Consider the following 72089-nt stretch of genomic DNA (forward strand, 5'->3'; position numbering starts at 1 on the left):
TTATAATGTATGTATCCACTGCTATTTCAGCATGAGCAGAGTACCATGGCCTCTGAACATGGGTATGTAATGTCCGTGGCTTTGCGAATCTTTTGGACAAGCCTGTAAGACATAATGCTGATTCCAGGATGATTCGTAGTACCAGTATTTTCATATCGTTCCAGCTTAGAGAAAGTGTTGGTTTACCAAGGCCATCTTGGCGTATCAATCTTTCGGGCTGACGGAATTTCCCTTCTTCAGTAGGTGAGAGATCTTTGTTTCAGGGTGAGAGATGCGACCTGTTCTTCTTTTACATCATCATCATTCAGGCAGGCGGCCCACATTGCGACCTAATGAATCTAAGCAATAAACAATCATGGTGAATGCAAATTGCAAAATCCGTCAAATGCAGAGAAAGGTAATAGGAAGTGAAGATGTGGCTAGCCCCCTACATTCTGTCTGGAAAGCAGATGATTAAATATGGCAACATCATCTATTAGATATCCAAACACGCCAAGGTAATATCTATCATGTGAGTACACCCACAGAGATTGTGAGAGCACCATGAAAACAAGCGTGTACATCACCAAGACTGACTGCACCCTGTGCATAAACATAGGTCTGATGTCATCTCTAGCTGGCACTCACAAATACAATAGCCATGACGAAATATATCATACTCCCAAGCGACTCATTCCGCCATTCATTATTGCATCCGACGGAGAGTTCTGAACTTTGCCTTTGACTCCTGTCACGACTCAGCCTTAGCCGACCAGACCAACACTTGTGCTGAAACAATCTTCTTCTAGCTCTGAAACTTTCTCCTGCAACGCTCCTTCTTTCCTCATCAACACTTGGCTATTACCATCTTCATTCTTGCTGCCAGCAGAAAGTTAACTTTCATCTCCATGCTCTGCTATTACCATCTTCATTCTTCAACCGCATCCCCTCTCTCCAAAAATGAAGAAAAATTCCTGGCAACGCGGGTACAGTTGAAACTGAAGTTCAGGTAATCAGTTGCTATGAAACTTTCAATCCTAGACTATATAGTGCATTTCTATAGAACTTCTTGCAGACTTACATGTGTAAATTAGCAAAAAATGACTGGATTTTCAGAAATATGTGGGCCTGCTCGTGCCTACTTGTTGTTGTCACTGGATCAGGCCTACGCTCCGATCAATCAACATAAAAAAATAGAAATACCAGAATAAACCACCCATAACAAGCGTGAGTTCCAAAACCGTGGAGCGAATTACTGAATTGGTAGGGCCGGAGGTAGAGGAGCAAATTACTTACATATAAACTGGAGCTCCTGGCGGTGGATCTGGACGCCCACTGGTGTTGCCCCATTACCGTCATTCACTATATGACTGCCTTGTGCCAGTTTCTATGAAAGCCTCTGACTCTGGATGCTATCATTCTATCGCGTGGCATTTGCAGGAAAATACCAGCTTTGTACTGACAAAGGCAACAAGAGGGGAAAGCTTAGCACTCCAGCTAAAGGAAAAGGAACGCTTGGTACTCACACCAGAATCACCTGGAATAACCCGACCATCAGAATCAACCCACACCAGGAAAACTACTGATGAACCACAACCAATCACGACGACAAAAGAAATACAAATTTCTCCTACTAACCTCTGGTTGTTTGTTTCCTTTAGCTCTCCACGTTGCAGCCGTCAGTACCAGAGTTTGTGGAAAACAGAACCCAATTGCTCTGCTAGAGTTCCTCTAGCTCTCCTGTGTGCCAGAAAAGTCGACAGCGGCTCTGCATAAGATCAATTGTTTTCTTGTTACCCATCTGAATCCCTAATTGCCAGAGTTCTGTATCAAACTCGGCCACACAAAGATACAATATTTCAATTCGCTCAAAAATAGAATCAATAGATCACAGTCCTTGCGGACACAATAGAAAGGATCAAACTGGAAATAACTAACTATAAACACATACAACAAGAATTAATGATTTATCTGAATTACAATTTAATTCTACCATTCAGCAAAGCAGAATTCATAAAAGGCAATATATAGAGCATGCAAATGAGATATACACCAAACACAAGTGAAATATCTATGCACCTATAAATTCAATGGTAATCACAAATATTGCAGAACCATGTGCAAATGAATCACAAGTAACTAAGAAAAGTGGAAAGAGATCCGTACCACCATTTACTTTGACAACCGGGATGTGAGAAATCTTCTGGGCGTTCTCTCCTCGGAGCTTCTCAGCCAGATTTGGGCATCCCCAAATGTAGAGTTCCTTCAAGGCGGTAAGGTTCTGTATGCTTTCAGGCAAACATGTGAGGTTGGGGCAGTTGACGATGTTGAATTCTTGTAGGGAAGTGAGTTGTCCCAGCCCTTCAGGTAACACATCTAGGCCGTTGCACTCCTTTATCCAAAGTTCTCTGAGAGAGGTAAGGTTTTCCATGCTTTCAGGCAAACTTGTAAGGTTGGGGCAATCTTTGATAGTTAATTTTTCAAGGGAGATGAGTTGTCCTAGACATCCTGGCAAAATATCTAGGTCTTTGCAATCTCCCAACCATAGTTCTCTGAGAGCAGTAAGATTCTTCATGCTTTCAGGTAAAGATGTCACTAAGGGACAATCTTTGATGTAAAAATGCTCTAGAGAAGTGAGATTCCCCAACCATTCTGGCAGTGTCATCAGGTCCTTCAACGAAGATAAAAGTAGCTTTCGGAGAGACGTTAAGCATTGCATGGCTTCTGGCAACTCCCTCAAGCCGTTGCAGGAAATAACTTCAATTGTCTTAAGGGTGGGGAGATGCCGAAGCCTATCCCACTTGACTGGAGAAAAATTGCAGTTCAATGTTACCAACTCAAAAGGAAGAGCAGAAGACAAAAGCTTCCCAAAACCCCCTTCTGGCAAAACCATGGTGCTGTTATTCAAGCGCCAAAACATACTCCTTGGGGGATATGGTAGGAACTTCAACTTGGGGCAGTGTGTTATTTCCAAACTATGCAAATTAGGGATTAAGAACTCTTCATTGTTTTTACCTGAATGTGTTGTCCACCATTCCGCCAAATTATCCATCGACCTCAACTTTATATATCTTAATTTTGTACAACCTCCACCTCCATAGAATTCCTTGCCAATTTTTCTGATGTTAGGAATATTCTCCATGAATAGATTTCGTAAATTTGGCAGTTGCCCAAATGGAGGAAGATTATCACATGTTCCTAAATTATAAAGGGAGAGGTCGATGAGCAAAGGAAGGTAGGTGGACACGTGAGACATCCAGTTAGGGAAATCCGTGCTCATATACCCCGATAGAAATAAGTGTTCCAGAGTTCGAGGAGGTATGAGCCTCTCCAGCACAGATTTTCCCTCCTCTCCTTGGGCTTCCCAGCTAAGATCTAGCAACTGAAGATCTGATTTATCACGCAGCTTAGCTCTCTCTGCATCTTCTGAATTACTAACATTTTGAAGTTCTGCAACTTCGAGCTCATGGCAAGTCAACTGTGCTAACTCCACAATACTGCTGCATCCTCTATTTTTTATCTGATGTACCTTATGAACTATTCTCTCTGGCAAATTTAGATGTTTTTTAATGTCCTGAGCCTTGTCAAACACATTTGGGTATGTTAACATGGCTACAAATTGAGTGAGTGTAGTCATGTCACGGATGCTATCTGGTAAATCAAGTATATTTGTACCAGAGATGTCCAAGAATTGGAGCATGAGGCCACCTAACCAGGATGGGAGAATTTCAAGCCTCACGCAGTATGACAAATTGAGATGCCTCAACTTAAGCAACTTGCAGAATGAGTCTGGCAGTACTTGCAGCTTGCAACAGCTTGTTAGGTTCAGAGAGTCAAGCTCAAAAAGGTTACCAAAATATTCAGGAAGTTCCATGAGGTCATGGCAATCTGAAAGATCTAAGAATTTCAAATGTATAAGTTTGCAAAAGGATTCGGGCAGCAACGAAACTTTGTAGCAGTCGGAGAGGCTCAAGAACACAAGCTTTTGAAGATTGCCAAAACTGTTTGGTAGGCTTTCTAGCTCATGGCAATTTGATAGGTTCATATGCTCTAAAGACTGAAGTGTAAGATTGTCAGGTAGTTTGGTTATCTTGGAACAACCTGACAAGTTTAGGAATATGAGTTTCAAAAGGGTGCCAAATTTATCAGGGAGTTTTTTAATGGCGTGACACTCAGACATGTCTAGGTGCTGTAAACATATCAGCTCATAGACGGACTCCGGCAACTCTTGGAGCATGGAACACCCCAATAGATTGAGGAAAGAGAGTTTAGAGAGCTTCCCCAGTGATCCAGGGAGCTTATTAAGGCTGAGATTGCCAGATAGGTCCAAATGGCAAAGCTTGTTGAGGCTAGAGATATTATCAGGCAATGTTTCAAGTGAGCATTTGGATAGAATTAAAGTTTGCATGTATTTTAGTGTGTGGAAAGACTTTGGAAGTGACGTAATTGGCAAGGATGTGGCATCAAGGTACCTAAGTAGCTTTGATTTATGAATGGATGATGGCATCAATACGCTGCTTGAAGTGGATTGCCCCTCAACTGAACTTCCACTAAAGTCTAAGTTGCTTGAAGTAGACTGCCTCCCAACTGAATGTCCGCTGAAGTCCAACACACGTATGTACTTGGATTGAGCAAATGCCATTTGGGGAAGTTCCAGTTTTGCTGAATAGCTAAAATGGAGGGATCTAGCCATGGTTGGCAGATCTCTGAAAACTTTGGGTTGATCCTGGTAGTTAACCAGCCGTGCATGTCGGCAGTAACGAGCTCTATTCCAACCCCTTGGTTCAGTGGAATTAGCATCCAAAACAAGGAATTCATTGGAAGCAATTATTGATGCAAGATCATGCACCAAATCATGCATGGTGAGCTTGTGAGAAGTTCTGCCATGCACCGGACCTGGACTAACCTACAAAAGTAAATATTATCAAAATAGTGTAGCAAGCTAAAATATAGAATCCTTTGAAAAGATTAGGTACAATTATAAAGTAATTGATCATTATATATCCAACTACCATGGTTTAAATTATCAAAATACTAACTCCCTTCCGGTTTGTTAGGCTCGTGTAAAAAATAAGAAGCCTCCTATTGTAAGGCTCATTGTCTTTCGGAATAAGCAAATTTAGCTATACCTACATTAAATTCTGTAAAATTTTAGTTTCCAATGTGGAACCAACCAATGCCTGAACGAATGGATGTTGCATAATAAGTAAATGTCATTGTAAGGCTCATTGTGGAGGGTCATGCATGTTGCATTAATATGTTGTCTATCACTTTACTAGGTCCTCCTTGGTTGACGTGATTTATAACATGAGCCTAAAAAATCGGAAGGAGGGAGTAGGCTGTTTGCACTTTTCACATAGTACGGGAAATGGTAGAGCTAAGTAAAAAAAGACACAACAGATATCTCTGCTCCGATCAATATGGTATACCTCGGTCAGATAAAACAATATGGTATAAATAAATAATTTCTTGGTATCTTTTGCCTACCTATTAATTATATTTAGTAGCAAAAAATACTAGCTAAATGGTCCCGCAATCCTGTAGATTCAAATACAATTTCAATGAAGTAGAAGTATTTCAGAACTGTTTGTTGGAAATTAATAATACTAAAACAAAATTCAATCCATTTATATGTATTAAACTAAAGATACTAAATATAAAATGATAACTAATAACCTTGAACCCCATAAGAGGGTACAATTTATCCAAAGCGGGTTCCTACCCATTGGCTGTATATAACTAGTTCGTATGATTGAGAGAGAGTTCAACACTCACCAAGGATGACCTTGAAATATGAAGAAATGACATTCCGAGAAGATAGTTGATACACCTTTCACCATCATCCTCTGTCTGAATGTATCCAAGAGCACTCCATTGCTGGATTAGACGGTATTTCTCCACCACAAAACCCTTGGGGAAGGCCGCCAAATATGTGAAACACATTTTGAATTCAATCTTCATGTAGTTATAGCTAAGCATGAGACACTCTAAAGTCTTGTTTTCTCTCAAACCTAAATCAACCTTGGTGTCTCTTATATCTTCCCAGGCCTTGAGAGTCCTTAACTTAAACATTACTTGCCCAAGAGCATTTGCCACGAGCGGTATTCCCCCACACTTCATTGCAATTTGCCTTCCAATTTCTTGCAAACCACTTTGGTCATCACTAGGTCCAAGTGCCCTTTGCTTCATTAGTTCCCAACAGTCATCGGGTAATAGAACGCCCAAACTGATTTGGTCAGACTCAGGTACTGTGCAAAATTTACCTTCTTTTGCAAGAAAACCAGTGCTTAGTGCTTTCACTACACTTTGGTTTCGGGTAGTTACTACAATCCTGCTACCCTTGCAGCCATATTGTAACATCCGCTTCAATTCTTCCAGTTTATCTCCATCTTCTTCCCAGAGGTCATCCAGAACAATCAAGTATCTTGTAGTAGCAAGTTCTTTTTTCAGATTATCATGTAGAAACTGTAAAGTACAGTTATCAAGGTTGATACTACCATTTATGCTTTTCATGATGGCACTCCCAATTTTGTGTAAATCAAACTGATCAGACACATGAACCCAGACTTGGACGTCAAAGACATTGATGCTCTTATCTGCCAAAACCGATTCAGCCAATGTTGACTTTCCTAGACCAGCAAGCCCAATAATTGGAATGATGGAGATATCCTCATTAGCTTCACTTGTCAATAGTAGGCTGATTATTTTGTCCTTCTCGATGTCCCTCCCCACCATTCCAGTTTTCATGCCTTCATTACTGCTGGCTGCAAATGTTTCCTTGTTTCTGCTCCCTTCTGCCCTTGTCACATGAGGCACAAGATTAAGTTTCTGGCCCTCCATTTCTATTTTGTGTATTTTCTTCCTCACGGTCTTCATACTGTGGGCTATGGTCGACCGTTGGAGGAGCTGATCGCTCCCACAACAGAATAACTTGACCTGTAAAACGAATTAGAGCCAATGTCATTTGCCATTTTCCTTTCATACCGTCAACAAAAAAAATGGATTTGTGCATTATCTCTACGAAGTTGAGAACGAAATGCTCTCAACACTATAGAACTTTATATCGTATATGCTGGCCGTGACTCTGTGCGTGCCCATGCCAGTCCGTCACCCTCATGTTGCAACTGTCTCCCCTCGTCCTACACCAGCACACCCACCGCCGTTCCACATAGTACGGTTCCTAAATAAAGCCGCGATATCGCCGGCCTCGCATCAGCTCTCGAGGAACACGCTCTCCGCCGTGGCACCTCCATTTCGAGACCTCGTGCGACAAGCCATCGCGGTGGATGGCACTACCGATCTCAGTCTCCTTCCCCGGCCAAAGCCGCAGCAGGCAGCAACCGTGCCGGCATGATGATTGGATCTTTTTTAGAAGAGGTCATGGACAATTGGATTTTTTTAGAGCAATCCGCCAATCATGGATGATTTGATTTTTTTTTAGACAATCTCACGAAGCCTTTATTAATTCGTCACAATGTTTACAGGGACGGAAGGAAGATCTCCAGGATGACCCCAGGATTCTGTGTTTTTTTTATTAGGAGAGCATGGGCTGCCTAGACTGGGTTCAGCCCATGATGAAATACTAGCATCACGTAGCTATCTAAAAAAACATAGTTATCTCAACATAAAAAAAAGTCCCATCACGTAGGAGCAGAGCAGGGGTAAACGAAAGTAATCTTCTGCTCGCAAGCTCACTTGAGCTCGCGATGAAAAGTAAAATCCCAAAGAAATGAAAAAGAAAATAACAAAATTCTTTTTTATGAACTTTGACAAATGTTTGAAGTGGTTCCAAAATTTCATCATGAAATGACATTCATTGAAGTCGTGGCAAAAAAAATCAGCACTTCAAAATGCTTAAGTAAATAACACTTTTGAAGCATCAATTTTATTTCCTTTTTGCCACAACTTCCATGAATGTCATTCTTTAAAGAAACTGTGTGACCACTAAAAACATTTGTCAATGTTTGCTCCAGGACAAGGTCGGAATCTTTTGATTTTTTCCAATTTTACTGTTCACTCAAGAGTTTAGAAACTCTGATCTAGGGGTGGGGGGGAGGCAATTTACGCGCACACTCCCTTCCAACATCTTTTGAATTCATTAACTTTTTAGAAAAATTTACTTACATTTTTAAAATTATGAATACTGTCAAAATTCATATTTTTCCCAAATTCATGACCATTTTTAAATTTTCCAAATTCATGATTTTTATTGCAAATTCATAAATATTTTAAAAATTTATAAAATCGTTTTAGATTTGTGAAGAACTGTAAAAATTCTTGAACGTTTTAGTAAATTTTGGAATAAACTTTTACTTTTTTTAAATTAAAAACAGTCGGAAGCTAGCAATAGTATAAACATAAGCAGTATCAGAGGTGAGAAAGAAAAATAAGTGAGGTCTCGTCCGACCGAGTTCCAACATTGGGACTTGGACAACGTTGTTCCAAAATTAAAGTCGTTGAATATGTCTCAAAAAAAATTAAAGTCGTTGAATGGTAGCACCCGACGTCTATTGGTTCGGCCGCCCCTATGTCACGCCTTCAGCGAGAGTGGTAGGAACCCTCGCTAAAGGGGAGACCAAGTTGGGCCGGCCCAGGAGCGCGGGAGGCAGCAGCCTCTTGTTTTATGTTTTTTACGTTTTCTGTTTTGTTTGTTGCTTCATTATTTAAATTTTGTTTATACTTTAAAATACTCTAAATATATCTTAGAAAAAAACACTATAATTTCAAAAAATACAAAGCATTTAAAAAATGTTAAATTTATATAAAAAAGGTTTATCACACCTACAAAAATGAATAAAAAATGTTTATAAAATATTTATCTTGTATTAAAAATTGTTAATCAAGCATTTGATTTTTTACCAAGTACTTGAATTTTTTTATAAAGAATTCGAAATATGTTAAATGTAGAAAAAAGGTTGACCATGTATTAAAAAAGTACTGAATTTTTTTTATCATGTATATAAACAATTAATGAATCCTTTAAAAACATGTTGGATAAGTAATTGAAAAACGGTGATCAAGCATTTGAAAAATGTTAAATGTGTATAGAAAAAATGTTGCCATGTATTAAAAAATGATGAAAGTTTTTATCATGTATATAAACATGTTAATCAACCATTTGAAAAAATGTGGAATAAGTATTTGAAAAATGGTGACCAAGCATTTGAAAAATGCTAAATGTGTATAGATAAAATGTTGACCATGTATTAAAAAAAGATGAGTTTTTCTATCATGTATATAAACATCTTAATCAAGAATTTGAAAAAAAATGAATAAGTGTTTGAAAAATTGTGTTTAGGAAATTAAAAAAATGTTAAATATGTATAAAAAAATGTTTTGACCATGTAGTAAGAAAATGAATATTTTTTTATCATGTATATAAAAATGTTAAACAAGCATTTAAAAAAGTTGAACAATTATTTGTAAAATGTTGATCAAGCATTTGAAAAATGTTAAATGTGTATAGTAAAAATGTTGACCATGTGTTAAAAAAATATTAATATTGCATTTAGAAAAATGTTAATCAAGCATATGAAAAATGTTTAAAATATGTATAAAAATGTTGACATGTATTTAGAAAATGTTAAATTTGTATTGGAAAAATGTTAAAAGTATGGTAGAAATTTGTGGTTGACATATACAAAAAATGTAGAAACGAAAAACAAAAGAAACAAAGATAGCCAAAAAATGAAAACCGAACAAGAAAAAAGTAAACCAAAAGAAAAAAGGAAGCGAAAAATAAACCAAAGAAACACATGAAAAAAGATATATAAAATGGCGAAGAAAATGAAAAACCAAGAAATAAAGCAAAGAAAAAGAACGCAATGAAGGAAATCATTGAAAACTTTTCAATTGGAACGCAATGAAGTAACATGAAACTAGCGATAGCTTACTGGCTAGAAGCGGAATGAAATAACAAGGAGACCGAGGGATCAAATCCCACACCCTCCCTTTCTTCCTTTGATCTATTTCGCATAACACGAGATATAGCGCTCGCGGCTTGGTTCAGCTAATGCAACTTTTTTGTTTTTGAATTGAGGAGCTCTAAACGAGTACATCTAGGCGGGAAAATAAGAACGTATTTTATAAAAATTAAAAGAAGTTCAAGCTTTCAGTTTTGAAAATATAAAATATGTTTATGACATGTGCAAAAATCGCAAAGCTAATGAATTCCTCTTTTACAACAATTTACATGAAAAGCTCCTACACAATCTCTAAATGTAAAAAACATCGCAAAGCTAATGAATGAGTTGTGTTACAAAATCATTAGTTAGAATGAGTTACATTCCATCTGAGCCATCCCAAACCTTCAATTGAATTTCATATTTCCTCATCAAGTAGAAGTGGATAGAGATTAAACTTTCTTAATCACTGATATACTTGTTGCCTCTTGTCTATATACATATTCAACAAGTTATTAGCTATGCACACTGTCAGAAATTTCGAAACAATGGTCCATATAGATTTGTAAATATATTCCGCTTGTAACTCCAGGTTTTTTACCTTATTATTCTTCTAGTATTTCAACAATATTATCAAATAAGAAAGTATATATATTTCTGAATGCCAAGATACACAAATAAAAGGCACAGAATCATCTCGAAATTGTAGAATGAGATATACTCCAAAGGCAACCTCGAGAAACAAAAAATACTAGTAGGTGGAGTACCTTTGACTGGGTTTTCTCGACGAGTGCGGTAGCGTCCAAGTCGTCCAGCACGTCCTCGACGTCGTAGGCGACGTCCTTGAACTTGGCCAACCATCGCCCAACGGCTTTTCCTTCTGTGTCTCCTCGGCGCATCTTCTGATCGGCATCAAGCAGCACGGCCTGGAGGTCCTCCATCTTCTCCCTCAGGCCGTCAACATCATCCTTGAACCCCCACAGCAGAGCGATCTCGTCTTTCACGAGCTCGCCCAGCTTGCTAGCAACTTGATTCCCCACCGCACTCGCAATCATCCCCGCGACCTCCACCATGGCGTCGCAGCGGCAGTGGCGAGCTCTTGCTCTGTTTGCGACAGCTAGTGAAGCTGAGAGGTAGAGAGCGCCTTATGACTCCCTGCGTATATGAAGAATCAAGTTATGCTAATGATAGTATTATCTTTCCTTTGTTTTAGACTAGCTCGAGTCTCCTTCATTTGTGGCAACATAATGTCAACTCTTTGGGACCCAACCAGCAGCTAGCCGGCACCACCGCTTCACCCTTCCATAGGTGACAGATCTAGATGTGACACCAGTACGCCACAACAAGTACAGTAGTAAGCAACTACTCCAACTTGCCGATGATGATCGTTTTTATCACACTGGCAGCACCTATCTGACAAGCTCTCGAATCCAACTCAATTTCTTCATGTGCTTTTATTATCTTTGTAATAAAAAGGTTAATTTAAGGAAGAAAAAAAACACTTACTCGTTGCTAGCTATTACCTTTAGATGGCATGGCTAGGAAGACGAAAGAGCCGAACGGCTAATTCTGCCTATGGCATGCCAGGCATACACTCTGTGGACGGTCGGTCAGTCATGTGCAACCAAATTTCTTGTCAGTTTTCACACATGCAAGCCATGAGTTGCCAATCTGTCATCACGCATAGCCATGTGAGGCCCATGTTCCTCTCGTTAGTTGAATCTGATCTATTCACTGGAGTGAAAGCTACATAACGTCAACTCTTCGAACAAGCCCTGTCAGAAGAACTATTAATTTGAACAAGCAGCTGCTCACCTCACCTTCCTTCCATCGGTTCCCAATTTGTCCACCCCGCCAATCGATGGATGCATCATCGTTTTCTATTACGTTGTCAGGATTAAATGGATATTAGTAATCACGCGACTCGTTCTGCTAGCTAATGAAATTACTCCCAGCTGCAGAGTACATTAATGGCCAATTGTGGAGCAAATTATCGTAACCAAAATTGCAACCAAGTTGCAGAATAAACGATGGATCATAGTCTCTACCATTATTTACAACATTTTGCCAGAATACCGACTAAGGTGCAGAACATACAGCCTGGCACACAAACCATGCCTTCTGCCATAAAACCAGATGACCGGTTCAACATGACATCATCGAAAAGTCAACCAAATGCGTCAAGGTAATAGCTACCTAATTAACATGTATGTTCGCAGATAATTCAGTGTGACACATATCCAGGCATAAGACTTTGCCTCCATATGTACAATAATGCAGTTTTTAGAATCTCATTTCCAAATTACAGAAGACTACATTTAAAGTACTAACCTTCCAAGTCTCCAATTGAATGTAAGAAAATAAGACCTGCTTCCATGGGTTATAGTATTTGAAATTCCTGCCAGTCCTTCTGGCTTACCACTGGGTGACTAGATGAGTGCTAATTAATCAGGGGCCAGTTCGGTATATGTCTACCAATTTTGCGTATTCAGGAAATAACACTGTGGATCTATAAAAACCTACAAACTATAATGTCACTACCTGTAATTGGATACTTTGATAAATGCATATATATGGTATGGCATTGGCATTTATCGAATTACACAGTGACATTTTCTTAGTTTGTTTTCTACAGTAAGATTTTCAATGACGCGAATAAGTTGGAGTGGCATATATAGTCTAGTTGAGAAGTTGCATATATATGCTGGTTGTGTGTATCATAAGCATGCAAATTAAGGAGTAGCGGAGAAGAGAACTGACAAAGTTTTATCGGTTTCAACTTATTATTAAACCTGAACTAACCCACACACCAAGTTAACGGAGCTATGTTGCAATTTTGTCTTTTCTAAACTGTTTCGGAGTGCAAAATGAAGCCCCAACCCAGCCCAAATTCTGTTTCAGGGTGCAAAATGAAGCCCGAGCCCGGCCTGAGAGGCAAGCTCTACCCGGCCAGATCTGGTTTTTTTGGGGGCCGAGCTGCCCATGATCAGGTTTACGGCCAAGTCTCCAAGTTCAGTATATACAAGTTTAAGATTTCTCTCCATGTGGCCAATAATGGAGTTTAAAATCGATTCCACACTGTAGAACACTTCAATTAAAGTAACGCCCCGTCCAAATCTCCCAACTGAAATGTTTGCTAACGCTATGACTTGCTAGCTTCCATATTGCCAGTCTGAAATTTCTGTCTGTCCCAGTCTTACTTACCACTAGGTGACTAGGACGCATGCTAATTGATAAGATTGAATGCTAACCAGTCAAGAAATCTGTGATAAAACATGGTTTACAGCAACAACAGAAAACTAAGGCATGGCATCAATAATCACCATGCCATTATTTTTAAGAAGACAAATACATAAAACTGACAAAGTAAAGACGCAGAAAAATGACTGCAAACAGGTTGGTATCTCTTAAATCTAGTGTGATTTGGGAGAAGTGGCCTAATTTAGCAGCTAATTAATCTAGTGGGAGAACTGGAGAGGCATGAGCAAGAAGCAGGCCTAGGGTTTACCTTGCACGGCGGATCTGGTGGAGGAGTTGGCCGGCGGCAGCGGCACACGGACTACACCTAGAGAACGGAGGGGGTGGAGCTAACAGAGCCGGCAGTTAACAAGATGGAGTGGGGCGTTTAAGCCGGCCGAGGAGCAAAGGAGGGGAGGCTGGCCGGCAGGGTCGAACGAGCGCGGCGGCCGGCGGTGATTGGCCATGTAGATACACGGGATGCATCGACCACCCAACACACAGTAAACCAAATTACCCTTTCTCCTTAAGGAAGACCCAAACGACATTTCATTATATCTGAAAAACAGTATGTTTTTCTTTGCCTGCTAATAATTGTCTTATTGTGTCATAAGATCAGTACAAACCACGTACATGTCAACTTGACAAAACTGAACAAATAGCATAGCGTCAGCCTTTGCAAAAAAAACAACAATCAAGAAATAAAATTACAAATAAGAGCGAAGAAACCTCTGAACATGACACCAACGCCTGTCACCTGCCTTTGGCGTCATCACAATAGTCACCAAAAGAAAAAATGACGGATCATCTTCACACCCCGAGCTCGGCGCGGCTCCATCGCTAATATGCAGCTTTGCAGACCTCCAAGGTGGTTTGCCGAACCCGAGTTTGACGTGGCTCCATCGTTGATATGCAGCTTTGCGGACCTCGAGGCAAAACCAATACCATTTGACGAATCAGACCGAGGCAACACCCCGGACACGCCATCGAACTCCAGATCTGGCACCCCATCGTATTAAGACGTCGGAGAAGGAAACGATACCTACCATCTACATACCACGAACCCAGCACACGAACCATCGGTGCAGACCACAATCTGCATCCGCTCCTGGACTACCTCCAATACTCCGCGCCGGCGCTGGAGCATATGTCGTCGCAACGACGGAGCCGGAGGACACAGGTCCGCCATAAGGATGTCGCCGCCGCCACACCACCCTTACTTGAATAGATTGCATTGCAAATCCATCCCCAACCATAAGACCAGTCGCCTCACCGGAGTAGGATATGAAGAAAATTTATTGAGCGCCCCCATGGCTACCGCTAAAGCCAAGACGATGAACATCCTAAAAACTAAGCTACTTTAGCTAAAACTATCTACACACGTGGATCCGGCGACCTCCTCCCTCACCATCAACGACCGAGGTCGTCGCCGGATGGAAGCCGCCGAAGGACAGCGATGGAGGAACTCCCTAGCGGCACAGGAAAGATTGCCTCTTTCTTCGATATGGAAAAAAAGAACGATACACGCTGAGGATATCTGAAAAATAGTACGTTATTACAAACTCCTGGCATGAGCTGTATATACAAAGGAATAGACAGAGAAAATATATGAAGTAATACACAAAATAAATACTCTCTTTGTATCAAAATATAAGAGTATCAAATAAACCACTTATATTTTGATACGGAAGGAGTATATCATAATCCCCAAATATAAAAATGGCCTAAGACCACAAAAATATTAAGGTGAACATGGCTCCATGCGCACTCACATGAATAGTAGTTTTGAAATAAATAGTCGGATAATTCAGAAAAATAAAATAAAAATGGTGTATCAACTTGATCGACCATTCTACTCTCACGTGTGTAGTTTAGAGAAGTACTAGTAAGTTTGCACGTGCAACGCACGTCTCCACCAATACACATAATTTTTTTGTGAGTGAAAACATTAAGTTTGTATTACGAAAATTCTGAAAAAAATAGAATAAGGCATGACCATAAAAAAATCGACATATATAAATGTTGTACATGATTCAAAAACATAACATCAGATGAACATGGGTATAATGAATAATCATGCACACAAGGCATGTCTCAGCTGATGTATACATTAAATAAAAAACACAATAGACCTTACAAATTTTATGTTCAAATTTTCTGGTAAAAGAACCAAGCAAAAACTGAAGTGATGCAATACGACCGAAGGAAATCAGATATATCTTTTGTCTAATATAGTATGGACGTGTCTAGGGCACATCTAGATGTGCTCTAGTTATTGCATATCTAAGTGTGTAAATCAAGCATAAAGTGGAAAAAAGAAAAAAGAAAAAGAAAATATTCACACGAATCTCAACGTAAAATCAATGACATAGAACTTCATCTAGATGTGCTTTAGCAAAACTGATATAGTATATGCTTAAGAAATTCTCGCACAAAATAGGATTTTTTTTTAAAAGATTGGTCTCTATAAACTTTGGTAAGTATATCAAATACAAGCATAAATGGAATACAAATGACCCCTTCGTCTCTAAAGAAAAGGAGGAAAGCATAGTCATGGACAATATATAGACAAGACTTGTGCCCGTCCGGTGAGCACAAAATTCATCGTAGTCAACTCCATACTCTTAAAACAAATCTAGAAGGATGGAAACAATATACCAACTCACACACAATATAAGCTTAGCGCTTACTTCATCTGCCTGTTCTTGGCTTCTTGTGCGTCTCTTTGTCTTGGTTGTCGAGAGGTCCACATTCAATGTTGGCCAGCCCAGAGTGTTGTATGAATGGACATTGTAGGGTTATTTGGTCGTTTTGCTGAACTGAACCCTGGGAGTGATGTCAGGATGTGTACCAATACTTAGTAATCATGCACGTCTCTCACAAACATTAAAAAACTAAGTAGTACAAAAAAAATAAAAACCACATTTTTCATAGCGCAGTTCATCCAAAAATATTCTTGAACTACAACATGTATCTGGAAATATTCTTGAAACAAATGAACATAATTATGAAATGGTTTGTTTATATTTTTCTGGAGAGTACACAAATCTGTACTATAATTTTATAGGAGAGAACAAAAGTTACAGGAGCACCCCAAAGGGGGACGACATCAACGCTCCACCACCAACACATATTACAACAGACTACTCACATGATCTAGCCATCCTCTTCCCTCCCGCAATTAGGTCAAAAAGAATGAGAACACAGGGCATTGCCTCGTTGACTTGAAGCTTAGCATTGTTGAACGCCCTAGCATTGCGTTGCTTCCATAGGATCTAGCACACAAGCATCACAAGAGAATCAAAACCACATCATTTAGCATTGGGAATGAACTGGCGAGATCTCCCGACCAATCCTGAAGATTATCGGTGACAGAAGGAGCAGGGGCATCATCAAGATGAGTCGATCAAAGACAGCGATGCCATACCTATCGAGCATATACGCACTGTTTCGGGATGAGATCAACAATATCCTCTTTCTACTCAGAGAAAACAGGGTGAAATATGGTCCTGTGGCTCTCTTCTGACCTGACGATCCGATGTCCATACTCAATGTTGCCAGGCCAATGAAATGAAAATCTTGCAGTTCAATGGCACCCAGCTATTCCAAAGTGCCTTAGCACCAGCAAAGCAAAGAACTCCTTCCGAAAGAAGAATGTATTGGTTTGTGTATATAACACTTCAAATTCTGCACCCTGACCTTCCAGCACAGCTAACGCAAACTTGATGAATTCAAAACTCAATAATGCACTCTATCGGTCTCTGTAGCACAACAAATTCAAAGAAACCATGCTTGAGACTTGCAGAAAACATTTCATCATTGGTACCTAAAAAATAATTAATTCATGTTAGTTCTGCCATAGAGAAAAGAATGGTCAATTTGTTCAGAGAAACATGTTATAAAGGAAAAAAAAATATTAATTAGCAAAGTTGTAGCTTGCAGACTGTCCCGTCTGTCATAACTAATGTACTAAGTTCGATAACAATGTTGGATGGAGCAAGAGTATGGCTGTTGAAGTCATCCTTGAAATTATTTGACCTTGGAGAGACGTGTAGTAGCATTTCAAGAGCATATGTACTCCACTTACAGTTTATATGGAGGACAAAAATATCTAGTGTCTTGCCAATGTTCATTCCTTCCTGCCCATGGTCTCAGTTACCTGTTTAGAAGGTATATTACGTTTATACAGTATTATGCAAGTAAATACATTGGTAATACATGAAACTGGATCTCCTGAATTCAGGTGCTACCTCTGAAAGCAAGAATTTGACAGCCATTATGAGGTTAGTGCATGAAAAGGTTCCCAATATGTTAGGTCCATTTGAACTATCGGTATAGGGATCTTGTGATAAAATAGCTTGACATGTATTTTCATCAAGCTATAAGAGCAAAACATATGCATGGATGATAATGAACAGAGACATGCATGACCAAACCTGACTCTAGATAGCAGATATTAAAAATCATGTGAAAAAATGAAGGCCTTGGATGTTTAATCACAATAATTAATTGATTATTAGCATCAGATTATGACACCATTCACTCACCTCTAGAAGGACGGAGAAGGTAGATAAACTACATCAGTATTTTGGTGTGCCTTTGAAGCAGCTTCAATTCTGCAAAAGATATGCCATGATAGCAATCTGCTGCCATACTAATCTCCCGTCGGAGAAAAGAACTGCATTCCTGTTCAATCAAACAAGGGGACACAATTTTTTTTAAATAGAAACACAGTACAAGCTCACTGACTGCTCCTAGTAGTCCATATTCTAGATGTTACAAGCACGAACTCCACCTTATCTGACAAAAAAACACCACCCAACATCTGTTAATCAGATGAATCAATAAGCTCGCAAATAATAGAGAAAAAAGTGTATATGGTACATGGCACACCCACCTAAATAACAGCTTACAATAATTACAAATTTAAATCAGGTAACCAAAGCACCAAGTGTAGGAAGATAGGCTATTGTTTTGGTAGTGGAAAAAAAGTTAACATATCATGACTTGGTTAATCAGGAAAACGTGTTTAGTCTGAGATATACATAATCTCACCCTCGGTAGCCTTTTCCCAAATATGAGTTCTAATATCACATTATCCTTTCCATCGAATGAATTCAAAACAATAGTGGCGTATGAGGATTCTAACAACGGATTGACCCAACTGTAACAAATAAAAGGGGTTCGTGTAAGAAAAAAAATGTTAAATACTGCAATCCGATGGGGGTGAAGAGAACATATAAGCGATAATTAAGATATTTCTCACTTTTGGTATGGGGTTCTTGTGAAGTAAGATGAATCTAGGCCCATGTTATACATTGATTCATAAATAGGCCTACAAATACAAGAGGATAAGTGAAACAAAACTTTCATGCCCATGAGTTACACCTTTCCAGCTCTTTTTTTGGAATGTATCCTTCTACTGATTAACAACGTGGCCATGGAATTAACCACCAAAAGGAAGTAGAACAGGAATCCTACCTGTGCTGCTGGCCACACGAGCTATCCATCACCGAGTAATCCTAAATCTACCATCGCGTGGTCGGCCCTTTGGCGGAGTCCAGTGACGGGCGGGTGGGCAGAATGCTGCGCCGGAAGGTCGGCGAAGGAGGCGCGGATAGCGAGGATCTAGTCGTGGAACTCGCCGAGGAGCGCGGTGGCATCGGCACGCGTGGTGGCGGAAATGACCCCTCGTGCTTGATCAGGATGTGCGACGCCCGCATCGTCTCATCCCCTGCCGCTGCCGACGCCATCTCTCCCTTCCTCCACCGCTCTCTCTCTTCCTCTGCCACTCGCCGCTCCAGTCGCTTCGGGTGGTTGGCTCCGTTTGCTCGTGCCATGGGGAAGTAGAGGAGGAGCGGCAGGCGGCGGCAGCGATCCACGCTCGCATCTTCCTACAGGATTGGGGGCAGCAGAGGAGGAGCGACAAAGCTGTGTGGGCACTGGGCAGAGAGAAAATTAGGGGATGATAATCCCGCTAATTGAGGAGGAATGGATGTGCGTGGGCGAAGGAATCTGCTGGCGCAGAGATAATTACGGGATGCTAATCCCACTAATTGAGGACGAAGGGGTGTGCGTGGGCGGAGGAGTCTTGCTGGCAGAACATTTAATCTGGATCGTCTATTTACTTGTCAGATCTTTGATATAATACAGACTGTTAGATGCGATTTAGTTAGATTGATCGAACGTCTCTGGTAATCCTATGCACAGTTTTCCGTGTGTCTATAGAAGAATTCAAGTTTGCTCTTTTAATAGTAGTAGAGATTAGCATCCATGGTACTCTTAGTGAATAAAATACAATTGGGACCTTACTATTCATGAAACAATGTATTTTAGTATTGGTACTATTATTCATTTATCTTCAGATAACCACGGATGTCATTTCTTCGAGAAACTTCATACGCAAGTATATTGATTAACTATATATGTTACATTTTTTTTGGCAGATTGTTTAGAGTATTCCTTTCTGATTTTACTGTTCTAATGTGTGCTCGTGGAACCATATTTCAAAATTTCAAGTCCTCCAAGACCATATATAAAATAAAAGCCCCCCTTACAACAAAAGTTCCTTTCTAACCCCAGGTGCAAATGCATTTGGCTGAATAGTAAATTTCAAAAAAAATAGAAATAAAATCCAAAAAAATTCTAGGCAACCATTCTTGAGTGTTCTTCGTACGCATAAATTTTTGTGAAGAGATCACATTGATGAGGCTTTGGGTAAGAAAAGAAAACACGCATCTCAAAATGCTTTCAATAATAATCTCACCGAGCGCTGCCACCCCGCCCTGATTCGTTGTGAGACACGCTCAATAATAATAATCACGCATCTTCTTCTTCTTTTTTTACAAGTATCTCCTCCTTTATTCATTGATCAAAACAGTAGCATCGCTTAAAAGAAAGGGAATAACGGCACTAGGGGCAGTATCCATCCAACAACTAGGGGGAGAAATTTTAGGGGTCTTATGATACCTCGGGAAAAATAATCCTAAATTACTACCCCTCGCGAAACTTCACGGTGATTCCTTAGTTTCCTTCGTACATTTACATCGTCGCCTCGCCAGGCTTGCAGATAGGCCCAGGGCATATACTCAGACGCAACATCTCGATCGCTTCACTCTGCCTATCAATCAACCTCCTGCCTAGCTGACACTCTGAATGCAATACAGGACAGGAAACATCAAAACTCCAACTGGATCGGGCAACCATCCATTTGTTGCATCCGGCAGAGCAAGCCCGATCTTCGCCTTCACTTGTACTCTGTCACGACTCACGACTCGACGTGCTACTGCTGTCATGACTGACAAGATTGGCACTTGTACTCTGCTGCCTTCCCTTCCACCTGAGAACCAATCTCAGAGAAATGTACGCCGGGACTGCACCAAAGCGTCGTGTGTGGGGGAGAGCAAGTTGGTCAATTCCCATCTGAAAGTGGGCAGAGAATGTTCCTTATTGCTGATAGAGTTGTGTCGAATATAGTGTACAAGGTAGGTTACAGTTGGACTTGTAATTGTATTGTGTTTAGATAAGATATGGAGATTAATAACCTCGTTGGAGATTCAATTCATGTATCATCAGCACTTGATGCGAGTGTGTCACGGTTTCAGTTGCTCGATTTGCATTATGAACCAATGTTAGAGAAGGTGGTTTCTATACCGGCAGGTACATTTTTTTAGCAGTTTAGCCCTGCAACAAACCTGCTGTTCCACGGCACGCTGAAGCTCCTGCATCCAGCTCGGTCCGTTGTTCCGCATCAGCGCGCTGAGCTGGCAAGGACATCGTCCTGTGAGCGGAACTGTCGTGTTAGTTTTATATAGTTGCAGGAGGAGACTAGACAATATTCAGGATACGGTTCGATATTACCCAGGACAACGCAAACAAAAAGTTATTTTAGTTAACACAGCTCAGCAAATAAGATGCTTCGCCTCTTGTTATCTTCTGTAGGTTCACCTGCGTCGCAGTAATCCATTTATCTCATGGCCGCTTGTAAATAATCTCTGATGAGTTCACTGCGAAAATGAGCCTCCCCCTGAACCAGGCTATGTTCTATGTATGTTTCTTAAGCGTGTTCTGGGCGGCTCCCAGCACTGACCTTGTAACTCCAAACTACTATGTTTCTCTACCTTCCTAATATATAGGCAGATCACTGCCAGATCCTCAAGAAAAAAAAAACTCCCATCTTGCTTCAACAAGGCAACAAAAAAAACAGAGCATTTTAGTAATGATTTTTTTGCCAAAATTAATAAAATGTCTCTATTTCAGAGTCCATGTTCTGATCAACCTTCTGAACATGGATGCTTTTGCCATCTTAGCTCCGAGACTTTCTTCTGCAAGGCACTTTGGATCAACTACAGCCAGCTAAAAATTAACTTGACTCCTTTGAGGTACTGAACATTGCTGCCCAAAATGGGAAAAAAAATCCCAGTGTTTTGTAGTTCGATCAATCAGTTGTTACCAACCCTTTCATCCTGGATTCATAACGCATCTCTTCTACTTTCTGCAAACTTACATGTGAAAATTAACAAATACAATTGGACTCACCAACAGAGTAGCGCCACCGTCGGCTCCAACTCCGTCACTGATACAGATTTGCTTTTCCCAGAAGGTCGCACCAAATAAGGGAGTGTACTAGCTTATACTGAAAAAGGAAAAGGATTTATTTTTAGGGAAAATATTAACATATAAAGTTCAATATTTCCAGAATACACCAGCATCAGGCTTTTATCACACCAGCAAAACCACTGACAGACTGAACACATTATATGTTTCTCCTTCTAACCTCTTGCAGGTTTTTGCTTTAGCTCCCTGTGTGGCATGGGATCACCTCCACCTAATTTAGTAATTTCCTCTCATTGCACCTCTAGAAGGCGACGCTCCGGCGTCTCCACTCTCCAGAAGTCAAACTCTAGGTTCTCCATAAATCGACCCCTGTTCTGTAAAAAAAAAAAATGTTTCTTGTCACCCTTCTGGTCAATGGTCCAAACTGCCAGAGGTTTGCGGCAAACTCGGCTCAGAAACTATACAATCAAGAAATCGCTGCCTTTGTGCAGAAAAAGTATTTATAAGCGACTAGTATTAAACACATTGATGAAGGGTACACTGATCCACATTATACAGAGAAGAGGTGTAATGATATATTTGAAACAAAGGGGAGTGAAAAGTGAAATACCAGCCAATCCTCTGGGTAGTACTGTGTAAGACACTGCAAAAACATGTGCAATTGAAGCTATAAGTAAATAGGAGGAACACATGGCTTTAGGGAGTTCCATTTTTCGAAGTGGCCCCCTCACAAAACGTATAAAGGGCAATATAGACTTTTGACAATCGTACTTTCGTATATACGATGGCTCGTCTACGAAATACGTCAACTCGCTCCCTCGTCATGGGCCGGCCCACTTACACCTTGTTTTTCTCTTATGTAATAAGTGTTCAAAAAATATGCAAAAGGCAAGCGTCGAACTCGAGACCTCCGTCAATCAGATGTACCACGGTACCAACCGATCGACTTAGCAGTTGAGACAAATTATGGTATGACTGCGCTATTAGTACATTCGTCTGGGTGGCCGCTGGATTAACATTTCGTCCGATCTGACACGATGGTTAGGCGCTGAATTTTTCCCGTCCTAAATCAGTGCTTCTAGTAATCACTCCCACGTATATAGCATCTCCTCCCGCTAATCTCTCCATGGATAATTAATTTTGTGCTTCTGGTAACAAACTAGGAACTGGTTCCCATAAATTACGCTAATTGTTTTGGTTAGTTGTGATTGCTTCCAACAAACAAACACAAAAAATAATGCTTCCCAAAAATTACATATTTGCTTCCGAGGTTTTTTCACGGGACAGATTTGCTTCCGATAAATAAACAAATAAAGAAAATCAATTGCTTCCGGATGTTCTTTCTTACCAACGCAAACGCCATGGAAACATTTTTTTTCCGACAGAAGCACATGGAATGGAAACATATTATTCAGAAAAATCTGCTTTCAAAATAAAGGTACTCCAAAAATTCGTTCCAGATGTATATATTCTCAACTAAAAAAACAAGTGTATATATTCTCGATTGAAACTAGGATGTCTATACTGAAACATTGGGTTGTAGACAACATGTAATTCCTTGAAGCAGCAGGCAGTAATGGTGGAAGCATACATGATTAGTGTGTAAGAGATTCATTATTTGGGTGCATAGGAAGCCTAATGTGTTGTTGTTTGAAGCATGATTAGTGTCTAACTGGAACTTTGTTGAACACTTGAACTGTGTAGGAAGCATAAATGTTTCGTGAAAACCTACACCTCTTGGTTATTGTGTAACCGAAGCTTCATTCTTTTGGGCAGGAAGAAAAATAGAGACATGTGCCATAAAAAATTAGTAAGATGGTGTAGCATACATGCGCGACCAACAAATACATCTGCTTCAAACAAAATGAGCATATGCTCCCTATGATGTTGAATTTTTTTTCAATGGCCAACTTTCTAATTGATGTATGCTTCCATCAATACTTTACTTATAAATGACATCATAATTTTCTTCCAAAGAAAAAAATATCTTCCAATATATATTAGACTTTGCTACCATACAACAAGACATAAACAACGAAGCACAACATGACGAGACCCCTACTAGAACATGAGCACCGTCCAAACATGGATGTCTTCAAGGAGTAGCGTCGATTAGATCAGAGCGACAATGATGAGATTGAACCGACGTAGTTGGAGCGTGGTGGCTAGTCTGGGCCACAAGAACCAAATGGGGAAAAAATCCACACACGGGCATCACCATGGAAGGCATGCATGCCATGTTTTTTGCTTTCTCACATTATATGCATTCTCTAGGGTTTTCTCACTGAAAACCCTAAAATACTGCCCGCACATGATGCAACATGTGTTCAGTGTTCGAATTCATTCAAGTTTTGCGTGGGTGACTACCTTGGGCATGCCCATACACTCGCAACATTTGGTGCCATTTCATGCACGATAGAACCTACACCATGTTCAACCCGGTTCGTTCAGCTTTGCTGGTACGACAAGTCTCAAAGCAGTTTTTTTTTCAGGTCCATAAACTGGAATCAATTTATTTCCACACAATGGCATCACCATGGAAGGCATGCATGCCAAGTCTCATTGCTTTCTAACATTCTATGCATTTTCTATGGTTTTCCCCGTGATAAAGCCCTAAAATTTTGCCTGCATGTGACGCAACGTGCGTTTGGTGTCCGAATTCGTTCAAATTTTGCATTGAGGCCTTCCATGTGCATGCCCACGCGCTGGCAAAATTTGGTGTCATTTCATGCACGACATGACCTACACCATGTTTGATCGGGATCATTTGGGTCTGCCGGTAGGGTAAGTCTTGAACCAGTTTTTTTCACATTAACCAAATGTAACCAGAAAAAATCCACACACTAGCATCTCCATGGAAGCATGCATGCCAGGATTTGTTGATTTCTGACATCATATGCATTTTCTAGAGTTTTCCGAGTGAAAAAATCCTAAAATACTACCCGCACGTGACGCAACATGCATTGGGTGTCCGAATTGTTTCAAATTTTGCACGGAGGCCCTCAATGGGCATGCCCAAACGCTGGCAAAAATTGATGTCATTTCATGCATGACAGGACCTACACGATGTTCAACCGGGACCGTTCGGGTCTGTCGGTAATGTAAGTCCCGAACCAATTTTTTTCACATTAACCAAATGGAGCCAAAAAAAACTTCCACACATTGGCATCTCCATGGAAGGCATGCATGATATGTTTCATTGCGTTCTGATATTATATGCATTTTCTATGGTTTTCCCAGTGAAAACCGCTAAAATACTGCCCGCACGTGACGTAGCGTGCGTTCAGGTGTCTGAATTCGTTCAAATTTTACGTTGGGGATTACCTTGGGCATGCCCGCACGCTAGCAAAAGTTGGTGTCATTTATCCATGGTTCAAAAAAATACTATTTTTAGGAGTGTGCTAGACTAGGCGAGACGGGTGCATCTGTGAGCATGTAGTTTTCTCTAATTTGAATGCATATATTATTTGCAATTTCCATCATTATCAATCAACATGAACTTTTTCTTATATCCAAACAATTCTTGAAATTTGTCAACAATTTTAGAAATTTAAATTGTATACAAAAATTTAATAAACTTGAACACTTTCTCCAAAGTTGTGAACAAATTCCCAACAATTGATGTTGTACACAAATTGCAAATCACATGGTTTTTAAAAAATATCAAAATTTTGAAATGCAAACATTTGTTAAATTTGCGAACAAAAAGTTTGGAAAAGAGGAACATTTTTTTCAAATTCCCAAACAATTTTCAAAACTGTAAACAATATTTTAAAACAATAATATTTTATGGCATTCCAAAAATATTTCAATTTTTAACAGGTTTCAAAAAGCATAGTAAATTTCAAAAATGATAAAAATGAATTAATGAAAAAATAAAAGAAAACGAAAATAATAGAATATTCTCAGCCTTGGTTCAACTAGGTGACAACATCGCTCTCGTCCGGTTCCTGTTGGGCCAACACAATCGTTCGCGGATTTAAAAAACGTTCATCGATTTTTAAAACACATTTTCATGAATTTGAGAAAGAAATTGCAGGCTTTGACAAATGTTCGTCAAATCTAAAAAGGGTTCATGGATTGAAAAAAAGTTCACATATTTGAAAAAAATTCATGAATTTAATAAAATATTCATGAATTTGAAAAGTTCAAGGTTTTAAGAAAAAGGTTGATGATTTAAAAATAGTTTACAAATTTTTATAAAGAAAAGAAAATGAAAAAAGATAAAAATAAAAAATAGAAGGAAAACGGGACAAACAAAAACCGAAAAAGAAAACCACAACATGTTTCTGAAGATGTTCGGAAAAGTTTCGATTTTTTCAGAAAATATTACTTATATATTAACGCTCTTGTGTTTTATTATATATTTGGCGCTCAAAATTACGACAAATACTGGTGGGATGAAATGGTTACCAGCGTTTACCTTAGCTGGGAGGTTCTTGAGTTCAAGTCCTCACTAGGTCATCTTTTTATTAGTATTTTTACATCACTTATATTGAACGTGGTAGGAGGGACATGGCTTAATGGGCCGGTCCAGTCGCGAGGTGCAATTCTTATATGAGCTCTCGCGACGTACTTTTAAAAAAGACCATCTTACACTTTATTATGAAGGGGTATGGGCTAATCTTAACCATTGATGTGTTTAGAGGGGTGTACCGAAGCAAAGGAGGATTAGTACCTCCACTATCGCGTAAGGTGAGTTATGGGATGTCAGAAATCTTGTGGGCATCCTGTCCTTGGCACCTCTGAAGGAGAATTGGACACTCCTCGATGTGGAGCTTCTTCAACACGGCAGGGTTCCGTATACTTTGAGGCAGAGGTGTCAGGTTTTAGCACATTATTTTTAAGAGACATGGGAGTGCTTCTCAGGCGAAAAACTACGGGTCCTGGTTCTAAGCACAAGTGGAGACTGGAAGCATGGTGTTAAAATATGCAGAACATTTTAAATTTGGTTAGCTATAGCATTTGATTGATGTACTCCTCAGGGTGAAAGCAATGTGCGTGTATGATATGTCCAAATCCGAAAAGGGTTAATGTTGTGGTTCCATGCAATCCTTTGGTTTGGATTTATCCAATGGGTTTACTAATTTGGTTTTCTGAAAAGCCAGTGATATACTCTCTCCGTTCCCAAATATTTGTCTTTCTATACATTTCAAATGGACTACAACATATGGATGTATGTAGACATATTTTAAAGTATAGATTCACTCATTTTGCTTCGTATGTAGTCATTTATTGAAATCTCTAGAAAGACAAATATTTGGGAACGGAGGGAGTACTTACTAACTGGAGCCAAAGCACATGAGGGGTTCCAGAGAGCCTAAGAACAAAACTCTGTTTTTCTTTTTTGTTGCCTGGTTAGGCCTAGGAAAATGTGTTGATTTGGTTTGGTTGGACCAGAATAAATGTTGCAACTACAGTACTTACAAATACCTCATCTCGAGAACTACAACACGTAAAACTATTTTACATTTTCATTAGCTTCACACGTTAACAGTTATCATGTGTCATTCAAACTATATGCTCTGCTTACACGTGGCGCAGAGAGCCAGAGGCTATTGGGTTGAAGCACATCGGTGGTGAGATTTTAGTTCCCTTCAATACACAGAAAATAAAGGATCTTAACATTTGGTGGATATATAACCAATCCGACTACCAATCTTCCCTTTTTAAAGAACACTACATCTTGAGTTAGCTCAATATATTCGCTTTACATGTGTGTAGTCTGCTATCATACTTTCAACCTGTTGTGCCTCTATTCAGAATAGTTGCACCCATAGATGACACTCTAGATGAAGAGGGAGTTCCCAGTTATGGGAAGTTGGATACAAGCAATAATGCTTGGACTAGGAGGCATCAACGAACAATCATCGACTAATTGGTCCACATATTGAGAGGAAGCTGCCTTGTAAATATTTAGGAGTCCTCCCCCATCATATAAAACTTGGGAATTATGACCGGGGGAATATTATGTACAAAGTGGAGAAGATGCTTTTGGCGTAGACTTGGTTTACTTTAGTCTTGCCTTGGCAATATTCCTTTCCATATGATGTATCTATTCCGATTGTCCAGAGGACCTTGTAAATGCAAGAATAATTATAGGAAATATTACTGTGGTTAGAGGAACCATGGGTAAAAAAGTTCCATTTAGTAAATTGGCAGGAAACCTGGCAGCCTAAGGGTCAAGGGGGACTAGGGTAGTTGACTTGCAAACAAAGAATGAGTGTCTTCTTCGCAAGTGGCTTTGGGAACTTGAAAATGAGGAAGATTTATAGCAAGAATCAATTAGAATCAAATATCCATATAGTGCTACTTTGACCTAGGTCAAGCTTAAACCTATTCATTCTCCTGTCACAAAAAGGAGACACGTTTTACTTTGGTAATGGGTACGTGGCCGTTTGCCCTCGTGCACGGAAGTACTTAAGCGGACACTACTAGGGAAATGCCTAGTAGTAGCGAGTAGCGCGTGTCACCACGCTACTAATAAAGCGCTACAACTATTCCTTAGTAGTAGTGCGTGCCACACACGCTACTACTAAGACAAATAACCGCAGCGTGTGTTGCTTCCAGCGCTACTGTTAATCTAACTAGTAGTAGTGTGTTTCCTGTCCAGTGCTACCGGTATACATTTTTTTATTTTTTTTATTTTTAGTGTATTTATACACCGTTATATAAATTTTGGTACAGTACCAATTATGAGGTTGTTATATCATTATGTTCATAAACAGTGTGTGAAATGACGGTGCATTAGGTTCAAGTGGAGGCAGCATGTGGTGCATCTCGAAACTATACTACTAATCCAAACTTGATCTAGTTTGGATTAGTAGTACTTTCGATGTGCATCACATGTTGCCTCTACTTGAATCTAATCCGCCAACACGAGCTATTTAATTATCACCATAGTCATTACCACCAACACTAGCTATTTAACCATCATAGTCATAGTGTAGCATATTATCATCTTCAAACTCATTCTAGCTAGCTAATCACCACTAGCACTAGCTACGGTAGCTATCTAATCACCACCAACACTAGCTAATAATAATCATCATGGTCATTACCACCAACACTAGCTATTTAATCATCATAGTCATAGTGTAGCACATCATCATCTTCAAACTCATTCTAGCTAGCTAATCACTCATGTTGCTCTCTCTCAGGTAAAATAGCATAAAACATGTGTAGCACTCCCGCTTCATCATATTGGAGCATGCAGATGAACCTGTCTCCTAATTGTGGGCTGCGCTTCTGATTGTTGCTCCCTAGTAGTTCTCTGCGATCCTTCACAATTTTGCTCCAGTCTTTGACTATTAAGACTTGCTCGCTTTTAGAAATCTTGAATGCTCTAAAGTGCAATGTAGGATGTCTTGGTCGTAAGCTAACCATAGACATGCGACCTTTAGTCTCGATCCAATGAGGCACAACTATCATCAGGAGTCCCTGTTGAAGAACATCGTAGTAACATACTTAGCAATGAAATTTAGCTTAAAAATAATGTTTGTAAAAGATGCACTAAGGACAAACAGTAAAAATCTTACCATCTTTCCTAAATAGATATGACCATAGTTCAATACGAACACTATTGGTCGCACGTCTTGAGTACTAAGATTTTCAAGTGCAGGAAAATAATTTCTCTTGATAGCATCAAGATCCTCAAGCCATGAAACATAATGACTTATCTCTTTGCAGTTTAGTTCAGCCCCGGGACAGTGGACGGTCCTGTCTACCAAGCGTCGGACATGTTTGCTTGAATGGAAATAAGCAGTCAATAGAAATTAGTTGTCAACTATTTTTGAATAAACAATATCAAAGACATAAATACAGGGTCGGCCCTAGCAATTCTGAGGCCCTAGTGCAAGTGTGCAACCGAACAAATCCATTTGATAACAAAGAGAGAGATTAAGGTGGTGATCACCTAGAAAAATCATTAAATTAGCATCGTTGGGCCCCTGCCTTCTTTGAGACTTGTGATAATCCATGTGGGGATGAAAATAGGGGGGAAAAGAAGAAAGAACGAAGCGTTCGTGCGTTTTTTTAGAGAAAAAGTATCAATGACTGGCTCTGTAGTATATACACAGAACATAAGAATATAAGATATGGGCCCCTTTCCTGCTGGGCCCTAGGCAGTCGCACTCTTTGCCTAGGCCTAGGGCCGGCCCTGCATAAATATGGTTGAGAAACTCACATAATGATAGAACTGGAGGCATCTGCACATCGACCCAGATGTCGATATTATCTTCAATATGATCTTCCAGACGAATATCAAAGGTGATAACCATATCAGGCTCAAATGCATAAGCCTTGCATAGTGCTTGCCAAGTTTTGCATTCAAAATAGGTGTAGGTGTCTGCATTGTATAATTTTGCGTCGAAAGTATAACCATGCTCGGTCTTCAAGTTAACTCTCTTTACCTCCATAATTTTCATATGACTGAAACCAATCTTATCCAAGACAAAAATTCTTGCATGGCATGGGATACGCTAGTAGAATAGTAAAATATTAAAATTATAAGTTGAATCAAAAGAAGAAGAAGTCATGCTTAATTACGAAAAAAGACTTGTCATTGTGACTTACTGTATCCACTTCGAAGGTCTCATCCAGCTTGATGCTGAAGCGCCTACCATCAACTAGGAAATTTCTGCCGCATAGGCCGCGCTCGTCTTCGCAGTATTTGCACATACCGAAATCCTTTTCGCCATCATACATTTCCTATGTTCATAGTTGAAACATTAATTGAAAATCGATCGAAGGCAACAAGCAGGAAACTCAACACATAGATCACTATTACTCAATATGCAACGGGTTGACTTTAGGTCTATCGAGTCTTCCTTCCCCTAGTGCATAACAAAGGTCTAGCATAAAGAGAAGAAGGAGAAGCGACCCCCACGACAATAGTTGGCATTCTTCTTCTCTCATATATTCTAGCACAAGTCATGCTTAAATTCACGGAAAAATCCGGCATGACCTTTGCTAAAATAGGACATATCGAGCGACTGAAATTTGCCGGAACGGAAATGAATCAACACTGCTGCAAAACATAGGCCACTCGGAAATGAATCAACACTTCGCACATGAGCATAAACGGGTGCTCGTTGCATTTCAATGGTTCAATATTGACAATTTTTTTGAATATATCTTATAACCCGAACACTTCATTTGGTTAAGAAGCATAACTAAATACCCTAGTTTTACTTTATTCAACACCGAGGAATGGAGAAGGAGGAGGTGGACTTTTAGCTCACCGACTCGGGTGTAGAAGAAGTAGAGGTAGCTCGGATGACGATCACTCCAAGGAGACACGACTCTACAAAGCCTGCATATTCCATCGAGTAAAATTTTAATTGGATCATCAAATCTCATATAGCATTCTTTGATGACAAAGTGATAATGACATAAATTCAACTAGTTCTATTAATTCAACTAGTTAAACTAAGCACTTACTAAAAATAAACTAGTTCTATTAATTTTCTTACTAAAAATAAACTAGTTCTATAGTAAAATTTTAATTAGATCATCAAATCTCATATACCTAAATTTTCTTACTAAAAACAAACTAGTTCTATTAATTCAACTAGTTCAACTAAGCACTTACTATAAATAAAAATAATTAATTTTCTTACTAAAAACAGTAAAAAAACTAAATTATACAAGAACAGTACAAAAAAAGTTTAGGGTTTAGGAGAGATGGAGGGAGGAGGGGGCGGCCGGAGGAGGAGTGGAGGGGGGAGGAGGAGGAGGGAGGATGGGGCGGCCGGAGGAGGAGGGGGCGGCCGGAGGAGGAGGGAGGAGGGGCGGCCGGAGGAGGAGGGAGGCCGGAGGAGGGGGCGGCCGGAGGTGGAGGGAGGGGCGCGGTAGGGAGGAGGGAGGAGGAGGAGGAAGGAGAGACGAGGAGGGATTACCTCAGTGGAGGAGGAGGAGGAGCGTCGGCGGTGGCGGGCGACGACGGTGGTCGGTGAACGACGGCGGCGGCGGACGACGGGGCGTGCGGGGGAGTGAGAGTGGAGAGGGAGAGTGGGGGCGGCCGGTTGGGGAAGGTAAAGTTGAACTTAGCAGTAGCACGGGATATGATAAACCGCTACTGCTAAGTTCAATAGCAGTAGCGCGCCAGCAATACAGGCGCTACTACTATACCTAATATGGTGCAACGTCGTGGCCTTTTTAATGGTAGCGCGTTCTGTACCTAGCGCGCTGCTGCTACTTGTATAGCAGGAGCGCTGTTTATCCACACGCGCTGCTGCTAAGTAGCAGCAGCGCCTTATTTTAAACTGCGCTGCTGGTAATATTCTGTGTATAAGGTTTTTCCTAGTAGTGGGAATGGCCCCGGTAATGTGCTTTGCCCATTGTGTGGAGTTCCGGAGGATTCCAACCACATTTTCTTCCATTTCCCGGCGGCGATATTCCTATGGAGTTGCTTCCGAGATGTAGTGGGAGGGGTGTGGTGCCATAATAACCTCTCGGATATGTTTCGGGAGATCCTTAGTTTTCCGGTCATGATGCGCCCTTACCTTTGGGTGGCTATGGGTACCATCGCGTGGACCCTAGGGAACGTTTGCAATAAGTTAGTCATTGAACACATCATTCCTTGCCGTTTGACTGATGGTTTACAAAAATGTGTGGTTTCTTACAACTATGGAGGTCGCTTAGCAAGCAGTGCGACCGGGACAGCATTGACTTCATCATCGTGGGTCTTCGCTCCACTGCCAGCGCCATGTCACCACCGACTGATCCGCCACTGCCTTCGGTGCCTGATTAGCACGTCGCTCTTTTATGTTTTTTAGGGGCTTGTTCAGCTGGGCCACCATCGAAACTTCTCCTGTCGCTTATGTCGCCTCTTTTCCTTTTGCTTGAACTTGAACCGAAACTGCTGCTGTTGTGAGATGTTTGGTGCGGATGCTTTATAATATAAATTAAGCGCCGGGGGGGGGGGGGGGGGCCTTTTTGGTATAAAGGACACACAAGAATGGTGAAAGGGCTAAATTCTAAGAGGGTTTGTGGATTGTTGATAATTCTTTGTGCTCCAAGTATGCTTGACTTTATGATTTGCCTCATAGTAAGAACATCAATGTTAGTACAACTTTATCCGAGGGAAATTTCGGAAGAGTGTTGTGGGAGGTTTTTGGCTTTTGGCCTACTTAAGTTTCTCAAAGGATTTTCTCTCGGTGATGAAGATGGCCTATTGTTCCTGCATCTGGGTTTTGTGGAAAGACAAAAACGATGCCAATTTAATGACCTTACAAGTATATATTGTGTTTACAGTATTTAATCACATATCTTTCTAATCTAAATTACTGAAACAAAAATTGAAGAGCTGCAATGCAATGAAGCAAAGCTTCTTCTGCTGATGGCCACTAATTCCTTTCATTGCAACTGAGGCTGGGGCCTATGATCCTGACAGTGACTGTTGGGTAATGAAGTTGAAGAAGGAAGTTGGAAATGCCTTTTCTGTGCAATAAAATGGGAACGATAATGAACCGATATGGAGTTGGTAAAGAACTGCACATTTTTGCTTTCGTTCGGTTGTCCTGCACCCAGCTGTTTTACTTCTTTTACATCTATTTTGCTTTTGTAAGTAAAGCACTCCGCCTGGTGGCTATAATTTCGTTTCTGAACTTAAGAGTGTTCCCTACCTTAGTTATGAAACCATTGTCAGCTTGCACCGTTATGTGGTTGTTGTTTCGTTATCTGATAGTGGTCATTGTCACGGCTACCTGAACAAAACGGTTGCTGTATTTGATTGATGTTGTCCAGATAAACGAACCTCAGACATAACTGCAGAACAGATGATATACTGATTACCGGCCGCGAGTTTTAGACTTCTTTTAGAATACCTTTTGAGTTTTAGACTAACATCAACCAAAGCACAGGAGGGTACTAAAGAGACTAAGAATAAGAACAAAAGTACTCAGGACGCGTTTGGTTGAAATCTCTGAAAGTGTCTGCATTGCATACTTGTCCCACTTCAGCCTGGCTGAGCAAAAACAAGTAAAAAAACGAACATCTGCACTTAGTTTGGTTGCCCGCATGAGGATGCCTGCATTAAGGGATCGATTTTGGCACGGTGTTTGATGTCTTGCATCGGTTTGGCGCAAGCAACTAGACGGTGTTTGGTTGTATACACGAGATACGATTAAGAGTTAACTTCTATATATAGCACACACAGTTAACACACAGTTACCGGGACTAGTTCGTCACGCCCCCATCGAACTAGTTTCTCGCTGCCACCCTCGAACGTGCTCCGCCTCAACACCTTGTACGGTTGTACCAGGCTACGGACGGCGCGGCCACGGGCGCCACGGGCGACTACGGTGGATGGTGATGACCCCAACTAGTTCGCCGTCGTCATTGGACGACGGTGCCACGGCACCAACATGCCGCGCCTGGCGACGAAGTCGAGGTACCCCTCCGGGAGCATCGCGCTGCAGTCCGGCCGAACCATCCACTGGAAGGGGCGGCCGGTGGACGCGAGCCTGTGGGCCATCTCGGGCAGCTCCTCGGCAGACAGCACCACGAGGCTGCCGGTGAGGATGGATGGTGGATGCCACTACTACTCATTTGGTTGGTTCAGGTTGAGGTACAAACTTACGGACAGTGGCATCCAGCGAGGAATGAGGGAGACCTCAACTTGAACGAACCTGACAGCTGTGGGGATGATTGTACTAGTACGAATTATCTTCAGGTGTTGTTTGTGGATGGATGGTACTCCCTCTGTCCCAAAATATAAAAACATTTTTAACACTAAACTAGTGTCAAAAACGTTCTTATATTATGGGACGGAGTGAGTAGATGCCAGCGAGGGATAAGGGAGACCTCAACCTGAACAAATCTGACGAGCGAGAACACATCACCGGACCTCTCTGGGCCTACTTCGCCGCGCCGGACCACTCCCCGCTACGCCTCGTCGTCCAGGTGGAGGGCCCTCACGAAATTGCTCACGAACACCGGATCCGGTGAGCGGGCGATGCGACCACCAACGCCACGGACAACAGGCCGGCGGGCGGTGTTGGCTTTTCTGGTTCGCCTTCTCGGCTATGTGCTGGGCCGTGTGGACCACTAGAAACAAGTTTATCATTGAAAAGGTGTTTCCTAGCTCGGCGGCTAATGTTATCTTCAAATTGTCCGTGTTTTTGCAGCAGTGGAAATCTCTGATTAAAGAGGAGGACAAGGAAGCGGCGGTGGCCCTCATCGATCGTGTTCGTGCAACTGCTTCATCTTTATCCGGAAGGGATCGGGCGAAGATGATCTAGCCTTTGTTTCACCTCTGTGCGGCGTTCCATAGTCTAGCTTGCCGTTGGGCTCCCTCGAGTCTGCGTGTCTTGTTGCCGGTTGTGGCCGTTGCTTTGCTCTCTTTTTTTTGGCGAGGGTGCTTTGCTCTTTTGTTGATACTCTTGCTATTCTGTGGCTGTTCTTGGTCTGTTGTTGCTTGTGACTATTGGTGCCTTTTGGCTTTATTAATTTAAAGTCGGGCCTTGGCATTTTCTCTAAAAAAGACCTTCGAGCTGGAGAGCGGCGGCGAGGGTCACAGCTTCCTGGCGCTGCAACTGCTGCTCCAGAGATGCCTATGATCAGCCATGGAACGCCCCTCTGAGGCCCCCCACCAGCGCCGTCATCGGACAAAATTAAACATGTACGGTCAACGAAACTACAAACCGATCGTCATGATGGAACCATAATATCGATGTGCATCTTTTTCGTGTAGAGCTTATCTCAAATCGAAGCATCGTTGTGTAGATCGAAAGGGATGTGGAAGAAGGGATTAGAGAGAAGGTTAATGGAGGTAGGAGAAGATAGCACGCACAGGGTGTATAGTAGCTCGCATCCCTCCAGCCTCCTCTCGTGCAAGGGGACCCACCGCGTGCCCTCGATGTGTCTCGTCTCAGCCTGGCTCGCTGGGAACGGCCGATTGCAGGCAACCAAACAGTAAATGCAGGCTACCAAGAGGTCCTTTGAGCTTCGTGCTATGCGGGCCAAACAGTAAACATAGTCTACCAAACAGTCCATTTTCATCCCGCGCGGGCCTGACTAGGCCTAATGCAGGCAACCAAACGCGTCCTCAGTTTCTTTACGTACGCAGGGCACAGTCCCCACCGGAGCAGTAGCCTCTACTCACCTATCTAGTGTTGTGTTTGGTTTTCTTGGAGCCTGAATAAATCATTATAGGCTATTGTCTCGAGAATGATAACACATAAAACTATTTTGTCTTCATTAGCTTCACACGTTATCGTGTATAACATGCCATTCAAAATATAACACTTCTATTCCACCAGATGAAGGGAGCTAGTGAACGTTGAATTGAAACACATGGATAGCGGGATTCAAGTTTATTCTTTCATAAAAAGAAAGAAATATATCATTTATGGGTGGTTGATGGATAGCCAATGCAAGAACCATTCCCTCCTCGTTTAAGAGCATTCTACTTTTGTCATAGCTCAATATATTCGGTCCACATACTTGTAGCCTGCTTGTCATTACTTCCACTTGTAGTTCGTCAAAATAGTTCCATCCATGGACGAGTTTCTGGGTAATGAGAGAAATCATGTTTTTATGATAAGTTTGATACGTGTAATGCTACTTGGAATGGGAGGCACATGGGAACAATCAGCTTCCACATGTTGAATGTTGGCTTATCATGGATTTCTTCGATGTTCACTTGTTGTAGGCTTGGCACCCATCGACGTATCCACCCAACAAGGCTTAATAAAACCATGTTTAGAATCCATGCATCAAGAATGATGAGTGGAAGAGTGGCTTCCAACAATGGATGTGTCCAGCGGTATGTCTCAAGCATACGAGGCCAAGCTGAAGGATAAGGCTAATAGTTCATTGGTTTTGTAAGGTTGGGTTTCATTTTGATGTCAAAAGTAGAGCCCCTGTGGTGTGCTGATGAATAACATGTTTCCTCTGGCCGCCTGCTTCCCCACCCGACAAATGCCCAAAACCCACCAAACCAAGTCCCTCTAACCGCTCTTCTCACCCATCAGTCAGACACACGCATGGTGTGACGCGAGCCATCGAGCAGCGCCCCCGCTTACTCCCTGTGCAGACACGCAACCAATTCGAGCGATTCCATTAACTACCCTAGCTCCCCATCTGTAGCACCACATGACATTATTCATTAATTTTATTGGTCTTTGCTTTTGCGCACTTGAGATCAACACGATGGAACGGAATTACTATGTTTTATGGAAACGATAAAAAATATGACATTTTTCATAGCAATTTATATTAGTGCGATGATGGCAAATTTAGTTTGCAAGGAGGGCAATTTTCTTGCAAAAAAATAAACTAAGGCAGATTTTCCAAGCTCGCAAACAAAATTTGTCATTCTCAATGAACATAACTTCGCATAAAAAATGTTCGATTTTTCATTAAAAATCTAAGGTTTCCTGTATATTCGGTCCATGTTTTACTATGTGAAATGAAACCTGCATCTGCCGCTCCAAGTTGCACACGCCATTGATCTTGGGCCTTTCTGCTGGGCTCGGTCAAGTGCCTCCCGTGACTAGGCTTTGTCGGATCAACCTTACAGGGATGACACCCGCCCCCTCCTGGGAGTCCATAAAAAACCTGCTGCTCCCAGGATCATACGCCACCGCGCACATCTTTCTCTCGGGGAATCAACCATGTACCAATATGATCCTGCCATGCAGCCACAACGTGTGTAGCAGCAAAAAGCTACGACATTTTAGCAGCAGTTCACCTGATCCCAGCATTTTTTCTCTGGATAAAGAACACTTTTATTAAGTCAAAATATGGCATCAAGCAGATAATGTCATGAAAGGCAACGTCCAGGCTCTACCTATCTAGAATGCACGTAGCCAAAACATGAATTATCTGACAACAAAGATTAAAAAATGGACATATCAGCCACAATAAAGTTCTAAGTGACCGACACTACCTATGCCAAGGGAGTTGGTGGTCCGATCAGAAGATTATGCTGGGTACAAATCTTACTAGCCACACTCTAAAAGAATATGTTTTGGCTACGTGGCAAAAATGGTAGCGCTCGCTGTTCACACCAAAAACCAAAAACGCTCCAAAAAGATGCCGTACGTGGAATCGAACCCGCACACTAGATTCCTGAAGCATCTTGCGAACCACTGTACTAGCCGCATACTTTTGTCTCAAGTGAGCGCGAACATTATAAGAATGATAGTAGCCGCGCTATCTGTGTATCAATTATATTTTTGGTATTATTTGATAACAATTTGGATAAACATGATTTTATTTTAAAAGAAGGAAAGTCAATTTGGATAAACATGATTTTCTTAAAAAAATCATGAACAAGCAAATTAACATTAGTCTATTCAAAAAAAGTTCATGAATTAGAAAACATTCACATATTCACAAAGTTCATTAATATGAAAAAATGACTAATTTGAGAACATTCATCGTTTCGAAAAACAGTTCATCAAATTTGGGAAAAATCATCAAATTTGAGAAAAGATCATCGAATTTAAAAAAAGTTCATCAACTTTGAAAAAAAGTTCATCGATTCTGAAAAAGTTCAAAGAATTTCAAAAAAGTTCATCGAGTTTGAAAAAAACATTTATCGACTTTGAGAAAAGTTCATCGATTCTGAAAAAAGTTCATTGAATTTTCAAAAAAGTTCATCGAAATTTGAAAAAATGTTCATCAACTTTGAAAAGAGTTCATCGAAAAGAAAAGTTCATCAAATTTGGAAAAAAAAGTTTGTGAATTTTGAAAAAAGTTCATCAAATCTGAAAAAATTTCACCGAATTTGAGAAAAGTTCATCGAATGAAAAAAATTTCATCAAGTTTGAAAAGAAGTTCATCAATTTTGATAAAAGTTCATGGAATTTGAAAAAAAGTTCACGTATTTGAAAAAATGTTCGCGTATTTAAGTAAATAAAATGAAAAGGGAACAAGAAAAAAAGAGAAAAAACAGCCCAGAAATCAGCGAACCAGTGAGATCGCGACCTAAAAGAAATAAAAGAAAAGAAAGAAATGTTAGACACAAGTTCTTCGTTGTCCTGGTGGTCAGTGTGCTGCATCCTTAAACGAGGGATTCTGTGTTCGAAACCTTAAAAGCACCATTTGTACTGCAGTTTTGAACCAACGAAAAAAATGAAATGGGCCGGCCCAGCAAGCGCGAGGGTATGCGCCCGTTTGCGCAAACCGAAGAAACGGGCGCAATGGGCGCCGAATAGGGTTTGCCAACTAGTTACTCCCCCCTTGCGGGGAACGGAGAAGACAACGGAGGAGATAGGAGCGGGCTGGGCTCCACAGGAGTAGGTGAGATGGACTATGGCCCGGTGCGACGCTGGGAGAAAAGAAAGAGAGAAGGAGAGTTGTGCCGCAAGGAAAGAAAAAGAGAGATGGACCGGGGTAGTTGTGTACTGCTGCTGGGTTAGATATTTCATTTGAAGCCTCTCAAACAAAAAGATATTTCATTTGAAATAGGAAAGAGACATCTGGAGATGATTGAGGGTCCAAATTATATTATAAATATGTGAAACTCTTTAGGGGGCCTTAATGGAATATTACCAAGCCTCATATTAAGCAGATTTGTGCAAGAAAAATACCTGCATTATTCAAGAAAGGACATATGGTTTTGAACTAGGGATATGTCTTAGAAGAGGGATAAAATCATGAAAACTTGTGGATGGGATCACAATTATATACCTTGGCCATGTGCAAAGTTTGGGGGCTAAGGTTGGTGAAGAAGATCAAAAGGGAAGGGGGCGGGTGGGGGGGGGGGGGGTTAATCAAAAATGACAAAAATAATTATTTAATTAATTCAATCTGATGCTAATTCAATGCTGGTGATGCACTAATAAACAAAAAGTAACATTAATAGAAAAATACAAGATACGGTATTACACTGGACTATATCCCACATCCTCGTCCGTAGCACCGCTTGACTTCACACCGCGTGACTTCCTTGATTAATTTCTTGTCCTTTCCTTTTGCAGGCTTGAGATCAATACGATGGTAGACACTGGGCCCCATGTTCCAACATGCTGCAACTCCCGCTCCATGGGACCTGCATGTCGGCATGTCGCCCACGCCACTGATCTTGGGCCTTCCTAGTTTTCCCTGGGAACCGCATTGGATTTCTGCTGGGCCGGGCTAGGTGAAGCACCTCCCACGCCTGGGCTTTTCCTATGATGGCCACCACATGCATCTTCTATCGGGGAACTAGTTTTTCTTTTTGCGGGAATAATTTTCGATCTATTCATCAACTGTCACAGTAGTACAAAGAACTTCAGAAGTAAAAAATACATCTAGATCCGTAGAATGCCAGCCATGATGTGTTCAATGACAAAAAGTCACGACATGTTCAGCAACTGTTCACAAGATCAAAATATAAGGTTCTAATCGACCACGAAAAAGAACAGGACTAGAGGAGGAGACACAACGCTTCCTTGATCTGGAGCATGAGGCCATCATGACGCAGATAATAGATTTCTTATTGATAAGTTGAACACTAGTGATGTACAACTAGAGTTCTATTGCTTGGATCTATCACATCTCGAAGTGCCATTCGTTTGCGTGGAAGTTGAGAAAATTGTCAAGGACATGCTAATGGATAAATCTTTGGTCCAGGACAGTACCACACGAAGATTTTATAGCATTTTCTGCGGCATTATCAAAGACGATTCAATGAAGGGATTGGATTATTTCTCCTGTGGCAACCTGTTAGGCCTGCCCGCTATCAACCGAGCAATTGTCTCCGTGCTTACTAAGAAGGATGGAGCCGTTGAGCTGCGTGATTTTTGCTCGGTTAGCCTAATGCACAGGGCCATTAAGATCTTTGACAAGGTGCTCTCCTCATGACTTGCTGCGAAATTACCAAATCTGGAGGGCATACACCAAAGCGTCGTCATGTGGGGCAGATCTATCTCTACTTCTAATCTCTACTCCTAATGGAGCAGTTGGTGAATAGTCTGCGCGGTTTAATTTCATTGGTTTTTTTTCGTCACCTCCCCCACTCCACCCCTTCCCACACGCAGCCATCAAAAAAACCCACATAAAAAAAACCATCGACCCCATCATGCGTTGCCCACTCCCATCGATCCCATCTATCGTTTCCGCCGCCGCCGCCGCTAAAAAAACTCCATCGATCCCCATCCTTGCTTGCCCACTCCCATGGATCGTTGCCACCGCCGCCGCCGCCGTCCGAGGGGGAGACGTCGCCGCCGCCGCCGCTGCAAGGTATGGCGGTTTGAATCCCGCCCCCGCCTCTGCAAGGCAGGGCGGTTTCAATCCCACCGCCGCCGAACTCCGGGAATCGCCGCCGCCAAGTCTTCAGGGCAGGGCGGTTTCAAACCCTGCCGACGATCTCCGGGATACGCATAATCGTCGCTGCCGCCCCCTCCCCCGGCTGCCCCATGGTCTTCTATCTCTCCCAACTCTGCTGTCGCGCCCCGTCTTCCGTCTCTGCATGAATCGCTGTTTGGCATCCACTCCCCATGGCGGCCATCCGGGCACACCGTGTCCGGGATGATGGAGGTGTTGTCGGCCAGTTCCCTGTTTTCGTTGGCATCTTCTGCGATGGGACCCGTGGGGGCAGGTCGCGCGCTGCTCATCTGCGTCGATGGCGTCGGCGTCGTCCTTCCCCTGCCAAGCATGGCGGCTCCTTGGCTGGATCACAGTGATGATACAGTTGGCTCGGCGGCGGCTAGGGATCTCGCAGGCTGGCGTTTATTTGATGTCTGGGTGTTCCAATCGTGATGGAACGGACGTATAATGTACGGTATAAGAATTTGGACGAGGCTCATCTGCGTGGATGGTTGTGGCTTGGCCGCCGAGCACACAATCCATTGATTCACACATAAGGTTTGCCTTTTTTCTTCTCTTTGCATTCTTTTCTATTAAGTTTGCAGATTGTTTGTGTTGGCCAACGAAAAAAGATACCGTGTCCTAGATTTATACAATTTAAGAACTTACAAAGTTTAGCAAGTATCTGGTTCTGAACTTTCGAAGAGTGCTTATAACAGTAATTTCTTCAGTCTTTTGTAATTCCGATTTTAATAGCGATTCTGTTGTAGTAGCATCCTTGTAGTTCACCATTGGAATGTGTACTGTTTCTTGATTCTTGAATTCTGAGCTGAATGCGCACATTTAGCGACCACTGCGTACGTACGTGCTCTAACGGAAAGTACGTAGCTGACACAGACCGTAGCCATCTACACCAAGGCTCCTCTGCCCTACCGAGTCTTGCAAGCGATCGTCGTAAGAAATATTCCGTGTGATGCCGGCATGTGTTGTTGTTGCACTGTCGCAACCATCCATCTACACACCAAATGTATGTGAACAAGATTCATTGGGGTTCCTCTATTTTCCCATAGTTTTCCTCTTCTTTTCATGCAAGATCAGTCTCTGATCCATCTCACTCGCATGGATGCAGGTCAAAACCGAGTCGCGGTGTACACAATGCTGGGCATTATTTATATCGAAGGACGAGGAGGAAGATTTGGATGACCGTAACCACAATGGCAAGGGCAGCAATATGGTCGTCACCTGCAATGCCGATGGGTGCTGACATTATGATGTTTGGTTTATTTGTTGAAAGTTACATCCCATGTTTCATGATTTATTTGCCACCGGTTAATCATGATATTTTGAAGTGCTCTGACAATTGCTTGCTGTCTGCATCTCTTACTTTTCAACTTGCTGCATATACAGATATACACCATTAGAATCTGTTTGTACAATATATTTACTTATTCAACATGCTTCAGTTATGCTTCTTTGAAAATCCAGTTGTAGATTGCAGTGAAGCCCCATTTAGATCTTGGCTATAGTATTATTCTTGTCTTATGAATCGTGACAGATTGATATGTGATACCATGACATAGCATATGTGGTACCGTGGTAGTCACATTTGGTGGTAGTTCTGATTGTTTGCTAGATTACGAGATAAGACCAAGTGCTTCTGCAACTCGGTTGCGGTTTTGATAGGAACATGAAGGCTTGTGCCATGCCATGGAGCATGTTTGATTAAAAGGAGTAAGTCAACATACAACTTGTTTCTTATGTTTTATTTAGAGAAAACGATTGTTCCTTGTGTGTCATTTTCTTCTACAAATGCAGCATAGTTGCTCCAATATATTGAGCAGGGAAGAAGTTTGTTACAAGTGTTTTATAGAGTTGACGCCAGAGACGTCCGACGGGATACATTGGTAGGGACTTCGTGAAAGGCGGGCTCCATTTAATCCTTTCCAGCTGCTTACTGAACACCAAGGCCTATTTGATATGCTTAATGATTGTTATATAGGTGAAGGAATCGACGAAGGAGCTTCCGTTCAGCATGGTATCTCAATGGAAGAATATCCGAAGCAAACCTCCGCTACTTCTCTGTTCCCTTTCATTTGTCGTGGGAAGACCTTAGGAAGGTAGGAAGACCTTAGGAAGAGCGGGTGGGAGGAAGAGAGGCATGCGCTATAGATGTAGGCGAACAATGGTCCTTGGAAATTATTAGTACTCTACAAAATGTCTGTCCCCTATGATGCCTACAATGAGCGATAGAGGGTGGAAGGAAGGGAGAGCGGAGGAAGGAAGATGGGGATATATGTAGAGAGAGGGAGATAGGAGGAAGGGAGATGGGCATATATGTATAGAGAGGAAGATCAGAGAGGGAGGGGAGATTTACAGGACGATTGTCGTTGAGCCACTCAAATAGTCAAATATGTATGTCTCTGTTGCATCGCACGGGCAATTAACTATAGAAAAAATCAAGGCTATTTTTTAAAGTGACATTTATTCAGCGTGTTCCAACCTTTACATGCCTTAATTATAGAATAATCTAATATTATGATTTCTCCAGTAAGCAGTATACTATATACTTAACTGGGACTTCGAATTTGTGCTTTAGGAAAATTTGAATAGACCTCGTCCATGCCGATAATTTCCTGGTACATCAGGTTGAACAATTTTGTTTATGTTGTGAGTGGTCAATATTCCTTACCGCTGGCCACATATCTCACTTGTGCTGGTCCCCTAGAATATGCTAATGTTTAGTTTCCAATTTTTCAACTATCAAATATCAGTGGACTTTACATGGTTTCTTGCAAAAAAAAGACTCATATGGCCCGAGTTTGTTTGCTCAGGAGCATTCTTTCATAGATTATAATAGTCAGTGGCTTAAAAGTATTGTCATTGCTACAAACATAGTAGTAGCGCTCTTTTAGAAATAGCGCTGCCGCTAATATTGTTGTAGCAGCGTGTTTATGTCTAAGGCGCTACTGCTAACGAAAATAAAATAAAATGAAAAACAAGTAGAAAAGTAAATGAAAATGAAAGAAATAGAAAAAGGAGAAAGAAAAAAAATAAAATGTAAAGAAAAATAAATGAAAAAAGGGAAAAAGGAGAAAGGCATAGCAGTAGCGCGTTTCTGAAAACGCGCTGTAGCTAACTTAGCTATAACGCGTTTTCAAAAACGCGCTACAGTTATGTTTCACTTAACCACTGGTTTCCCTCCCCCATCGGCCACCACTTCTACCCCAAATCCCTCGCCCCACTTCACCACCGTCTCCCCACTTCGCCGTCGTCTCATGCCGGCGTGGACACCCGCAGCCTCACCGTCTCCCCCCGAGGCCGCCCTCATCCTCACCGCCGCCGCCCGAGGCCGCCCCCAGCCTCACCGCTGCCGCCCGAGGCCGCCCTCGACCTCACCATCGCCACCCTCGATCTCACCGCAGTGGCCCTCGACCTCACCGCTGCCCGAGCCCGCCCAGGACCGCCACTGCCCGTGCCCGAGCCTGCCCTCCCCGCCCCTGCCTCCGTCGCCGAGCACCTCCCCGCCACTGTCTCTCCCCTCTCTGTAAGCCCCTCACCCCTCCCCCACCACTCCTCTTTCTCTCTGCATTTTAGAGCAAAAATTAGTAGAGCACATGTTAGTTTATAGCAAAAAAATTAGTTTAGAGCAAAAGATGTTAAGTAGTAGATGTTAGAGCAAAAATTAGTTTAGAGCAAAAAATTTGGTTTACAGCAAAAGTTAGTTAGGGCAGTAGGGTTTAATTAGGGTTTTTGTTTTCATAGATGTTTTTTAAAAGAAAAAAATGAAGAAAATGTTGTAGCAGTGCTGCTTGTAGTATATAGTGATACTAGTAGTTGTTAATTAGGTTAGGGTAGTAGTGGTACTAGTAGATGTTAATTAGATGTTTTTTAGTTAGGGCAGTAGGATTTTGCTAGGTTAATTAGGTTAGTAGTGCTGCTAGTAGTAGTGGTACAGTAGGTTAATCAGGTGAAGTTAAATGAATAACCTAAATGAATGAAATTGGTAGTTAACTGATTTTTTTCCTTTCATCATTATAGAGCATCAAAGTTAACTATTTTTCTATTAGTAGTTAAATGAATTTTCTTCTACACTTAGTTTTTGAATTAGCTTGTGAAATTTGGACATGTATATTTGGACATGTGGTTGCTCGTGCATATTTGGACATGTGTTGCGGTGCCGAAGATGGATATTTGAACACTGTTTCCAGGGAATGAAGCCAAGTGGCCTATGTTTTGCCGGAATCTTGATTCATTTCCGTTCCGGCAAATTTCAGATTCTCGATTTGTCCACTTTTTAGCAGAAGTTGATACGTCCATTTTGCATCATGCTTTTATATCAATATTTATTGCATTATGGGCTGTTATTTCACATTATGTCACAATACTTATGGCTATTCTCTGTTATTTTACAAGGTTTACATAAGAAGGGGGAATGCCGACAGCTGGAATTCTAGGCTGGAAAAGGATCAAATATTAGAGACCTATTCTGCACAACTCCAAAAGTCCTGAAACTCCACGGAACACCTTATAATAAATAATGAAAAATCCTCGCCAAAGATGAAGACCAGGGGGCCCACACCCTTCTCACGAGGGTGGGGGGCGCGTCCCTCCTAGGGCACGTCCCCTACCTCGTGGGCCACCTGGTGGCTCTCCGATGACCATCTTCTCCTATATGAAGTCTTTCGTCGAGAAAAAAAATAAGAAGCAACCTTTCGGGACGAAACTCCACCGCCACGAGGTGGAACCTTGGCGGAACCAATCTAGAGCTCCGGCAGAGCTGTTCTGCCGGGGAAACTTCCCTCCCGGAGGGGGAAATCATCGCCATCGTCATCACCAATGCTCCTCTCATCAGGAGAGGGCAATCTCCATCAACATCTTCATCAGCACCATCTCATCTCAAAACCCTAGTTCATCTCTTGTATCCAATTCTTGTCTCCAAGTCCGGGATTGGTGCTAGTAGGTTGCTAGTAGTGTTAATTACTCCTTGTAGTTGATGCTAGTTGGTTTAATTGGTGGAAGATCATATGTTCAGATCCTTTATGCATATTAATACCCCTCTGATTATGAACATGTTTATGCTTTGTGAGTAGTTACGTTTGTTCCTGAGGACAAGGGAGAAGTCTTGCTATTAGTAGTCATGAGAATTTGGTATTCGTTCGATATTTTGATGAGATGTATGTTGTCTAGCCTCTAGTGGTGTTATGTGAACGTCGACTACATAACACTTCACCATTATTTGGGCCTAGAGGAAGGCATTGGGAAGTAATAAGTAGATGATGGGTTGCTAGAGTGACAGAAGCTTAAACCCTAGTTTATGCATTGCTTCGTAAGGGGCTGATTTGGATCCATTTGTTTCATGCTATGGTTAGGTTTACCTTAATACTTTTGTTGTAGTTGCGGATGCTTGCAATAGAGGTTAATCATAAGTGGGATGCTTGTTCAAGTAAGAACAGCACCCAAGCACCGGTCCACCCACATATCAAATTATCAAAGTACCGAACGCGAATCATATGAACGTGATGAAAACTAGCTTGACGATATTCCCATGTGTCCTCGGGAGCGCTTTTCCTTATATAAGAGTTTGTCCAGGCTTGTCCTTTGCTACAAAAAGGATTGGGCCACCTTGCTGCACTTTATTTACTTTTGTTATTTTTTGCTCGTTACAAATTATCTCATCACAAAACTATCTGTTACCACTTATTTCAGTACTTGCAGGTAATACCTTGCTGAAAACCGTTTATCATTTCCTTCTGCTCCTCGTTGGGTTCGTCACCCTTACTTATCGAAAGGACTACGATAGATCCTCTATACTTGTGGGTCATCAAGACTCTTTTCTGGCGCCGTTGCTGGGGAGTGAAGCGCCTTTGGTAGGTGGAATTTGGTAAGGAAAAATTTATATAGTGTGCTGAAATTTACTGTCACTTGTTACTATGGAAAGTAATCCTCTGAGGGGCTTGTTCGTGGTATCTTCACCCCGACCAGTAGAGCAAAGAGTTGCTCCTCAACCTACTGAACTTATTGAAAATGAAATTCCTTATAAATATCCTTCGAGTATAATAGAAAAACTGCTAGGTAATCCTTTTACAGGAAATGGAACAAAGCATCCTGATGAACACCTAACATATGTGGATGAAGTTTGTGGATTATTTAAGCTTGCAGGTATTCCCGATGATGTTGCTAAGAAAAAGGTCTTTCCTTTATCTTTGAAGGGAGATGCATTGACATGGTATAGGCTATGTGATGATATGGGACCATGGAACTATAGAAGATTGAAATTGGAATTTCATCAAAAGTATTACCCTATGCATCTTGTTCGTCGTGATCGCAATTATATATATATAATTTTTGGCCTCGCGAAGGAGAAAGCATCGCTCAAGCTTGGGGGAGGCTTAAATCAATGTTATATTAATGCCCCAATCATGAGCTTCCAAGAGAAACAATTCTTCAAAAAATTTATGCTCGGTTTTCTGAAAATAATCGCACCATGCTCGATACTTCTTGTGCTGGCTCTGTTATGATGAAGACTATTGGATTTAGATGGGATTTATTGGATAGAATTAAACGCAACTCTGAAGATTGGGACCTCGACAATGGCAAGGAGTCAGGTATGACACCTAAGTTTGATTGTGTTAAATCTTTTATGGATACTGATATTTTCCATAAGTTTAGCACTAAATATGGACTTGATTCTGAGATAGTAGCTTCTTTCTGTGAATATTTTTCTACTTATGTTGATCTCCCTAAGGAGAAGTGGTTTAAATATCATCCTCCCATAGAAGTAAAAGTAGCTGCACCTATTAAAGTTGAAGAAAAGACTGTCACTTATAATGATCCTATTGTTCCTACTTGTTATGTTGAGAAACCACCTTTCCCTGTTAGGATAAAGGATCATGCTAAAGCTTCAATTGTGGTTCGTAAAAGCAATATTAAAACATATATACCTCCTGAGCAAGTTAAAGTTGAACCTAATATTGCTATTGTTAAAGAGCTCTTGTCTAATAATATTGATGGGCATGTTATTCAGTTCTGCGGTGAAACTGTAGAATTGCTCAACCTTGTGCTAAAGATAAACATAGATCTGTGGTAGGCGTGCCTGTTATTTCTGTTAAAATAGGAGATCATTGTTATCATGGCTTATGTGATATGGGTGCTAGTGCTAGTGTTATACCTTATGACTTGTATAAAGAAATCAAGCATGAAATTGCACCTGCTGAGTTAGAAGATATTGATGTCACAATTAAACTTGCTAATAGAGATACTATTTCAGCAATGGGAATTGTTAGAGATGTTGAAGTCTTGTGCGGGAAAACTAAATATCCTGCTGATTTTCTTGTTCTTAGTTCTCCACAAGATAGCTTTTGTCCCATTATATTTGGTAGACCCTTCTTGAATACAGTTAGTGCTAGGATAGACTGCGAAAAGAATGTTGTTACTATTGGCTTGGATGATATGACTCATGAGTTTAATTTCTCTAAATTTAGTAAACAACACCGTGAAGAAGAATTGCCTAGTAAGGATGGAATTATTGGTCTTGCTTCTATTGCCGTACCTCCTAATGATCCTTTAGAACAATATTTGCTAGACCATGAGAATGATATGTTTATGAATGAAAGAAGGGAAATAGATGAAGTATTCTTTAAACAAGAACCTATGCTAAAACACAATTTGCCTATTGAAATCCTAGGGGATCCTCCCCCACCTAAGGGTGATCCCGTGTTTGAGCTTAAACTGTTGTCTGATAATCTTAAATATGCTTATCTTGATGAAAAGAAGATATATCCTTTTATTATTAGTGCTAACCTTTCAGAGCATGAAGAAGAAAGATTATTGAAAACTCTGAAGAAGCACCGTGTTGCTATTGGATATACTCTTGATGACCTTAAGGGCATTAGTCCCACTCTATGTCAACATAAAATAAATTTGGAAGCAGATGCCAAACCAGTTCGTGATCCTCAACGACGTCTGAATCCTAAAATGAAAGAAGTGGTAAGAAAAGAAATACTAAAGCTTCTAGAAGCAGGTATAATTTATCCCGTTGCTGATAGTCAGTGGGTAAGTCATGTTCATTGTGTCCCTAAGAAGGGAGGTATTACTATTGTTCCTAATGATAAAGATGAATTGATTCCACAAAGAATTATTACAGGTTATAGGATGGTAATTGATTTCCGCAAATTAAATAAGGCTACTAAGAAAGATCATTACCCCTTACCTTTCATTGATCAAATGCTAGAAAGATTATGCAAACATACACATTATTGCTTTCTAGATGGTTATTCTGGTTTCTCTCAAATACCTGTGTCGGCTAAAGATCAATCAAAGACTACTTTTACATGCCCTTTTGGTACTTTTTCTTTATTTTCAGTAGCTTCTCAAATCCTTTGTCAGCCACAGCATTCTCTGCCTTCCACTGCAGCAATTCCAGTACGGTACCGAGCTTTGTGTTGCCATCTTCGCAATTGGGGTACAACCCTTTTTTGTGATCCTCTAACATGCGATCGAACTTCAGCTTCTCCTTTTGACTTTCGCATTGCGTCCTTGCATCGACAATGACCCGGTGGAGATCATCATCATCGGGCACATCGTCTGGTTCCTCTTGATCTTCAGCAGCTTCAACCATTGCAGCATCATTGGGCACATCGTCTGGTTCCTCTTGATCTTCACCAGCTCCCCCCGTTGCAGCATCACCGTATTCAGGGGGCACATAGTTGTCATCGTACTCTTCTTCTTCGCCATCTTCCATCATAACCCCTATTTCTCCGTGCCTCGTCCAAACATTATAGTGTGGCATGAAACCCTTGTAAAGCAGGTGGGAGTGAAGGATTTTCCGGTTAGAGTAAGGCCTTGTATTCCCACATTCAGTGCATGGACAACACATAAAACCATTCTGCTTGTTTGCCTCAGCCGCATCGAGAAACTCATGCACGCCCTTAATGTACTCGGAGGTGTGTCTGTCACCGTACATCCATTGCCGGTTCATCTGCGTGCATTATATATAATTAAGTGTCCAAATTAATAGAAGTTCATCATCACATTAAAACCAAAGTACATACATAGTTCTCATCTAACAACATATAGCTCTCCAGGGCATCTAATTAATTAAACCATACATTGAAACTATGTAAAACATTTCAATGCGAAAACAAATGCGATCATAATCGCAACCAAGGTAACAATTGATCCAACGGCATAATGATACCAAGCCTCGGTATGAATGGCATATTTTCTAATCTTTCTAATCTTCAAGCGCATTGCATCCATCTTGATCTTGTGATCACCGACGACATCCGCAACATGCAACTCCAATATCATCTTCTCCTCCTCAATTTTTTTTATTTTTTCCTTCAACAAATTGTTTTCTTCCTCAACTAAATTTAACCTCTCGACAATAGGGTCGGTTGGAATTTCCGATTCACATACATCCTACATAAATAAAATCTATGTCACGTTGGTCGGCATAATTTTCATAAACAATACATGAACCAATAGTTATAAAGATAATATATATACCACATCCGAATCATAGACAGGACGAGGACCGACGGGGGCGGATACCAAAACCATCGCACTATATAAGATGCAATAATAAAAGTAAGAAAATAATACAAGTATCTATGTAAACATACAAGTAAGAATATTTTTCCTTTCAGAAAGAAGATAAGAACAAGAGGCTCACCACGGTGGTGCCAGCGATGAGCTTTGCACGGGTGATCGACGGCGGTGAAGACGGGGACGGGGCGTGACGGACCGCTAAACCTAGACAAATATTGAGGAAAATGGAGCTTGGAGGTCAAGCTTGGAGAGGAGAAAGCTTAAGTAGTGTGGCTCGGGCATTCCATCGAACACCTTGTGTGCATAGGAGGTGAGCTAGAGCACCACCAAGCCCTCTCCCCCTCGGCCAGAAAAAAACAGAGAAGTGTGCTCTGCTCTTACGCGAGGGGGTATATATAGGCACCTCATTGGTCCCGGTTGGTGGCATGAACCGGGACTAAAGGGGAGCCTTTGGTCCCGGTTCAAGCCACCAACCGGGACCAATGGTGGTGGGCCAGGCGCGAGGCCCACTGGTCCCGGTTCGTCCCACCAACCGGGACCAAAAGGTCCAGATGAACCGGGACCAATGGCCAACATGGCCCGGCTGGAACCCTGGGCTCACGAACCGGGTCCAATGCGCCCATTGGTCCCGATTCTGGACTGAACCGGGACTAATGGGCTGACCCGGCCTGGACCGTTGCCCCCTTTTCTACTAGTGACTCATCATTTTTGAGTGTTAGAGCTATCTACAACAATTGATGATGACCAGCGCAGTTGCTCGGTTAGGGCTTGGAAATACTTCCTCTAGTAACAGATACACTGTTGGAATGGTTGTGGGCAAGATTTGAGTCCCTAGTATTGAAAATCCTTTAATGTACCAAAATAAAGCATTATACTGCCTGTTTTTTTGTTGCTGATGACACCTAGTATTTATTTGTGATTGCTTCTGTTGCTGATGACCCAAAAAGAACCTGAACACAAAACAGGCTTTCGCCTCCCTTTATATATAAAGCAACAACACACGAAAGTATATGGCCGAATGATACAATATGGTGGGAAGAATCCCTTACAAAGTAGATAAGAAGATAAACATGAACCTAGAATAAGCCTAGCACCTAGTCGATGCATGACGGAGGACTCCTTAGCTCCACGACAACGTCGCCAAGAGAATGACGGTGCAAAGCATCACCACTGCCGAGTCCACACAGGTAAACTAGAGTTTGCACTCGGAGCCCTAACACAAGGACCAAACCCATGACGACGTCTTTGGGAAGCAAGCGACAACCACGGGAGCCACAGTCGCTGCGCCAAAAACGCAAAGCTTTTGCTGGGAACTTGCCTACACCATGGGATCCTGGTCACCACCGCAACCAGGGTCGGCCCATCCACACCAGATCTGGGCAATGCCAGAGTAGACCAGAGTCTCCCGCCACTACACCCTTGCCGTCTGCATGACCAAGAGGTGCCGCCAGCACCGCCACCATGGACCCCACCGAAAAGCCAACCATGGAGCCCGTCATCCAGTACCGCCGCCTCAGCGGTCATGCCCTTAGGCACCGCCAAGCATCCACATCACGACCACCCAACCACGGTAGTATAAGTGAAAGGCGCCATCAGCCACTGGGCCTGGGTCGGCGCCCCCATCGTAGGAAGCGCCCATGCCTGCATCCCCAGCCTGTCCATTTCGACTATGGAGACAACCCAATGACTACCAATGGCCACCCTAGTATGCTTGAACACCGCCAAATCCTTGCTCCTCGGATCGATCTGCCCGATGACACAGCAGCGCCCAGAGAGCGCAACTAGGACTGACGCCACTAACAACCAGCAAGCAAGTGGACCGTAACGCGAAGGCTTGCAAAATCGTGGACCAAGTTAGCCCCCAATACTTGCGCACTGCCGGACATCGTGCACCACCACGGGACAGAACCCCACCGCCACCCCTATACTACCGCCAAAACGTGCAGACACCGCACACACCCATAGACCCCAACTCAACAGTGCCGGAGATGCCTAAAGATCAGGTAGCACCGGCAGCCAACTACGGACAACGCCACCAGGAGGAGCCGAGACCGTCCTATCAGATCTAACCGTCTGGATCCAGATCAGGACACCCAAGGCAGCCGGCAACTCCAGCCACCGGGACAGCCGCCACATGCCAGCCCGTCCTCCACCGGCACCTAGCGCGCCACCACCTCCAAGTCCTATCAAGCTTCGCCGAGAAGCCGCCGGTCCATCCTCCACATGCTCGCAATTACGGGGGACAGCCAGATGGAGGCACGCACATGCCACAACCCCAACATGCGTGCGCCCTGACACCACCAACACCACCTAGCGCCACCATAGACCACCTTCTAGCAGAGAGCCGACAACCCCCTGCCTACCGCCGCGCCACAAAGCTGGCCTCCAGGCGCTGATACCTGACAAATCTGACCAGAGGGAAGACCTGCACGCATCCTCCCCGAGCCGCGCCACCAAGCCATCCTTGCCTCCCCCCAACGCGAGGGAGGGAGGAGAATCCCCACCACTGCCGGCCCTCGGGCTTAAAGCATCTCCAGCCGCGCCCCCAACAAGGCCCCCAGGCGATTTTTTGGCCGCTGGCGCCGAAAAATTGGCCCAGTCGCGCCCCCAGAGGCCCAATTTTCGCCGGCTTGGGCCGAAATTGGCACCGGCGGACCCAGACCGAACCCGGCGCGCTGATACATCTCCGTCGTATCTATAATTTTTGATTGTTCCATGCCAATATTCTACAACTTCCATATACTTTTTGGCAACTTTTTATACTATTTTTGGGACTAACATATTGATCTAGTGCCCATTGCCAGTTCCTGTCTGTTGCATGTTTTTGGTTTCGCAGAATATCCATATCAAACGGAATCCAAATGGGATAAAAACGGACGGAGAATTATTTTGTAATATTTGTGATTTTTGGGAAGAAAATCAACGCGAGACGGTGCCCAAGGTGGCCACAAGGGTGGGGCCCACGACCACTACAGGCAGGCGCACCCCCACCCTCGTGGGCCACCCGTAAGGCGGTTGATGCTCTACTTTGGCCGCAAGAAAGCTAATTTTTGGAAAAAGATCTGGGCGAAGGTTTCAACCCAATCGGAGTTATGGATCTCCGGATATAAAAGAAACGGTGAAAGGGCAGCAGAAGAGAACGCAGAAACAGAGAGAGACAGAGAGACAGATCCAACCTCGGAGGGGCTCTCGCCCCTCCCACGCCATGGAGGTCAAGGACCAGAGGGGAAACCCTTCTCCCATCTAGGGAGGATGTCAAGGAAGAAGAAGACGAAGGGCCCCCCTCTCCCCTTCTCTTCCGGTGGCGCCGGAACGCTGTCGTGGCCATCATCATCACCGCAGTCTTCACCAACAACTTCACCGCCATCATCACCAACTCTTCCCCCCTCTATGCAGCGGTGTAACCTCTCTCTTACCCGCTGTAATCTCTACTTAAACATGATGCTCAACGCTATATATTATTTCCCAATGATGTATGGCTATCCTATGATGTTTGAGTAGATCCGTTTTGTCCTATGGGCTATTTGATGATCAAGATTGGTTTGAGTTGCATGTTTTATTATTGGTGCTGTCCTATGGCGCTCTCCGTGTCGCACAAGCGTGAGGGATCCCCGCTGTAGGGTTTGCAATATGTTCATGATTTGCTTATGGTGGGTGGCATGAGTGACAGAAGCACAGACCCGAGTAAGTAGGTTGTTTGTGTATGGGATAAAGAGGACTTGATGATTTAATGCTATGGTTGGGTTTTACCTTAATGATCTTTAGTAGTTGCGGATGCTTGCTAGAGTTTCAATCATAAGTGCATATGACCCAAGTAGATAAAGTATGTTAGTTGATGCCTCTCCCTCAAATAAAATTGCAATAATGATTACCGGTCTAGTTATCGATTGCCTAGCGACAAATAACTTTCTCGTAACAAAAAGCCCTCTACTAAAACTAATTTAGTTGTGTCTTTATCTAAACAGCCCCTTCTTATTATTTACGCTCTATTTATATTCTTGCAGGCCTATCCAGAAACACCTAAAAAGTACTTCTAGTTTCATACTTGTTCTAGGTAAAGCAAACGTCAAGCGTGCGTAGAGTTGTATCGGTGGTCGATAGAACTTGAGGGAACATTTGTTCTACCTTTAGCTCCTCGTTGGGTTCGACACTCTTACTTATCAAAAGAGGCTACAATTGATCCCCTATACTTGTGGGTTATCACGCACTGGGCGCTCGGGGGCGCCGGCCGAATCGTTTTTGGCGCAAAAATCGGCGGGCCCTCCTTGGCAGCGACTCGGCTCTTCTCGTCGCTTCGGCGTCCTCATTGCCTCTGTTCCCGCGGCGGAATCAATGCCAAAGCTGCCGCGCGCTGTGATACGTCTCCAACATATCTATAATTTTTTATTGTCCCGTGCTATATTATATTCTGTTTTGGACATTATTGGGCTTTATTATACACTTTTATATCATTTTTGGGACTAACCTATTAATCGGAGGCCCAGTCCAGAATTGTTGTTTTTGTCCGTTTCAGTGTTTCGTAGAAAAAGAATATCAAACGAAGTCCAAACGTAATGAAACCTTCGGGAACGTGATTTTCTGAACGAATGTGATCCAGAGGACTTGGAGTCCATGCAAAGCAACAAACGAGGAAGGCACAAGGTAGGGGGCGCGCCTGCCCCCACCCCACAGGCGCGCCCTCCACCCTCGTGGGCCCCTCATTGCTCCACCGACGACTTCTCCCTCCTATATATGTTGGGGAATGTAGTATTTTCAAAAAATTTCCTACGCACACGCAAGATCATGGTGATGCATAGCAACGAGAGGGGAGAGTGTTGTCCACGTACCCTCGTAGACCGAAAGCGGAGGCGTTAGCACAACGCGGTTGATGTAGTCGTACGTCTTCACGATCCGACTGATCAAGTACCGAACGCACGGCACCTCCGAGTTTAGCACACGTTCAGCCCGATGACGTCCCTCGAACTCCGATCCAGCCGAGTGTTGAGGGAGAGTTTTGTCAGCACGACGGCGTGGTGACGATGATGATGTTCTACCGACGCAGGGTTTCGCCTAAGCACCGCTACAGTATTATCGAGGTGGACTATGGTGGAGAGGGGCACCGCACCCGGCTAAAAGATCAAATCAATTGTTGTGTCTTTAGGGTGCCCCTGCCCCCATATATAAAGGAGCAAGGGGGGAGGTGCGGCCGGCCAGGAGGAGGCGCGCCAGGAGGAGTCCTACTCCCACCGGGAGTAGGACTCCCTCCCTTCCTTGTTGGATTAGGAGAAGGGGGAAAGAGGAGGGAGAGAGGAAGGAAAGGGGGGCGCCGCCCCCCTCTCCTTTTCCTATTCGGACTAGGGGGAGGGGAGCGCGGCCCTGCCCTGGCCGCCTCTCCTCTTCTCCACTAAGGCCCACTATGGCCCATTAAGCCCCCGGGGGTTTCCGGTAACCCCTCGGTACTCCGATAAAATCCCGATTTCACCCGGAACAATTCCGATATCCAAATATAGGCTTCCAATATATCAATCTTCATGTCTCGACCATTTAGAGACTCCTCGTCATGTCCGTGCTCACATCCGGGACTCCGAACAACCTTTGGTACAGCAAAAATCATAAACTCATAATATAACCATCATCGAAACTTTAAGCGTGCGGACCCTACGGGTTCGAGAACTATGTAGACATGACCGAGACATGTCTCCGGTCAATAACCAATAGCGGAACCTAGATGCTCATATTGGCTCCCACATATTCTATGAAGATCTTTATCGGTCAGACCGCATAACAACATACATTGTTCCCTTTGTCATCGGTATATTACTTGCCCGAGATTCGATCGTCGGTATCCCAATACCTAGTTCAATCTCGTTACCGGCAAGTCTCTTTACTCGTTCTGTAATACATCATCCTGCAAATAACTCATTAGTTGCAATGCTTGCGAGGCTTAAGTGATGTGCATTACCAAGTCGGCCCAGAGATACCTCTCCGACAATCGGAGTGACAAATCCTAATCTCGAAATACGCCAACCACACACGTACCTTCGGAGACACCCGTAGAGCACCTTTATAATCACCCAGTTACGCTGTGACGTTTGGTAGCACACAAAGTGTTCCTCCGGTAAACGGGAGTTGCATAATCTCATAGTCATAGGAACATGTATAAGTCATGAAGAAAGCAATAGCAACATACTAAACAATCGAGTGCTAAGCTAACGGAATGGGTCAAGTCAATCATGCTACCTCTTGAGCACTGCATTGGTTTTCCCCGAAGAGGGAGGGATGATGCAACAAAGTAGCGTAAGTATTTCCCTCTGTTTTTGAGAACCAAGGTATCAATCCAGTGCGAGGCTACGCGCGAGTCCCTCATACCTGCACAAAACAAATAAATCCTCACAACCAACGCACATAGGGGTTGTCAATCCCTACTCGGCCACTTACGAGACTGAGATCTGATAGATATGATAAGATAATATTTTTTGTATTTTTATGATAAAGATGCAAAGTAAAATAAAAGCAAAGTAAAAGAAAAAGGAAATAACTAAGTATTGGTAGATTAATATGATGAAGATAGACCCGAGGGCCATAGGTTTCACTAGTGGCTTCTCTCGAGAGCATAAGTATTCTACGATGGGTGAACAAATTACTGTTGAGCAATTGATAGAATTGAGCATAGTTATGAAAATATCTAGGTTTGATCATGTATATAGGCATCATGTCCGAGACAAGTAGACCGACTCCTGCCTGCATCTACTACTATTACTCCACTCATCGACCGCTATCCAACATGCATCTAGAGTATTAAGTTAATGAAAGCAGAGTAATGCCTTAAGCAAGATGACATGATGTACATGGATAAACTCATGCAATATGATGAAAACCGCATATTGTTATCCTCGATGGCAACAATATATACAATACATGCCTTGCTGCCCCTACTGTCACTGGGAAAGGACACCGCAAGATTGAACCCAAAGCTAAGCACTTCCCCCATTGCAAGAAAGATCAATCTAGTTGGCCAAACCAAACTAATAATTCGAAGAGACTTGCAAAGATAACCAATCATACATAAAAGAATTCAGAGAAGATTCAAATATTATTCATAGATAGACTTGATCATAAACCCACAATTCATCGGTCTCAACAAACACACCGCAAAAATAAGATTACATCGACTAGATCTTCACAAGAGAGGGGGAGAACTTTGTATTGAGATCCAAAAAGAGAGAAGAAGCCATCTAGCTAATAACTATGGACCCGTAGGTCTGAAGTAAACTACGCACACTTCATCGGAGGGGCTATGGTGTAGATGTAGAAGCCCTCCGTGATCAATGCCCCCTCCGGCGGAGCTCCGAAACTGGCCCCAAGATGGGATCTCGTGGATACAGAAAGTTGCGGCGGTGGAATTAGGGTTTTGGCTCCGTATCTGATCGTTTGGGGGTACATAGGTATATATAGGAGGAAGGAGTACGTCAGTGGAGCAACAGGGGGCCCACGAGGGTGGAGGGCGCGCCTGGGGGAGGCAGGCGCGCCCCCCTACCTCATGGCCTCCTCTTTTGTGTCTTGACGCAGGGTCCAAGTCTCCTGGGTCTTGTTCGTTGAGAAAATTACGTTCTCGAAGTTTTCATTCCGTTTAGACTCCGTTTGATATTCCTTTTCTTCAAAACCCTAAAACAGGAAAAAAAAGCAATTCTGGGCTAGGCCTCCGGTTAATAGGTTAGTCCCAAAAATAATATAAAAGTGGATAATAAAGCCCAATAATGTCCAAAACAGTAGATAATATAGCATGGAGCAATCAAAAATTATAGATACGTTGGAGACGTATCAAGCATCCCCAAGCTTAATTCCTGCTTGTCCTCGAGTAGGTAAATGATAAAAACAGAATTTTTGATGCGGAGTGCTACTTGGCATAATTTTAATGTAATTCTTCTTAATTGTGGTATGAATATTCAGATCCAAAAGATTCAAGACAAAAGTTCATATTGACATAAAAATAATAATACTTCAAGCATACTAACTAAGCAATTATGTTTTCTCAAAATAACATGGCTAAAGAAAGTTATCCCTACAAAATCATATAGTCTGGCTATGCTCCATCTTCACCACACAAAGTATTTAAATCATGCACAACCCCGATGACAAGCCAAGCAATTGTTTCATACTTTTGACATTCTCAAAACTTTTTCAATCTTCACGCAATACATGAGCGTGAGCCATGGATATAGCACTATAGGTGGAATAGAGTGGTGGTTGTGGAGAAGATAGTCTCACATCAACTAGGCGTATCAACGGGCTATGGAGATGCCCATCAATAGTTATTAATGTGAGTGAGTAGGTATTGCCATGCAACGGATGCACTAGAGCTATAAGTATATGAAAGCTCAACAAAAGAAACTAAGTGGGTGTGCATCCAACTTGCATGCTCATGAAGACCTAGGGTATTTTGAGGAAGCCCATCATTGGAATATACAAGCTAAGTTCTATAATGAAAAATTCTCACTAGTATATGAAAGTGACAACATAGGAGACTCTCTAACATGAAGATCATGGTGCTACTTTGAAGCACAAGTGTGGTAAAAGGATAGTAGCATTGTCCCTTCTCTCTTTTTTCTCTCATTTTTTTATTTGGGCCTTTTCTCTTTTTTTATGGCCTCTCTTTTTTATTTTATTTCGTCCGGAGTCTCATCTCGTCTTGTGGGGGAATCATAGTCTCCATCATCCTTTCCTCACTGGGACAATGCTCTACTAATGGTGATCATCACACTTTTATTTTCTTACAACTCAAGAATTACAACTCGATACTTAGAACAAGATATGACTCTATATGAGTGCCTCTGGCGGTGTACCGGGATATGCAATGACTAATGAGTGATAAGTATGAAAGAATTATGAACGGTGGCTTTGCCACAAATACGATGTCAAGTACATGATCATGCTAAGCAATATGACAATGATGGAGTGTGTCATAATAAACAGAAAGGTGGAAAGTTGCATGGCAATATATCTCGGAATGGCTATGGAAATGCCATGATAGGTACATATGGTGACTGTTTTGAGGAAGGTATATGGTGGGTGTATGATGCCGGCGAAAGGTGCGCGGTATTAGAGAGGCTAGAAATGGTGGAAGGGTGAGAGTGCGTATGATCCATGGACTCAACATTAGTCATAAAGAACTCATATACTTATTGCGAAAATCTACAAGTTATCAAAGCAAAGTATTATGCGCATGCTCCTAGGGGGATAGATTGGTAGGAAAAGACCATCACTCGTCCCTAACCGCCACTCATAAGGAAGACAATCAATAAATAAATCATGCTCCGACTTCATCACATAACGGTTCACCATACATGCATGCTACGGGAATCACAAGCTTCAACACAAGTATTTCTCAAATTCAGAACTACTCAACTAGCATGACTTTAATATCACCATCTCCATATCTCAAAACAATTATCAAGTATCAAACTTATCATAATATTCAACACACTCATAAGAGAATTTATTATTCTTGAATACCTAGCATATTAGGATTTTAAGCAAATTACCATGCTATTAAGACTCTCAAAATAATCTAAGTGAAGCATGAGAGATCAATAGTTTCTATAAAACAAATCCACCACCGCGCTCTAAAAGATATAAGTGAAGTACTAGAGCAAAACTATATAACTCAAAAGATATAAGCGAAGCACATAGAGTATTCTAACAAATTCCAAATCATGTATGGCTCTCTCCAAAGGTGTGTACAGCAAGGATGATTGAAGTAAACTAAAAAGTAAAGACTCAAATCATACAAAACGCTCCAAGCAAAACACATATCATGTGCATGAATTGTCTTTCAAGTTCAACTACAAGCATGGCAATAGCGTCTGCAAGACTACTAATTCTGTGAAGGATAGGACTACCCATAGAAGGTAAAGCACCGACACAAGTAAAGAAATGTTGTATAACTCCTTTTCCAATAATATTACCACTACCAACACGGAATTTTTTTGTATGAAAGATGGTAGGTTCTTTAGCAGGAGCATCTGGATTTTTCATGATATTATTATTGTCCATATCGACAATAATCTCCCCAATTTCAGACATAGAGGCAGAAGGTAAAGGACTTGACATAACGACAAGCAAACAAACTAACACACGTGCAAACAAAAAGGCAAATGGAGAAAGAGTGGGAGGATGGAGAGAGAGAGGGCGAATAAAACGGCAAGGGTGAAGTGGGGGAGAGGAAAACGAGAGGCAAATGGCAAATAATGTAATGCAAGAGATAGGGATTGTGATGGGTACTTGGTATGTTGACTTTTGCGCAAACTCCCCAGCAATGGCGCTAGAAATTCTTCTTGCTACCTCTTGAGCACCGCGTTGGATTTCCCCGAAGAGGAAGGGATGATGCAGCAAAGTAGCGTAAGTATTTCCCTCAGTTTTTGAGAACCAAGGTATCAATTCAGTAGGAGGCTACGCTCGAGTCCCTCGTACCTACACAAAAACAATAGCTCAACGCAACCAACGCACTTAGGGGTTGTCAATCCCTTCACGGTCACTTACGAAAGTGAGATCTGATAGAGATGATAAATAATATTTTTGGTATTTTTGGTATAGAGATGCAAAGTAAATAAAGTAAAAGCAAAGCAATAATAAAGTGATGGAGATTGATATGATGAGAAAGAGACCCGAGGGCCATCGGTTTCACTAGTGGCTTCTCTCAAGAGCATAAGTATTCTACGGTGGGTGAACAAATTACTGTTGAGCAATTGACAGAATTGAGCATAGTTATGAGAATATCTAGGTATGATCATGTATATAGGCATCATGTCCGAGACAAGTAGACCGAAACGATTATGCATCTACTACTATTACTCCACTCATCGACCGCTATCCAGCATGCATCTAGAGTATTAAGTTAAAAACAGAGTAACACCTTAAGCAAGATGACATGATGTAGATCGAGGGATAGTTTCATGCAATATGATAAAAACCCCATCTTGTTATCCTCGATGGCAACAATACAATACGTGCCTTGCTGCCCCTTCTATCACTGGGAAAGGACACCGCAAGATTGAACCCAAAGCTAAGCACTTCTCCCATGGCAAGAACGACTAGTAGGCCAAACCAAACTGATAATTCGAAGAGACTTGCAAAGATAACCAATCATACATAAAAGAATTCAGAGAAGATTCAAATATTATTCATAGATAGACTTGATCATAAACCCACAATTCATCGGTCTCAACAAACACACCGCAAAAAGAAGATTACATCGAATAGATCTCCACAAGAGAGGGGGAGAACATTGTATTGAGATCCAAAAAGAGAGAAGAAGCCATCTAGCTACTAGCTATGGACCCGTAGGTCTAAAGTAAACTACTCACACTTCATCGGAGGGGCTTGGATGATGATGTAGAAGCCCTCCATGATCGATGCCCCCTCTGGCGGAGCTCCGGAAGAGGTCCCAAGATCGGATCTCGTGGATACAGAAAGTTGCGGCGGTGGAATTAGGTTTTTGGCTCCATCCCCGATCGTTTGGGGGTACGTGGATATATATAGGAGGAAGAAGTACGTCGGTGGAGCTTCGAGGGGCCCACGAGGCAGGGGGGCGTGCCCTAGGGGGGCACGCCCCCTACCCTCGTGACCACCTCGTGGCTTCCTTGACGGAGGGTCCAAGTCTCCTGGATCTTATCTGATGAGAAAATCACGTTTCCGAAGGTTTCATTCCGTTTGGACTCCGTTTGATATTCCTTTCTTCGAAACCCTAAAACAGGCAAAAAATAGCAATTCTGGGCTGGGCCTCCGATTAATAGGTTAGTCCCAAAAATAACATAAAAGTTGAAAATAAAGCCCAATAATGTATAAAACAGTAGATAATATAGCATGGAGCAATCAAAAATTATAGATACGTTGGAGATGTATCACCTGGCCGCTGCTCCGCCCCCTCCTCCACGTCGTTGCCCCGCCAGGCCCCGCCCTGCCCCGCCGGTCGCCACCTCGCCCCGACCTGCCCTGCCCCACCGCCCGCCACCTCGCTCCCATCCTGCACTCCCCCACCACCCGCCACGTCGCCCCACCGGTCGCCTCCTCGCCCCGGCCCCGCCTCGCCCCGGCCCTGCATCTCCCCGCCGGTGAGTCCTCCACCTTTTTTCTGTTTTAGATTGATAGATTGTTAGATATACAGATTGATAGATCAATAGATAGATAGATTTTTAGATAGATAGATGAATGTGGTTAGAAATGATGACGCTAGACCATTGGGTGATGATGATGTGGATCCAAACGACGACGATGCACGGAATGATGGTGAGACCATTGTCAATTAAAATGACATACTTATGCTAGAAAAGTTAAACGAAGACGCTGACGGCGAGGAAGAGCCTCCACCTCCATCAGACAACGAAGATGATATGATTGATAGTGATGATGAGACCGACCGAGAAAGAGGTTACAACAGTGATGATTCGTATGGGTTCTAGTAGATGTACGTTTCAAGTCTTTTTTTGCATATGCATTTTTATTAATGTGTTTATTATTCCTTATTGTTATGCCTTTTCCTTCATTTCATTAATTTACTAATTGATTATTCTTTTTTCAATGCAGGTTCATGGAACATGGGCAAGGGGAAGGCCGACGGCGTGGGTTTCCTACGCAAGGTCGTCGGCCTGCCTAGTCGGAGTGGTCGAGCACGTAATCCTCCCCCCGGCTACTTGACGATGACTCCTCACAGGGAGGTCAAGGGAGAGGTGCCCCTAGAGGAGGAGGGGGCGGGGGGAGAGCTCCTAGAGGGCGAGGTGTGGTGGGGGGAGAGCCACTACAGGGGGTCACGGCCAGAAAGAGCGCACCCTTGAAGGAAATATGCCCTAGAGGCAATAATAAAGTTATTATTTATTTCCTTATATCATGATAAATGTTTATTATTCATGCTAGAATTGTATTAACCAGAAACATAATACATGTGTGAATACATAGACAAACAGAGTGTCACTAGTATGCCTCTACTTGACATAGACATAGACATGAGTTGTCATTTGATTAACGGGATCACATCATTAGGAGAATGATGTGATTGACTTGACCCATTCCATTAGCTTAGGACTTGATCGTTTAGTTTGTTGCTATTGCTTTCTTCATGACTTATACATGTTCCTATGACTATGAGATTATGCAACTCCCGTTTACCGGAGGAACACTTTGTGTGCCACCAAACGTCACAACGTAACTGGGTGATTATAAAGGTGCTCTACAAGTGTCTCCAAAGGTACTTGTTGGGTTGGCGTATTTTGAGATTAGGATTTGTCACTCCGATTGTTGGAGAGGTATCTCTGGGCCCACTCGATAATGCACATCACTATAAGCCTTGCAAGCATTGCAACTAATGAGTTAGTTGCGGAATGATGTATTACGGAACGAGTAAAGAGACTTGCCGGTAACGAGATTGAACTAGGTATTGAGATACCGACGATCGAATCTCGGGCAAGTAACATACCGATGACAAAGGGAACAACGTATGTTGTTATGCGGTCTGACCGATAAAGATCTTCGTAGAATATGTAGGAGCCAATATGGGCATCCAGGTCCCGCTATTGGTTATTGACCAGAGAGGTGTCTCGGTCATGTCTACATAGTTCCTGAACCCGTAGGGTCCGCACGCTTAACGTTCGTTGACGATATAGTACTATATGAGTTATGTATGTTGATGACCGAATGTTGCTCGGAGTCCGGGATGAGATCACGGACATGACGAGGAACTCCAGAATGGTCCGGAGATAAAGTTTGATATATGAGATAGTAGTGTTTGATCTCCGGAAGGGTTCCGGAATTCACCGGAAGGGGTTCCGGATGTTTCCCGAAATATTTGGGCACGAGAACACATTATCTGGGCCAAAGGGGAAAGCCCACGAGGCTTTTGCAAAGTGCAAAAGGAAGTTTTGCGGAGACCAGAGGCTAGACGCCAGGAACCCTGGCGTCTAGGGGGTATACGCCGGGAACCCTGGCGTCTAGCCCTGGAGTCCGAGAAGGACTCTTGCCTTTCGGGTAAAACCGACTTTGAGGAGGCTTTTACTCCAAGTTTCGACCCCAGGGCTCAACATATAAATAGAGGGGTAGGGCTAGAACCAAAGACACATAAAGAAACACCAAGCTGTGTGCCGGCAACCCCGTCCCCTCTAGTTTATCCTCCGTCATAGTTTTCGTAGTGCTTAGGCGAAGCCCTGCGGAGATTGTTCTTCACCAACACCGTCACCACGCCGTCGTGCTGCCGGAACTCATCTACTACTTTGCCCCTCTTGCTGGATCGAGAAGGTGAGGACGTCACTGAGCCGAACGTGTGGAGAACTCGGAGGTGTCGTGCTTTCGGTACTTGGATCGGTCGGACGTGAAGACGTACGACTACATCAACCGCGTTGATATAACGCTTCCGCGAACGGTCTACGAGGGTACGTAGACAACACTCTCCCCTCTCGTTTCTATGCATCACCATGATCTTGGGTGTGCGTAGGAAATTTTTTGAAATTACTACGTCCCCCAACAGTGGCATCCGAGCCTAGGTTTTATGCGTTGATGTTGTGCACGAGTAACACACAAGTGAGTTGTGGGCGATATAAGTCATACTGCTTACCAGCATGTCATACTTTGGTTCAGCGGTATTGTTGGATGAAGCGGCCCGGACCGACATTACGCGTACGCTTACGCGAGACTAGTTCTACCGACGTGCTTTGCACACAGGTGGCTGGCGGGTGTCAGTTTCTCCAACTTTAGTTGAACCAAGTGTGGCTACGCTCGGTCCTTGTGAAGGTTAAAACATCACCAACTTGACAAACTATCGTTGTGGTCTTGATGCGTAGGTAAGAACGGTTCTTGCTTAAGCCCGTAGCAGCCACGTAAAACTTGCAACAACAAAGTAGAGGACATCTAACTTGTTTTGCAGGGCATGTTGTGATGTGATATGGTCAAGACATGATGCTAAATTTTATTGTATGAGATGATCATGTTTTGTAACCGAGTTATCGGCAACTGGCAGGAGCCATACGGTTGTCGCTTTATTGTATGCAATGCAATTACGCTGTAATGCTTTACTTTATCACTAAGCGGTAGCGATAGTCGTGGAAGCATAAGATTGGCGAGACGACAATGATGCTACGATGGAGATCAAGGTGTCGCGCTGGTGACGATGGTGATCATGACGGTGCTTCGGAGATGGAGATCACAAGCACAAGATGATGATGGCCATATCATATCACTTATATTGATTGCATGTGATGTTTATCTTTTATGCATCTTATTTTGCTTTGATTGACGGTAGCATGATAAGATGATCTCTCACTAAATTTCAAGATAAAAGTGTTCTCCCTGAGTATGCACCGTTGCCAAAGTTCGTCGTGCCCAGACACCACGTGATGATAGGGTGTGATAAGCTCTACGTCCATCTACAACGGGTGCAAGCCAGTTTTTGCACACGCAGAATACTCAGGTTAAACTTGACGAGCCTAGCATATGCAGATATGGCCTCGGAACACGGAGACCGAAAGGTCGAGCGTGAATCATATAGTAGATATGATCAACATAGTGATGTTCACCAATGAAACTACTCCATCTCACGTGATGATCGGACATGGTTTAGTTGATTTGGATCACGTAATCACTTAGAGGATTAGGGGGATGTCTATCTAAGTGGGATTTCTTAAGTAATATGATTAATTGAACTTAAATTTATCATGAACTTAGTCCTTGTAGTATTAGCATATCTATGTTGTAGATCAATAGCTCGCGTTTAGCTCCCCTGTTTTATTTTTTATATGTTTCTAGAGAAAACTAAGTTGAAAAATGTTAGTAGCAATGATGCGGATTGGATCCGTGATCTGAGGATTATCCTCATTATTGCACAGAAGAATTATGTCCTTGATGCACCGCGAGGTGACAGACCTACTGCAGGAGCAGATGCAGACGTTCTGAACGTTTGGCTAGCTCAATATGATGACTACTTGATAGTTTAGTGCACCATGCTTAACGGCTTAGAATCGGGACTTCAAAGACATTTTCAATGTCATGGAACATATGAGATGTTCCTGGAGTTGAAGTTAATATTTCAAGAAAATACCCAAGTTGAGAGATATGAAGTCTCCAACAAGTTCTATAGCTAAAAGATGGAGAAGAATAGCTCAAGCAGTGAGCATGTGCTCAGATTGTCTGGGTACTACAATCGCTTGAATCAAGTGGGAGTTAATCTTCCAGATAAAATAGTGATTGAAAGAATTCTCTAGTCACCATCACCAAGTTAGTAGAACTTCGTGATGAACTATAATATGCAAGGGATAACGGAACCGATTCCCAAGCTCTTCTTGATGCTGAAATCGACGAAGGTAGAAATCAAGAAAAGCATCAAGTGTTGATGGTAAACAAAACCACTAGTTTCAAGTAAAGGGACAAAGGGAAGAAAGGGGAACTTCAAGAAGAACAGCAAGCAAGTTGCTGCTCAAGTGAAAAACCCAAGTCTGGACCTAAGCCTGAAACTGAGTGCTTCTACTGCAAAGGGACTGGTCACTGGAAGCTGAACTACCCCAAGTAATTGGTGGATAAGAAGGATGGCAAAGTGAACAAAGCTATATTTGATATACATGTTATTGATGTGTACATTAGTAGTGTTTATAGCAACCCCTCGGTATTTGATACTGGTTCAGTTGCTAAGAGTAGTAACTCGAAATGGGAGTTGCAAAATAAACAGAGACTAGTTAAGGGTGAAGTGACGATGTGTGTTGGAAGTGGTTCCAAGATTGATATGATCATCATCGCACACTCCCTATACTTTCGGGATTAGTGTTGAACCTAAATAAATGTCATTTGGTGTTTGTGTTGAGCATAAATATGATTGAATCATGTTTATTGCAATACGGCTATTCATGTATATTAAAGAATAATTGTTGTTCTGTTTACATGAATAAAACCTTCTATGGTCATACACCCAATAAAAATGGTTTGTTGGATCTCGATCATAGTGATACACATTTTCATAATATTGAAGCCAAAAGATGCGAAGTTAATAATGATAGTGCAACTTATTTATGGCATTGCCGTTTAGGTCATATTGGTGTAAAGCGCATGAAGAAAATCCATGCTGATGGGCTTTTGGAATCACTTGATTATGAATCAATTGACGCTTACGAACCATGCCTCATGGGCAAGATGACTAAGACTCCGTTCTCTGGAACAATGGAGCGAGCAGCAAACTTGATTGTAAATAATACATACTGATGTATGCAGTCCAATGAGTGTTGAGGCTCACGGCGGGTATCGTTATTTTCTGACCTTCACAGATGATTTGAGCAGATATGGGTATATCTACTTGATGAAACACAAAGTCTGAAACATTTGAAAAGTTCAAAGAATTTCAGATTGAAGTGGAGAATCATCGTAACAAAAATAAAAGTTTCTACGATATGATTGCAGAAATAAAATATTTGAGTTACGAGTTTGGCCTTCAATTAAAACAATGTGAAATAGTTTCACTACTCACGCCACCTGGAACACCACAGTGTAATGGTGTGTCCGAACATCGTAACTGTGCTTTATTAGATATGGTGCGATCTATGATGTATCTTACCAATTACCACTATAGTTTTGAGGTTATGCATTAGAGACAGCTATATTCACGTTAAATAGGGCACCATCTAAATCCGTTGAGACGACACCATATGAACTATGGTTTGGCAAGAAACCTAAGCTGTCATTTCTTAAAGTTTGAGGTTGCAATGCTTATGTGAAAAAGTTTCAACCTGATAAGCTCTAACCCAAATCGGAGAAGTGCGTCTTCATAGGATACCCAAAAGAAATGGGTACACCTTCTATCACAGATCCGAAGGCAATATATTCGTTGCTTTGAATGGATCCTTTCTAGAGAAAGGAGTTTTTCTCGAAAGAAGTGAGTGGGAGGAAAGTAGAACTTGATGAGGTAACTGTACCTGCTCCCTTATTGGAAAGTAGTTCATCACAGAAATCTGTTCCTGTGACTACTACACCGATTAGTGAGGAAGCTAATGATGATGATCATGTAACTTCAGATCAAGTTACTACCGAACCTCATAGGTAAACCAGAGTGAGATCCGCACCAGAGTGGTACGATAATCCTGTTCTGGAGGTCATGTTACTTGACCATGACGAGCCTACGAACTATGAGGAAGCGATGATGAGCCCAGATTCCGCGAAATGGCTTGAGACCATGAAATCTGAGATGAGATCCATGTATGAGAACAAAGTATGGACTTTGATTGACTTGTCCAATGATCGGCAAGCCATTGAGATTAAATGGATCTTCAAGAGGAAGACGGACGCTGATAGTAGTGTTACTATCTACAAAGCTAGAATTGTCGCAAAAAGGTTTTCGACAAGTTTAAGGTGTTGACTACGATGAGAGTTTCTCACTCGTATCTATGCTTAAGTCTGTCCGAATCATGTTAGCAATTGCCGCATTTTATGAAATCTGGCAAATGGATAAACAAAACTGCATTCCTTAATGGATTTATTAAAGAAGAGTTGTATATGATGCAACCAGAAGGTTTTGTCAATCCTAAAGGTACTAACAAAATATGCAAGCTCCAGCGATTCATCTATGGACTGGTGCAAGCATCTTGGAGTTGGAATATACGCTTTGATAAGTTGATCAAAGCATATAGTTTTATACAGACTTGTGGTGAAGCCTGTATTTACAAGAAAGTGAGTGGGAGCACTACAACATTTCTGATAAGTATATGTGAAAGACATATTGTTGATCGGAGATAATGTAGAATTATTCTGCAAAGCATAATGGAATGTTTGAAAGGAGTTTTTCAAAGAAAGACCTCAGTGAAGTTGCTTACATATTGAGCATCAAGATCTATAGAGGTAGATCAAGACGCTTGATAAGTTTTTCAATGAGTACATAACTTGACAAGATTTTGAAGTAGTTCAAAATGGAACAGTCAAAGAATGAGTTCTTGCCTGTGTTACAAAGGTGTGAAGTTGAGTAAGACTCAAAACCCGACCACGGCAGAAGATAGAGAGAGAATGAAAGTCATTCCCTATGCCTCAGCCATAGGTTCTATAAAGTATGCCATGTTGTGTACCAGACCTATTGTATACCCTGCCCTGAGTTTGGCAAGGGAGCACAATAGTGATCTAGGAGTAGATCACTGGACAGCGGTCAAAATTATCCTTAGTGGAATAAGGATATGTTTCTCAATTATGGAGGTGACAAAAAGGTTCGTCGTAAAGGGTTACGTCGATGCAAGTTTTGACACTGATGCAGATGACTCTAAGTCTCAATCTGGATACATATTGAAAGTGGGAGCAATTAGCTAGAAGTAGCTCCATGCAGAGCATTGTTGACATAGAAATTTGCAAAATACTTACAGATCTGAATGTGGCAGACCCGTTGACTAAACTTCTCTCACAAGCAAAACATGATCACACCTCAGTACTCTTTGGGTGTTAATCACATAGCGATGTGAACTAGATTATTGACTCTAGTAAACCCTTTGGGTGTTGGTCACATGTCGATGTGAACTATGGTTGTTAATCACAAGGTGATGTGAACTATTGATGTTAAATCACATGGCGATGTGAACTAGATTATTGACTCTAGTGCAAGTGGGAGACTGAAGGAAATATGCCCTAGAGGCAATAATAAAGTTATTATTTATTTCCTTATATCATGATTAATGTTTATTATTCATGCTAGAATTGTATTAACCGGAAACGTAATACATGTGTGAATACATAGACAAACAGAGTGTCACTAGTATGCCTCTACTTGACTAGCTCGTTGATCAAAGATGGTTATGTTTCCTAACCATAGACATGAGTTGTCATTTGATTAACGGGATCACATCATTAGGAGAATGATGTGATTGACTTGACCCATTCCGTTAGCTTAGCACTTGATCGTTTAGTTTGTTGCTATTGCTTTCTTCATGACTTATACATGTTCCTATGACTAGGAGATTATGCAACTCCCGTTTATCGGAGGAACACTTTGTGTGCCACCAAACGTCACAACGTAACTGGGTGATTATAAAGGTGCTCTATAGGTGTCTCCAAACGTACTTGTTGGGTTGGCGTATTTCGAGATTAGGATTTGTCACTCCGATTGTCGGAGAGGTATCTCTAGGCCCACTCGGTAATGCACATCACTATAAGCCTTGCAAGCATTGCAACTAATGAGTTAGTTGCGGAATGATGTATTACGGAACGAGTAAAGAGACTTGCTGGTAACGAGATTGAACTAGGTATTGAGATACCGACGATCGAATCTCGGGCAAGTAACATACCGATGACAAAGGTGAAGGAAATATGCCCTAGAGGCAATAATAATGTTATCATTTTATTTCCTTATATCATGATAGATGTTTACTATTCATGCTAGAATTGTATTATCCGGAAACATAATACTTGTGTGAATACATAGACAAACTTAGTGTCACTAGTATGCCTCTACTTGACTAGCTCGTTGATCAAAGATGGTTATGTTTCCTAACCATGAACAAAGTGTTGTTATTTGATTAACGAGGTCACATCATTAGTTGAATGATCTGATTGACATGACCCATTCCATTAGCTTAGCACCCAATCGTTTAGTATGTTGCTATTGCTTTCTTCATGACTTATACATGTTCCTATGACTATGAGATTATGCAACTCCCGTTTGCCGGAGGAACACTTTGTGTGCTACCAAACGTCACAACGTAACTGGGTGATTATAAAGGAGCTCTACAGGTGTCTCCAAAGGTACATGTTGGGTTGGCGTATTTCGAGATTAGGATTTGTCACTTCGATTGTCGGAGAGGTATCTCTGGGCCCTCTTGGTAATGCACATCACATAAGCCTTGCAAGCATTTCAACTAATGAGTTAGTTGCGAGATAATGTATTACGAAACGAGTAAAGAGACTTGTCGGTGACGAGATTGAACTAGGTATTGAGATACCGATGATCGAATCTCGGGCAAGTAAAATACCGATGACAAAGGAAACAATGTATGTTGTTATGCAGTCTGACCGATAAAGATCTTCGTAGAATATGTAGGAGCCAATATGAGCATCCAGGTTCCGCTATTGGTTATTGACCGCAGACGTGTCTCGGTCATGTCTACATTGTTCTCGAACCAGTAGGGTCCGCATGCTTAAGGTTTCGATGACAGTTATATTATGAGTTTATGAGTTTTGATGTACCGAAGTTAGTTCGGAGTCCCGGATGTGATCACGGACATAATGAGGAGTCTCGAAATGGTCGAGACATAAAGATTGATATATTAGACGGCTATATTCGGACACCGAAAGTGTTCCGGGTGATTTCGGAGAAAACCGGAGAGCCGGAGGGTTACCGGAACCCTGCCGGGAGAAGTAATGGGCCATATGGGCCTTAGTGGAGAGAGAGAGGGGCAGCCAGGGTGGGCCGCGCGCCTCCTCCCCCTGGTCCGAATTGGACTAGGAGAGGGGGGCGGCGCCCCCTTTCCTTCTCCCTCCCCACTTCCTTCCCCCTCCTAGTAGGAGTCCTACTCCTACTAGGAGGAGGACTCCTCCTGGCGCGCCAATAGGGGCTGGCCGGCCTCCTCCCCTTGCTCCTTTATATACGGGGGCAGGGGGCACCCCTAGACACACAAGTTGATCCACGTGATCATATTCTTAGCCGTGTGCGGT

The 72089-nt window shown here is 42.3% G+C and overlaps 1 protein-coding gene and 1 long non-coding RNA gene across 8 annotated transcripts; one reads left to right on the forward strand and one right to left on the reverse strand.

Moving 5' to 3' along the window:
* Positions 1 to 450: 450 nt before the first annotated feature.
* Positions 451 to 13628, reverse strand: LOC125545970 (uncharacterized). 6 transcript variants are annotated; one of them, XR_015598966.1, is made up of 11 exons: positions 13390 to 13627; positions 11697 to 11761; positions 11405 to 11615; positions 10649 to 11036; positions 5755 to 6915; positions 2995 to 4885; positions 2146 to 2784; positions 1618 to 1747; positions 1276 to 1516; positions 1061 to 1144; positions 451 to 953 (listed from the first exon to the last, which is right to left on the reverse strand). XR_015598966.1 is itself a non-coding variant. In XM_087514007.1 (6 exons), exons 4-6 carry the CDS (start codon positions 10952 to 10954, stop codon positions 2051 to 2053), a joined length of 4302 nt encoding a protein of 1433 aa, XP_087370133.1. In that variant the 5' UTR covers positions 10955 to 11036; positions 11405 to 11615; positions 11697 to 11761; positions 13390 to 13628; the 3' UTR covers positions 1799 to 2050. The 6 variants fall into 6 exon arrangements, 2 of the variants coding, with proteins under 2 accessions (XP_087370133.1, XP_087370134.1); XR_015598965.1 differs by having other exon boundaries at positions 1276 to 1437; positions 2146 to 4885; XR_015598963.1 differs by having other exon boundaries at positions 2146 to 4885.
* A 27061-nt stretch (positions 13629 to 40689) lies between these two features.
* Positions 40690 to 43466, forward strand: LOC147981561 (uncharacterized). 2 transcript variants are annotated; one of them, XR_015598967.1, is made up of 5 exons: positions 40690 to 41474; positions 41814 to 41943; positions 42046 to 42647; positions 42732 to 42820; positions 42916 to 43466. It is a non-coding gene; the product is annotated as an uncharacterized LOC147981561 (long non-coding RNA). The 2 variants fall into 2 exon arrangements; XR_015598968.1 differs by lacking the exon at positions 41814 to 41943 and having other exon boundaries at positions 40691 to 41474.
* Positions 43467 to 72089: the final 28623 nt, after the last annotated feature.

The sequence above is a fragment of the Triticum urartu genome, chromosome 3A (genome assembly GCF_056163025.1).
Source record: "Triticum urartu cultivar PI428250 chromosome 3A, HENAU_Tu73, whole genome shotgun sequence".
Taxonomy (NCBI): Eukaryota; Viridiplantae; Streptophyta; class Magnoliopsida; order Poales; family Poaceae; genus Triticum; species Triticum urartu.

What these genes read in the sequence shown, in the direction of transcription:
- LOC125545970 (XM_087514008.1), bottom strand. Translation starts at nt 10,954, where the DNA reads ATGGTGGAGGTCGCGGGGATGATTGCGAGTGCGGTGGGGAATCAAGTT. An exon ending in TCGAGAAAACCCAGTCAAAG is followed by an intron (nt 6,916 to 10,648) that starts GTACTCCACCTA and finishes TTCGTTTTACAG; the next exon opens with GTCAAGTTATTCTGTTGTGG. An exon ending in ATATTTCAAGGTCATCCTTG is followed by an intron (nt 4,886 to 5,754) that starts GTGAGTGTTGAA and finishes TTACTTTTGTAG; the next exon opens with GTTAGTCCAGGTCCGGTGCA.